Here is a 72,089-nt window from a genome sequence, read left to right on the forward strand (position 1 = left end):
GCGCCGCCGTCCGAAAGCTAGAAGATAAATTCGAAGGTCTGGAGTTCCATCATATAGAAAGAGATCGGAACACGGCGGCTGATGTACTGTCCAAGCTCGGATCCGGTCGGACTCAAGTCCCGCCCGGGGTCTTCGTGCAAGAAATCCTTCAGCCGAGCATCTCGACGGATCAAATAGAAGAGTGCAACATCATAGACCAACCCGAGTCAGACTCTGATGACTGGAGGCAACCGATTATTAAATATATAAAGAATGAAGAAGAACCAGATGACAAGAACTCGGCAGAGCGCATTGCCAGACAATCAGCTCACTATACACTCATTGGGGAGATATTATACAGGAGGGGCGCGTCAGGCGTCCTCATGAAGTGCGTTCTCCCGTCCACCGGGAAGCAACTTCTGGAGGAAGTCCATGCCGGGCAGTGCGGAGTACATGCAGCATCCAGAACATTAGTCGGGAAGGTTTTCAGGTCAGGATTCTATTGGCCGACGGCGAAGAATGATGCAGCCGAGCTAGTTCAGAGATGCGAAGCTTGCCAATACCTGTCAAAACAACAGCACATGCCAGCACAGCAGCTACAAACCATACCAGTAACTTGGCCTTTCGCATGCTGGGGATTGGATATGATTGGACCTTTCAAGAAAGCTCAAGGAGGATACACCCATGTATTGGTGGCAATTGACAAGTTCACTAAATGGATAGAGTTTCAGCCCATTGCCTCCTTAACCTCTGCTAAAGCCGTGGAATTCATACAAAGCATAATATTCAGATTTGGGATACCAAACAGTATCATCACTGACTTGGGATCCAACTTCACCAGTTCAGAATTCTTTGACTTCTGCGAGCAAAAAAGCATTCAGATCAAGTATGCATCTGTAGCCCATCCAAGAGCCAACGGGCAGGTTGAGCGAGCCAACGGAATGATATTGGAGGCACTTAGAAAAAGGGTCTTTGATAAAAATGAAAAATTCGCAGGAAAATGGATAAAAGAATTGCCTTATGTTGTTTGGAGCTTGAGAACCCAACCTAGCCGGGCCCTGCATGGAAACACTCCTTTCTTCATGGTCTATGGGTCGGAAGCAGTGCTACCTGCTGATCTCAAGTTTGGGGCGCCAAGATTGATCTTCGAAAGCATAGCAGAAGCCGAAGCCACTAGGCTGGAGGATATTGACGTACTTGAGGAAGAACGACTGAACGCAGTGATTCAATCAGCACGATACCAGCAGACTCTAAGGCGCTACCACGACAAAGCTGTGCGGCAACGTTTCTTTTCGATGGGAGACCTCGTCCTCCGCCGAATTCTAACGGGGGAGGGACGGCACAAGTTATCACCCTTATGGGAAGGACCTTTCATAGTAGCAGAAGTCACTCGTCCCGGATCATATCGCCTCACCCAAATGGATGGCACGGAAGTTGGGAACTCCTGGAACATAGAGCACCTCCGAAAGTTCTACCCCTAGCTGTATTTCAAAACAGCCAAAGCGACCATGTATTCTGTATAATGGAAATACGTCATCAATAAAGAGAGATTTCAAAGATACTTGGCTCATTTATGATTGACTTGCATTCTTACTTAACTCGGGGTGACCACTATGCCCTACGAACGGAGCAATCGACTTAAGTCGGCAACGACTTAAGACGGTGCAACATGCTCACGCTTACTTAACTCGGGGTGACCACTATGCCCTACAAACGGAGCAATCGGCTTAAGTCGGCAACAACTTAAGACGGTGCAACATGCTCACGCTTACTTAACTCGGGGTGACCACTATGCCCTACAAACGGAGCAATCGGCTTAAGTCGGCAACGACTTAAGGCGGTGCAACATGCTCACGCTTACTTAACTCGGGGTGACCACTATGCCCTACAAACGGAGCAATCGGCTTAAGTCGGCTACGACTTAAGGCGGTGCAACATGCTCACGCTTACTTAACTCAGGGTGACCACTATGCCCTACAAACGGAGCAATCGACTTAAGTCGGCAACGACTTAAGGCGGTGCAACATGCTCACGCTTACTTAACTCGGGGTGACCACTATGCCCTACAAACGGAGCAATCGACTTAAGTCGGCAACGACTTAAGGCGGTGCAACATGCTCACGCTTACTCTACCGGGGGTGACCACTATGCCCTACTAACGGAAGTTACCGGCTAAAAGTAATTGACGGTTTAAACCAGTATAGCATACTCGCGCTTATGCAGTTCAAGGGATGACCTCCATATCCCACAAACAAACTTCATGAATCATCGTGCAGCGTAACCACAAACTTGCGAACTAATAAATTCTGATACAATAAGGGAGTAATCGCGTCATTCGAATGACAAGCCGATAACCTCTAGCGAGTACTTGATCATGCTAACTGCGCGCCCAGAGCACGCAAACTGTTTCTTTATTTTTCAATGTCTTTCTCAGGAACGACTGACGAAGAAGGGCGATTCGAGGAATCAGGGGCAGCATTCACGTCGGCTCTTATATCTTCAGGGACAACCACGCCGGGTCTTCTCATCAAGATCCGTCCCGCCCGAATGGCCTTGTCCAGGGCCTTATCGCGCTGAGCTTTGAAAGTGACAGCAGCTTCTTCAGCAACTTTAACAGCCTGCTGAGCAGTTTCTAATTCCTGAGCAATGGATTTCTTGGAAACTCGGAGTCCCTTGATGGTGGCGTCCTTTGCCGATAGCAACTGTGTAAGGCGGGCCACTTCGTCCGAGGATTCTTGCAGTTGACGGCGCTGATTGTCAAGCTCCTCCATCGTAAAATGGTGGCTCCTCTCCAAGATGGTCAGCGAGTTGCTGGAATCTCGGTACAATCTGTCCAAGTTGTCGCGAGAAGCAGCAAGGATGCGTTTTTCTTCCTACAAGCAGAAGTCAACTCATTCAGAATCCAAGAGCACGATAAGGCGAAGCACAGGTTCGTAAGCTACCTTCTCAGAGTCAAGCTGAGCATGAAGAGAAGAACTCAGAGCGTTGGCATCATCCAAAGCCGCAGAGACCTGACTCAACTCGATCTGACTTTGAGAATACTTCTCCTCGAAGTTAGCGCATCGTCGAGCCATTTCAGCTTGATCTTGAGAGTGTTTTTCTTCAAGAACTGTGATCTGCCGAGTCATCCCTATCAAGAGGTATTCCAACAAAATGAGGTCAGAAAATAAAACAACCCACGGGCAAGAACAAAGAAGAAGAAGAAAGGACACTAACCAGCATTGGCGGCCTCCAACTTAGATACACGACCCCGAAGCAACACCGGATTCCAACGCTCAAGAGATGAAGCCACCTCCGGGATGGAAGCGCCCTGCGACTTCAGCTGGCCGACCGTTCCATCCACCAAAGCCTGATAAGAAGAGCGGATGAGCATAATGGCAACAATTCATGCAACATAAAGATCAAACTAAAGCACAGCACAGCACCTGGAGGTTGGAGAAAAGCGAAGGGATCCCCAAGTCAGGAGAAATCAGCTGATGACCAGGTGCCAGACCACCACTCGAAGCAGCTTGCAGCAGACCGGCAGGAACGAGCTCAGTACATTCAGCAGAGCTTAACGCCAGACCAGTGGGGACGCTGCCCTCCAAAGCGACCCCCTGATCTGGAGTTTGAGCCACCATCATGCCGCCAGAGTGTGGAGGTGAACCCACATGAACATCCATGGAAGTGCAGGAGGGAGACCCCGCTCGGACACCCTCGAGGGCTGGGTCAGGGTTGGCACTTCCCACTTGAGCCGGGTCACCCCCGGCAACACCCTCGGGGGCTGGGTAGTGGCCTACACCCCTCACCTGAGTTGAGTCCTCCCCGGCGACACCCTCGGGGGCCGGGCACATGTCAGCGCTATTCAAGGGATCCAAGCTCTCTGCCGTGACCACCTCTAAGGTCGACGGGCCTTCAGCTACTTCCATAGGATCAGGACGATCCAAGTCATCATCCCGGCCCTCGAGATCGTGCTCTAAGGTCGACGAGGCACGGGACGACCTCAACCCAGCATCTGGCACGGCCGCACAAGTTTCTGTTACATCAGCGTCTGCAGGTTCTAACAGCAAGTTCTCAGGGACCATATCCTCTAGAGCTTGATCAAAATTGGCCATGGACAGTTCTTGCAGACCAATAAGAGCAGACAAGGCAGGAGAAGGAACCCCACTACTACCACCGCTAGCGACGAACTGCCGACTGTTTTTCCGAGTTAATGGAGTTTCATTCTCTTCCTCCTCATCTTCCACAGCAACAGCACAAACAGCATCCTCATTGGGGTCAGCAGCAGGCGGAGCACACCCATTGGGATCAATGTCAGCAAGGCCAGTTGCAGTCATTTTTTCGGCAGCAGGAGCTAAGGTGCTGGCATCCTCGTCAAAGCTGGACACTCGCCGGAGGCGTCTTCTTTTCTTCTTCTGCTCATCAGCAGAAGGCTCGGGCTGACTGGTTCGGCTAGGACGCCTCGGGCGAGTGTTGACAGGTTTCGAGACATCCAAGGTCGCATCAACCTCTGGAAGAGGCACCACTGCCAATGTACCATCAGGAGCAGTATCAGATGAATCCTCAGCTAGCAGATCGAGCATGTCATTTATGTCTGCGTCACTAGGGTTCAGGGGCACTTCAAAATAAATCTGCCGTTCATCATCAGGTATCTCCCCGAGCGAAGCAACTAAGGAACGGACCTCTTCAGCAGAAGGTCGAACTCTAAGACCCAGATTGCTATCTGTCACGGGCGGGTTGGACACGAAAAGAGTGAAGGCTTGGGAAGAAGGTAGGTTCCAAGCCGAGTATGCCACTGGAGCTCCAACGTTTGAAACTTTACCCCTGAGGATCATTTCGAGTCGGCTCACCAAATCCACAGAAGGAATTCTCCTATTAGTAACTCGGGTTGAGTCGGCCAGCCCTCGGTAAAGATATGCCGGATAAGCTCTGTCTTTCAGCGGCTGAATGTTTTTGAAAACAAAATCTGTGACCACGGCCTCGGCAGTCAGACCTCTCTCTTTCAGTAATCCAACCTCAGTAAGCAACACGCCCGCCTCGGCTACTTCTTGGTCCGTGGGAGACTCAGTCCAACTCGGAGTACGAACGTCTGCCTGTCTCCCTGAGCGGGAAGGGAGAGAATTTCCATAATTATCCATTATAAACCACTCCAGACGCCAACCTTTAATGCTGTCTTTGAGGGGTATCTCGAGATACTCGGTCTTCCGCCCCCGGCGCATCTCTAAACTGGCACCTCCGACCAATTGATGTTGCCCCCCGGCCATCCCAGGACGGCAGTGATACAGATACTTCCACAAGCCAAAATGCGGCAGCACGCCAAGATAAGCTTCGCAAAGATGAACGAAAATAGAGATTTGGAGAATGGAGTTAGGGTTCAAGTGAGTCAGGTTGATGTGATAAAAATCAAGGATACCACGGAAAAAAGGAGATATGGGAAGGCCGAGGCCGCGAAGAAGGAAAGGAGTGTAAACCACTGACTCGTGGGTATCTTCAGTTGGGACAGTGGTCCCGTGGCAAGAACGCCAAGAACAGAGTTCCCGTGGAGGGAGAACCCCGATGGAAACAAGGCGGAGAAGCTCAACTTCAGAAATCACAGACATATGGTTACCTGCGAAGGGTAACTGACTGTTGGGGTCGATGGCGGGGATCACTGCAGCAGACGAGTTCGCGGTTTTCCTCTTGGGCGCCATCTTGCTTCTCGCTGGCGAAACAGAGCAGGAGGCGAGTGGCAGAGAAGACTCAGATGCGGAAATGCAAGAACTAGGGCACAGAAAGCAAAGGCGGCTAAAAGCGCGACTCTTAAGGGATATTCTTGAGCCAGACACCTTTTCAAAAGTGCCCAGTCATCACCCGGCGGTCATCTCCGAAATCCCAGCATGCCACGTGGATATCCAACAGTTATTTCCAAGAAAGCCAATGTGCCACCTCATCACTCGGTCATTTTCCTCAAAGTAACTTGAGAAGCTGGCTATCACTCGGCGCTGCCTCTAAAACGCCGACCACGTGCTCAATCGCTCGGCATTACTTCTAAAATGCCGACGCCGACCTTCAATCACTCGGCGCTGCCTCTAAAACGCCGACCACGTGCTCAATCGCTCGGCATTACTTCTAAAACGCCGACGCCGACCTTCAATCACTCAGCGCTGCCTCTAAAACGCCGACCACGAGCTCAATCGCTCGGCATTACTTCTAAAATGCCGACGCCGACCTTCAATCACTCGGCGCTGCCTCTAAAACGCCGACCACGAGCTCAATCGCTCGGCATTACTTCTAAAATGCCGACGCCGACCTTCAATCACTCGGTGTTGCCCCTAAAACGCCGACCACGTGTTCAATCGCTCGGCATTACTTCTAAAATGCCGACGCCGACCTTCAATCACTCGGTGTTGCCTCTAAAACGCCGACCACGTGTTTAATCGCTCGGCATTACTTCTAAAATGCCGACGCCGACCTTCAATCACTCGGTGTTGCCTCTAAAACGCCGACCACGTGTTCAAACGCTCAGCATTACTTCTAAAATGCTGATGCCGACATTTAATCACTCGGCGTTGTTTCTAAAATGCCAGCCCCGTATTTTGTCGCTTGGCATTACTTCTAAAATGCCGATGCCGACCTTCTATCATCCGGCATCGCCCCTAAAACGCTGGTCTTGTGTTCGATTGCTCAGGGTTACCTCTAAAACGCTGATGTCAATCTTCACATCGCTCGGCGTTGTTTCTACCAAATCAAAAGAATCAGTTCAACATTCAGCAAAAGCAATGGCAAGTCATCAAAAAGAGGGGATAAACGACAGACTTCATTAAAGGGAAGTTAACGAGTTTACAAACCAACTCTTTACGAGTTGGTACTTCCCTAATTCTACTTTACATTACTACTACTACTAAACTACAATATACTACTCTACATTACTACTACTACTAAATTACACTAATTACTACTACATTATTCTAGCTATACTAAACTATACTAATATCTAAGAAGACCAGTGGCGTCTAGCCACTGGCCCTGCCCCTGCCGCCGCCGCCGCCCTTGGTGCTGCCCCTGCTGCTGCCCTTGGTGCTGTCCCTGCTGCTGCCGCCCTTGGTGCTGTCCCTGCTGCCGTCGCCGCCGCCTCTGCCACTGCCGTCGCCGTCGTCGTCGTCGTCATCGTCGTCGTCGTCGTCTTCACCCTCGTCGCCGCCGTCCGAGTCCTCCTCATCCGAGGAGTACTCCGACTCATCCGAGCCTTCGAGCCCGGCGCGCTCGACGGCCCGGATATAGGTCCAGACCTCCGCGGCTATCCCCTGGGAGTCGTCCGAGTCATCGGACGACGCCGGGGGAGAGACGGGAGCCGGAGACCCCTCGGGCTCGGAGGAGAACTCCTCCTCCGAGTATTCTGAGTCACCAAACTCCTCCGATGGAGGAGTCGGCTCACGCTTGCGCTTGTTGTTCTTGCCCATGGTTAAAGCTTTGGGAGAGAAGAAAGGGAAGAGGCAGTAAGGAGCAGCGAAGAGATGTGAAGAAACCAGAGAAGCAAAGGGGTTATTTATAGAAGGAAAAGGCAACCGCTCACTTCTAACCGCGGTCACTGAACAGTCGCAAGGCATTCAATAAGCACTTCCACCCACCCGAAGACACGTCAGACGGCGGACGCCGTTTCATGCAACACTACACCCATTGGGACTCCAGTCAACAGCGCAAAGGATATGATTACACTAGCCGTCCCATCGCATTACTACTCAGAGGCAACCGGCTAAAACACTCAGCGTACCAAGCCGTCCCTTGCCCACACCCATTGGGGGGGGACGCCCAGGAATTATCAGTATATTTTTCAAACGGTCACATCCGTGCAGGGCATGCAGTGAATACCTCAAGACAAAAATGAGATATCAGTAAGGATCAGAGGAAAGCCAAATATAACCAGCAAAGTACAAGATATGGCCGATAGAAGCGACGTGAGGACTAGACAGAGAACGTCCGTCAAACGTCCAATCAATCGCAGAAGCAAATAAATTGCACTACCTAGCAAGATATGGATGGATTGCAAACTCGGCTGCTAAAGACAAAATATACGCTGACCTGGGCAGCAAAATATTGATGACATACTGCTGACCTCCAAAGCATAATGCAAAATAGCCTCATGCCAGTTTCCGCAAGTGAAAGGAGAACCTTCGAATGGATTATCCTTAAAAAATCCATTTGAAGGTCGGGGGCTACACCCATTGGGTGCACCTCCGGTGCATCCCATGGAATATTATTCTAAACCGGTATAGCGCCGACTTCTAAGGCGTAGAGCAAGATTGAAAAGACTAATTCTCAACCGAGATGCAGGAGTGCGAATGGAGATAACCTTTGGAAGAAGACCTTCGAGTAAATTATCTTCTAAAATCTACTCAAAGGTCGGGGGCTACACCCATTGGGTGCACCTCCGGTGCACCCAATGAGTTCCGGAGTCTTACAATCCAAAATGCCGACCTCTAAGGCACAAGCATAAAGCCAAACTTTGGTCGGACGAGTGATCAAAACCAGAGAAGACAGCAGGGAATCATTTTTTGGACCTTGGATCTTTGAGTTGATTACCTCTAAATCAACCCAAAGATCGGGGGCTTGTGGGGGATAGATATCCCCTGGGTCCACTAAAAAAGTAAAAGGCCTCACGAACGGCCCAAGGGCCCAATAATTCGTAAGGTCATTCTTTCGTGGACCTAGGGAAAGACAACCAACAAAGGAGACGTGAGACTGGTTAGTGCAAACACAGGCGGCCCACAACGTCGAACGAATGGATCATAACAGAGACCCGACTTTCCCGCGCTGAAGCCCTCATGCAACAGAGCCATGCGAGGATAAGTCGGCGAAGATTACGTAGGGATAAACTCAAGAGGTTCACTATCTTTTAGCTACTTGTTGTTATCGTATCACATGTACTGCTCCACGGCCGAGTATATAAGGCCTAGGGGGCACCCCTTCAGATCGATCGACCCTGTTCTACTTAGCCACCCACAAAAAACTCTCTGTGCCCTCTATCCAGAGAATTCTCTTGTAACCACGCTCGTAAACTCACCAGGACGTAGGGTGTTACGCACTTCTAAGCGGCCCGAACCTGTAAATCTTGTCCATTGTCCCTCGTGCGATCGGCACGAACCATTTTGCTACAGTCGTCGACACCGTCCTACTCCTAAAAACACCTTGAGGGGCAACCCCGGGTGTGCGGTCGGACCCAAAACACCGACAGTCCCTAACTGATTTTCTTTCTTGGTTTGTGTTGAACCTTATGCACCTGTAATAGATGATATCTAGACAAACTAGTTAGTCCATGTGTTTGTGTTGGTCATCAACCACCAAAATTAATTATAGGAAATGGTTAACCCTATTTCCCTTTCAATCTCCCCCTTTTTAGAAATGTAACTAGTTTGCAATTGAGATAGATGTGCAAAGGTTACTTGGAATGAAACCAATGAAATATTTTAAACATATGAATAAGAGTGAATGGATTGCCTTTCTTTTATTTAATATTTTTTACCACATTTGCACCACTAGTTTTGCAAATCTTTTGGAAAATCTTTTCAAACTCTTTTGCAAATAGTCAAAGTTAAAGGAATGATATTGCAAGAAACATTTTTAGGATTTGAAATTTCTCCCCCTGTTTCAAATGCTTTTCCTTTGACTATATAAAAGCTCCCCCTGAATGAAATTCTCCCCTTAGCTTTCAAGAGGGTTTTGAAATAGATACCAAGTGTTCATACTTATGTGGAGTTTTGAAGATGCCCATGAGACACCAATTGAGAAATTTTACTTCACATACTAAATGAAAATTCATTTTGATCAAATACCAATTGAAGTAAATGGTGGTGGTGCGGTCCTTTTGCTTTGGGCTTAATTTTTTCTCCCCCTTTGGCATTAATCGCCAAAAACGGAGAACTTGAGAGCCCTTTTGCATTTTTCTCCCCCTTTGGGGCCTAATACTTTCTCCCAAATGGTAAAGTAAATACGAATGAAGGTTCATACCATTGAGAGTTGTAGGAGCAACGGCAAAGGGTAAGTGATACCGTCAGAGTTGGAGTGGAAGCCTTGTCTTTGCCAAAAACTACATTTCCCTTTCAATCTACGACTAAGTATAGAAATACACTTGAAAGCACATTAGTCATAGCCTTGGCACAAGAAGAATATGCATTTATACCAAATGAAAGAGATATGATCAAAGGTATATTCATGAACTATGTGTGCAATGTTTCAATCAAAGTTCTGAGAATCAAGTATATTTAGCTCATTCCTAAGTTTGCTAAAAGTTTTCTCATCTAGTGGCTTGGTAAAGATATCGGCTAATTGGTTGTGGGTGCCCACATAAGTTATTTCGATATCCCCCTTTTGTTGGTGATCTCTTAGAAAGTGATACATGATGTCTATGTGCTTAGTGCGGCTGTGTTCAACGGGATTATCCGCCATGCAGATTGCACTCTCATTATCACATAGGAGAGGGATTTTGCTCAATTTGTAGCCATAGTCCCTAAGGGTTTGCCTCATCCAAAGTAATTACGCACAACAATGACCTGTGGCAATGTACTCAACTTCAGCGGTGGAATGAGCTACGTAGTTTTGTTTCTTTGAAGCCCATGACACCAGGGATCTTCCCAGAACTGACAAGTCCCCGATGTGCTCTTTCTATCAATTTTACATTCGGCATAATCGGCATCGGAATACTCAATTAGATCAAAGGTAGATCCCTTGGGGGTACCAAAGCCCAAACTTAGGAGTGTAAACTTAATATCTCATGATTCTTTTCACGGCCCTAAGGTGAACTTCCTTAGGATTTGCCTGGAACCTTGCATACATGCATACATAAAGCATAATATCCAGTCGAGATGCACATAAATAGAGTAAAGAACCTATCATCGACCGATATACCTTTTGATCTACGGACTTACCTCCCGTGTCGAGGTCGAGATGCCATTGGTTCCCATGGGTGTCTTGATGGGTTTGCCATTCTTCATTCCAAACTTCTTAAGTATGTCTTGAATGTACTTAGTTTGGCTGATGAGGGTGCCCTCTTGGAGTTGCTTGATTTGAAATCCAAGGAAATACTTCAACTCTCCCATCATAGACATCTCGAATTCCTGTATCATGATCCTACTAAACTCTTCACAAGTTCACTTGTTAGTAGACCCAAATATAATATCATCAACATAGATTTGGCATATAAACAAGTCCTTCGCAACAGTTTTAGTGAAGAGAGTAGGATCGACTTTACCGACTTTGAAGCCATTAGTGATAAGAAAATCTCGCAGGCATTCATACCATGCTCTTGGGGCTTGCTTGAGCCCATAAAGCGCCTTTGAGAGCTTGACATGGTTAGGGTACTCACTAGGTTAAGGAACAAGAGCATCTCTTTCGTATTTTTCAATTGCCTATTTCTGAGCAAGCTTATGAACAATATCTGGAGCTACAGGTAGTCTGGGAGCAAATTGTCCTCAGTAATGTAAAGGACCGATGGAGATACATATGGGGCTCAGACAGCTATTCAACTCAAAAAGCTTACAGACACTTAATGGTACAAACACAGGTTCACTCTATCTACAAGCACCTTTGGAAGAGTAAATGCCAACCAAAGCATAAAGTTTTCTATTGGCTATGGCTTAAAAATAGACTCAACACCAGGAATATGATGAGAAGGAAAAACATGATTCTAGAATCATACTCATTTGAGAACTGTTTATGGCAAAGAGAGGAGACTCTTTATCACCTGTTTCTCAGATGCAACTTTGCAAAAGCTTGCTGGAACTCAATTGGAATAACCCCACCCAGAATTGCTCATCCAGAGGAGGCCTCGGAAAACCTCAAACAACAACTTAACGTTCTTTTTTCTATGGAGGTCATTATTCTCATGACATGGAGCATTTGGAAAAGCCGCAATGAATGGCTGTTTGAAAATAAAGACCCTTCAGTGCATCACTGTACGCATGAATTCAGTAAGGAACTACGGTTGGTTATTCACAGAGCGCGAGGGAAATACGACATCTCCATTCCATGCTGGTTGGATTTGTGGCAGTCATAAGATTTGTTTTGCTTAGACCAATCCTTCTAACTTCTCAATTAGATCTTTCAGACTAACTCTTGTAACCAAATCGAGTTGTACCTTTTTCATATTTAATAAAAAATCTCAGTAGGGGTCTCCCCTCCTGATCTTTCAAAAAAGGGTACTCACTATCTTCAAAGCCAGAAGGTTGATCAACATAGACCTCTTCCTTGATAGGTCCACTGAGGAAAGTACTTTTCACGTCCATTTGATAAAGCTTGAAGCCATGGTAAGTAGCATAGGCAAGTAATATGCGAATTGATTGAAGCCTAGCTACATGTGCATAAGTTTCATCGAAATCCAAACCTTCGACTTATGAATATCCCTTTGCCACAAGTCGGGCTTTGTTCCTTGTCACCACACCATGCTCATCTTGCTTGTTGCGGAATACCCATTTGGTACCTACAACATTTTGATTAGGACGTGGAACTAAATGCCAAACCTCATTCCTTGTGAAGTTGTTGAGCTCCTCTTGCATAGCCACCACCCAATTTGGATCTCTTAGTGCATCCTCTATCCTGTATGGCTCAATAGAAGACACAAAAGAGTAATGTTCACAAAAATATGCAACTCGAGATCTAGTGGTTACCCCCTTGTGAATATCACTAAGAATGGAGTTGACTGTGGCGGAACCGTCTGAACTATTCCAACTTAAGTGCCCAAGTCCCGCCTTAGAGGCTAGACCACACTTAAATGGGAATAATACGTCAGTCCCTCGGATCTAGTCCGACGAGGCCACTAACAGAATCAAGTACCACGTACTCACTCGATGGTGAGGCACAGAGCAAATACAATAAAGCATAAACCATACATTAAGGAGTATCAAATTATTACATCAACATCGGAGTTTTAGCAAAAGTAGAGATCATAGTTCGGAATGCAGCGGAATGAAACTAACGATAAATAAACAGAGAGATGGGGAAGCCTGTCCCATTACTCCTCATGCTCCTCCTCAGCCGAGGTAGGGTCCCACTCGACTGTCCAGCCTGGTGGCAAGATGGACAGCCAAGTCACTCCAGCAACCATGTCCTCTAGAGAACCTGTAAAATTATGCCACAAGCAAGGTTGAGTATACTAATACTCAGCTAGACTTACCCGGTGTGAGGAGTCTACTCCTCTACCTCTAGACATGCAGTTGTTTGGCTGAGGGGTTTGGTTTGCCAAAAGCACTAGCTGAGTCTAAAAACCAAGTTTTAGCTTTTTCAAGTTTTAGTGTGACTCTCTTAAGACTAAATGTGTATTATCTACTCATTCATGGTATCAAGCAATTTAGCAATCAACATCGATTGCCAAATCATCACATTTCCACTTGTTACTCAATGCAGTACAATGGATCAAGCAGTCTCATTAGCTGCGAGAAGCAGACGATTCGAATCGAGTTTTTATCCTTGCAAGGTAAATCTAAACACACGACATGGTGAGGCACTCTGTCCCCACACACATCAACCGTCCCCATCGATCCCCCGTCAGCAGATCAGGGCTCACCGCCTTGGCGTACAATGCCTCACTGACCCCGACTGCCGTCGTGCAGTGACCGCACTTTTACCCACCATAACCGGAATGGGAGACCACGTCTCAGGTCGCGTGAGGAGTAAAGTCTGCTGCTAGGTTCAATCAGGTACTAGGCTTACCGATTTACTATATTTCTTGGCATGTGCTTAGTACGTTCAAACGCTTGACACAGGTATCCGCACGTTAATCCTTATTCCAATTTCATCTCGTAGACTACGCATCCCCATGGATCCGTGTCCACAGACCAACATCAGTATGATATGAAAGTGGATACAACCAATTTCCTGACCTCGCGCGAGTGCTGGAAAAATCACTCGACTTCTACCGAGATCCCTAATTAGCAAAGCAGCTACTCGTCCTAGCATACTAGTATCCATCTCAAAGAAAATCCTGAGGTAATGCAACTAGGGTTTCAGGCAACTCCTACACTTAAGTGCACAATACAAGCCTCCAATCATTAAGTGCAGTAAAATAATATATAGAACTGGTTATGCATAAACCGGGGCTTGCCTTCCAAAGCTGGGGCAGGCAGATCCTCTGGGGCAGGCTCTGGTGCTGGATCCGGGGCTACCTCCTGAGCAACTCATTGCTCCGGCACGAGGATATACTCTCCATCCACGAGGTTATAATCTATCGAATGCAATGAATAAGATATATGTATGCTATGATATATAGAATTTAGTAACAATTATGCCTAGTGCAGAAAAACTAAGTTAGTTAATAACTTAGGGTTTCCTTGTTATAAGAGGTTCTCAATGGTTTATGCTTATCAATTTAGGTTTGAGGTTTTTTCCTAAGCATAATGGATTAAGACTTGGATTGCCCCTTAAATGTTTTAGTAGGCACCCAAGGGTTTTGCTGGTTTGGTTAGGGTAACATTAGTCTCCACTATTAATTCCCCTTTTCATTTTCTATTTATGATTTTAGGGTGGGTTTGAACTACAACAGTGATTTAAATATTTCCAAAAATTCTGTAAAAATTACAATGGTTTACTATTGGTTACTGTAGTCTGTCCTTTAAGTTGGAGGTCCAGAATAATTAGAATAATCCCTGGACAAAAATAACAAAAGTTGGGGCAAAGGTTTCATTTTGCACTACAACTCTTCTCTAGGGATGGGTTCTGTACTAAGAGTCATTTTTGCTGGTATCTATAGGTAATAACATGCTTCTGTGCCAAAAATCACAGAAGGTTACTTAGTGGTTATTTAGTTATGATTTTCTAAAGTTTAATGCTAAAAAGACACTTACAACTAACTTGTTATTTGAAAAATGTCAAACAACAGAACTCATAATTTTTCTATGTTTATAATAACAAAACATTAGTTATCCCAAGGTTTGGGGTGTTTTCTCCTCAAGGTTATTTTTCTAGGGTTTTTCTAAGTTTTCCTTGTTTTCTTAAAATAAAAGATATCTCATTTTTTTTGTACTAAACAAGGGTTTAACAAAATTTTCTAGTGAACTATACTGAGTAAGGGAGCTAACAAAAATGTGGGTACTCCTTGGTTCTTATTTTAAGCTACCTTTTATATTTTCTTTAATTTTAAGCTAGAAATGATTTAAATGGCAAACTCTACCTTAATTTGGTGTACAGAGGGGTTTATTATTTTTAAACAGGTTAGAAAGTGATTAAGTGCTTCTCTGAATTTTCTTAATCCTAGTCTAATAGTATAGCTATGTTTCCCTATTTCATTTAGCTTTTGACCAGTTAATCATTTAAATCAAAACTTTGAAATTTTCTGCCATACTTAGGGGTTTTATATTTTTCCTAAGTAGTTTACATTATTTAGGATCTGTCAAAATTGGTTTGACTTGATTTGGGTAAACAAAACTGAAGTTATGAATTTTTCAAGTTCTGTTTGTATTTAAATCATAAATATGAAAAGGTTTTCTAGAAAACCACTTTGCATCGTAGCCCCTGGGCTTCTCTTAAAACAATCCCTTCATTTATACCCCTGCGCCACTATTCCTTTGAGTCGCTGACATTGCACAAACCCCCCTGACCCTAACCGAAATCTAACCCGCGCTCCCTGGCTGTCTTAAACAGTACCCGCGGCATAGATTACGGCGTTGAGGCTTACCGGCGGTAGTAGAGCTCCGGCGGGGTTGTAAGTGACGTAGGGGAGGTCACGGCGGTCACGTTGGTGTGCGGGTCGGTGTCAGAGGTGGTCGGAGCGATCCTGGCCACGAGCGCAGGCGGCGGAGGTCGTCGGCGGCTCCTGCTCTGGCCAAACCACGGCGGTATAGTTCAATTAAACAGCACGAGGAGCTCCACGGGGTGACGTAGGGGCTATGCGTGCAGTGAATTGGAAAATGGTGCGGAGACTCACCCGGTCCACGTGCTCCAGCGGGGTTCCGAACTCCGGCGAGCACAATTGCGCTATTCCGGTGGCGGGGGTCCTCGGTTCAAGCTCGGGCAAGCTTCACGGCCTCCTAGTGGAGCTATCTAAGGGCTTGGATCGAGCGGAGGAGGGCGGGAAAGGGTTCGGCCACGATGGTTGCCCTCGGGTGGCTCTGGCGGGTAGCGGGGAGGTTGCCGGAGCTATGGGCGAGCTCGAGGGAGTTTGGCATGGTACAGAGAAGGCAACGGGGAAGCTAGCCGGGCACTGGGGAGGGCTTTATAGCCGTGGCGTGGGCGTGGTCACGGGGCGGCCGCGAGCGCGCGGGGGTTTGCGCACGGGCGTGCTCTGAGCGCGCCCTCGAGTGTCAGCCCTCGTCGAACATGTGTGGGTTTGCTTCTGCCATGGTTCAACGGCCGATTTGAGCGCCTTAGCATGCAGATCTTGGCAAAACCCCCGTGTACGGTCTCTTCCCTGCACCAAATCCTACCTTTTTGATGTGAGTTCCAAGCAAGGATACGGTCGGGGTAGAGAGATATAGAGGCGAGAAGTCGGCTCTGTCAGATCTGTCCACACCGAGACAAAAGCTATGCCAAGTCGTGTCAAACGACTTAGGGTTGGGTTCAAACTTTTCCAGTGTGTTCTAGAGGTCTTTAGGCGCCACTTTGTCAATTGGGCCAAGTGGTTTTGAAGTTTGAAAGAGGGTGAACATGTTTGATCTTTGGAAAAGGGTTGGTTTTGGACTTAGAAGAATTCTGATTTTTCCCTTAGGTTTCTCCCTTTGGTGAACCTTTTGGGGTTTTTCTGAAACCTTTTTGGGGTCAGATTCTTACTATGTTTTGTAGGGTATGAAGTGTACAACAAATGTTATAATTGGCCCAAGTCATGATCATGTAGTTTTTATAGCCTTATGGTCGTGCTCACTTATAGTGCTCCAATTGTCCAAAGGGGTTTGCATTAGGGTTTGGGCATGTCTCTCCACTATATGTGCATGATAAAGCCAAGTCATGACTCCTAAGATGACTTGCACTTACTTAGGATCTTGATTTCCAAGTTTGGTGTCTTTGCTCAAGTTAAACCACATGTGATGATGGGCAGGACTTGTGTAGCCTTGAGTGAAGACCCTAAGTAACACGTGGGGTGTTACATTAACGGGGTGATCTCTTTGAATTGCTTGGTGGAATCTTGGGTGTGGCGGTCTTTGATCCCTAATTTCTTGCTCATCTTCCTTGTCTTCATTGTCTTCATCTCCCCCTTTATCAATGTCCTACTCTTGAGGTGGCTCATCCTCTTGATCTTCATCTTCATGAATTTGAGCCTGGTCCTCATCTTGAGTTGGTGAAGATGCTTGCATGGAAGATGATGGTTGATCTTGTGCTTGTGGAGGCTCTTCGGATTCCTTAGGACACACATCCCCAATGGACATGTTCCTTAGTGCGACGCACGGAGCCTCTTCACCATCTAGTTCATCAAGATCAACTTGCTCCACTTGGGAGCCATTAGTCTCATCAAACACAATGTCACAAGAAACTTCAACTAGTCTAGTGGATTAGTTGAAGACTCTATATGCCCTTGTGTTTGAGTCATAACCTAATAAAAAGCCTTCTACTGCTTTAGGAGCAAATTTAGAACTTCTACCTCTTTTAATAAGAATAAAGCATTTGCTCCCAAAGACTCTAAAGTATGAAACATTGGGCATTTTACCAGTGAGGAGTTCATACGATGTCTTCTTGAGGATTCAGTGAAGATATAACCGGTTGATGGAGTAGCAGGCAGTGTTAATCGCCTCCGCCCAAAATCGGTCTGGTGTCTTGTACTCATCAAACATGGTTCTTGCCATGTCCAGTAGAGTTCTATTTTTCCTCTCCACTACACCATTTTGTTGAGGTGTGTAGGGAGAAGAGAACTCATGCTTGATGCCCTCCTCCTCAAGAAATCCTTCGATTTGTGAATTCTTGAACTCTGTCCCATTATCGCTTCTAATCATTTTGATTCTTAATCCAAACTCATTTTGAGCTCGTCTTAAGAATATCTTTAAAGTCTCTTGGGTTTGAGATTTTTCCTGCAAAAAGAATACCCAAGTGAAGCGAGAATAATCATCCACAATAACTAGACAGTACTTACCCCCGCCGATGCTTATGTAAGCGATCGGGCCGAATAGATCCATGTGGAATAGCTCAAGCAGCCTGTCCGTTGTCATTATGTTCTTGTGTGGATGATGGACTCCAACCTGCTTTCCTGCTTGACATGCGCTACAAATCCTGTCTTTCTCAAAATGAACATTTGTTAGTCCTAAAATGTGCTCTCCCTTTAGAAGCTTGTGAAGATTCTTCATTCCAACATGGGCAAGTCGGCGATGCCAGAGCCAGCCCATATTAGTCTTAGCAATTAAGCAAGTGTCTAGTTCAGCTTGGTTATCATTGAAATCAACTAAGTATAGCTGACCATCTAGCACTCCCTTAAATGCTACTGAATCATCACTTCTTCTAAAGACAGTAACACCTACATCAGTAAATAGACAGTTGTAGCCCATTTTGCATAATTGAGAAACAGAAAGCAAATTGTAATCTAAAGAATCTACAAGAAAAACATTTGAAATAGAATGGTTAGAAGATCTAGCTATTTTACCCAAACCTTTGACCAAACCTTGATTGCCATCCCTGAATGTGATAGCTCTTTGGGGATCATCATTTTTCTCATAGGAGGAGAACATCCTTTTCTCCCCTATCAAGTGGTTTGTGCACCCGCTATCAATTATCCAACTTGAACCACTGGATGCATAAACCTACAACACAAGTTTAGACCTTGTTCTTAGGTACCCAAACGGTCTTGGGTCCTTTCACATTAGAAACAAGTACCTTGGGTACCCAAACACAAGTCTTTGAACTCATGTGTTTGCCTCCAACATATTTGGCAACTACTTTGCTTGATTTGTTAGTGAGCACATATGAAGCATCAAAAGTTTTAAATGAAATGTTATGCTCATTTGATGCATTAGGAGTTTTCCTTTTAGGCATTTTAACATGAGTGGAATGCCTAGAACTAGAAGCCTCATTTTTATACATAAATGCATGATGAGAAATAGAATGAGATTTTCTAGCATGAATTCTCCTAATTTTATGCTCAGGATAGTTTGCAAGATATAAAATGCAATCTTAATTATCCTGAACCATGTGAGCCTTGCCCTTTACAAAGTTAGAAAATTTTTTCGGGGCATTAAGCTTGGTGTTGTTTTGATTCCCTTGTTGGAAACCAATACCATCCTTAATGCCAGGGCGTCTCCCATTATAGAGCATGCTTCTAGCAAATTTAAACTTTTCATTTTCAAGTTCATGCTCGTCAATTTTAGCATTTAATGTAGATATGTTATCATTTTGTTGTTTAATCATGGCAAGGTGATCATCAATAGCTTCAACATTAATATCTCTACATCTAGTACAAATGGTAACATTTTCAGCAGTAGATGTAGATGCTTTGCAAGTATTTAATTCTACTCTCTTAGCATTTAATTTTGCATTCTCAATTTTAAGACAGGAAATAGAATCATTGCAAACATTTAATTCTTCAATCTTAGACACTAAGTTATCATTTTCAGTTCTAAGACTAGAGATTGAATCATGGCATATGCTAAGCTCCTTAGATAAATTTTCACATTTTTCTACTTCCTGAGCATAAGCATTTCTTAATTTAACAAATTTCTTCTTTTCCTTAACGAGCAAGTCTTCTTGGCATTCCAAGATGTCATCTTTCTCGTTAATGGTTTCAATTAATTCATTTAATTTTTTCTTTTGTTCCATGTTAAGGTTGGCAAATAGAGAAAGCAAATCATCCTCATTATCGCTAGAGCTACCCTCATCACTAGATGTAGTATATATGGGGTTGGCTCTAGAGTGTACCTTCTTTTTCTTGTCGTCCTTAGCCATGAGACACCTGTGGCCGACGTTGGGGAAGAGGAGACCTTTGTTGACGGCGATGTTGGCGGCGTCCTCGTCGGAGGAAGAGTCGGTGGAGCTCTCGTCGGAGTCCCATTCCCGGCACATGTGCGCATCACCGCCTTTCTTCTTGTAGTATCTCTTCTTCTCTTTTTTCTTCCCTTTCTTGACATCGTCCCTGTCACTTTCAATAGAAATTGGACATTTAGCTATGAAATGACCGGACTTACGACATCGGTAGCACACCCTCTTGGAGCGGGGCTTGTAGTCTTTCCCCCTCCTTTGCTTGAGGATTTCGCGGAAGCTCTTGATGATGAGCGCCATCTCCTCGTTGTCGAGCTTGGAGGCGTCGATTGGAAGTCTACTTGGTGTAGATTCCTCCTTCTTTTCTTCCGTCGCTTTGAATGCGATGGGTTGCACCTAGTCTACTTGGTGTAGATTCCTCCTTCTTTTCTTCTGTCGCTTTGAATGCGACGGATTGCACCTCAGGTGTAGAGGTGGCGCCTTGCTCCAAGTTGACAATGTGTTTGGAGTCTTTGATCATAAGTTCAAAGCTCACAAACTTGCCAATAATTTCATCGGGAGACATTAGCTTGTATCTAGGATCCCCACGTAATAATTGTACTTGAGTAGGATTATGAAATACGAGGGATCTAAGAATAACCTTGACCATTTCATGGTCATACCATTTTGTGCTCTCGAGGTTGCGCACTTGGTTCACCATTGTCTTGAGCCGGTTGTACATTGCTTGCGGCTCTTCCCCTTTGTTGAGGACGAATCGACCGAGTTCTCCCTCTTCCGCGCTTGGTGATCTTGGTCACCTCGTCCCCTTCGTGCACGGTTTTGAGGATGTCCCAAATTTATTTGGCGTTCTTCAACCCTTGCACCTTATTATACTCCTCTCGACATAAAGAGGCGAGGAGTATAAAAGTTGCTTGGGAGTTAAAGTGCCGTATTTAGGCGGCCTCGTCCGAGTCGTAGTCATTGTCCCCCACCTTTGGTGCCTGCGCTCCAAACTCAACGATATCCCAAATACTTTCGTGGAGTGAGGTTAGATGTTGTCTCATTTTATCACTCCACATAAAATAATCTTCACCATCAAAATATGGTGGTTTGCCTAGGGGTACGGAAAGTAATGGAGCACGCTTTGAAATGCAAGGATAGTGTCGGGGTATCTAAAAGGGAAATGTGCCCTTGGGCCATTTCTATTATATTTTGGTGATTAAGTGTCCAACACATAGTGGGTGAGTTATTATGTGCCAAATGAATAGAAGTGCAAATCATGTAACAAGGTACGTTTCTAGACTTAGTACATTGCTTTGAGTACTAACATATTTTGTCTAAGTGCTAGAAACAGAGAAAAGAAAAGAACCAAAAGACTTGGCTCGGTGAAGCCAAATCTCTGCTCAGTCTGGCACACCGGACTGTCCGGTGGTGCACCGGACAGTGTCCGGTGCGCCAGGCTGAACTCCGGTGAACAGGCCGCTCTCGGGAAAATTTGGCGGCGTATGGCTATAATTCACCGGACTGTCCGGTGGTGCAACGGACTGTCCGGTGAGCCAACGGCCGCCAGCGCAATGGTCGGCCACGCAATCCGCGAGCGACGCGTGGCCCGCGCCAACGGTCGGCAGGGGGCACTGGACTGTCCGGTGTGCACCGGACTGTGTCCGGTGCGCCAACTGCCACGAATCTGCAACAGTCATCTGCGCCAGAATAGGAAGGAGATCGCGCACTGGACATGAATAGTGGCTGTCCGGTGGTGCACCCGACTGTCCGGTGCACCACCCGACAGAAGGCAACTTTGGCCTTCCTTGTTGGCCTCCAACGGCTCCTAGCTGCCTTGGGGCTATAAAAGGGACCCCTAGGCGCATGGAGGAGCAACCCAAGCACACTCTAAGGATTCCAAGACTTCTAGTCCTCACTTTCACGCAATCGTTCATCGTTCTTGAGATTGGAGCACTTTTCGAGTTGTAAACTCCCCGCGCGGTGTTTTGTGTGCTCATCTTCTCACTTGTGTGCATGTTTGCGGTGTGGATTTAATTCTAGTGTGCGTTGCTCTTCCCAACCTTACTCCGTGCTTTCTTTGTGATCAATCTTGTAAGGGCGAGAGGCTCCAACTTGTGGAGATTCCTCGCAAACGGGAAGAAAACTATAAGGAAGAATACCATGGTATTCAAGTTGATCATTGGATCACTTGAAAGGGGTTGAGTGCAACCCTCGTCAATTGGGACGCCACAACGTGGAAGTAGGCAAGAGTTACTTGGCCGAACCACGGGATAAAATCGCGTGTCTCTTATGTTGATCTCTTTGTGACTGTTTTGCCCACAAGAACTCGCTTATCAACTACTTAGTCGCACTAACATTTCTATAACCCAGTTTTGTGGCTATTTAGAGTTGAACTTTGCAGGATCACCTATTCACCCCCTCTCTAGGTGCTCTCAATTGGTATCAGAACCGTTGTCTTCACGTAAGGGACTAATCGCCCGAAGAGATGGATCCTAAGGGAAAGGGAATGGTGGTCAACGATAAGGAGAAGGAGTCCATCTTCAACGAGCCAAGGGATGACAAGCCCACTGACTTTGGCTCGAGTCACAAGAAGAAGGACGGGAAGAAGAAGAGACGTATCAAGAAGATCGTCTACTACGACAGCGACGAATCTTCTTCCTCACCAAGAGACAACGACAATGATTCAAAGAAATCGGTTAATCAAAACTTTTCATTTGATTATTCTTGTATTCCTTTGAATTCCAATGCTTATTTGCTTTCAATTCCTCTTGGTAAACCTCCACACTTTGATGGAGAGGACTACTCTTTTTAGAGTCATAAAATGCGTAGTCATCTATTCTCTCTCCATCCTCGTATTTGGGAGATAGTTGAAAATGGAATGCAATTTGATAGTACGGATAACCCTGTGTTTATTAACGAGCAAATTCATAAAAATGCACAAGCTACCACTATTTTGCTAGCATCTTTGTGCAGGGAAGAGTACAACAAGGTGAGCGGCTTGGACAACGCCAAGCAAATCTGGGACACCCTCAAATATCACATGAGGGAAACGACGCCACCATGATTACCAAAATGGAGTTGGTGGAAGGTGAGCTCGGAAGGTTCGCAATGATCAGGGGAGAGGAGCCAACACAAACGTACAACAGGCTCAAGACCCTGGTCAACAAGATTAGGAGCTATGGAAGCACAAGATGGACGGACCACGACATCATTTGACTTATGCTCAGGTCTTTTACTATTATTGACCCTCATCTTGTGAACCTCATTCGTGAAAATCCCAGGTACACAAAGATGACGCCCGAGGAGATCCTCGGAAAATTTGTGAGCGGAAGCATGATGGTCAAGGAGGCAAGGTATGTTGATGATGCATTAAACGGCCCAATGCCCATCTACGAGCCGTAGCCCGTTGCGCTCAGGGCAACGAGCAGCAGGGAGGCGCTACCAAGCAAGGTGGCACAAGTTGAGGCTGCCGGGCTAAACGAAGATGAGATGGCTCTAATCATCAAGTGTTTTAAGACCGCGCTAAAAGGACGCAAGGAGTATCCCAACAAGAGCAAAGCAAAGGGAAAGCGCTCCTGTTTTAAATGCGGTAAGATTGGTCATTTTATAGCGCAATGATCTGATAATAACAATGACCAGGAACAAGAAAAGCATGAGAAGAGGGAGAAGAAGAAGGCTTACAAGAAGGCAAAGGGAGAGGCGCACCTTGGCAAAGAATGGGATTCGGACTGCTCTTCATCTGACTCCGATGATGAAGGACTGGCAGCCTCAGCCTTCAACAAATCTTCACTCTTCCCCAATGAACACCACACTTGCCTCATGGCCAAGGAAAAGAAGGTAAGTGTTCGAGACATCCCTAAGTATACTACTTCAAGCGATGATGATTCTAGCGATGATGAAGTAGACTATACTGATTTATTTAAGGGGTTAGATAGAGCAAAAGTAGATAAAATTAATGATTTAATTGATGCTCTAAATGAAAAGGATAGATTGCTAGGGAAGCAAGAGGACATTCTATATGAAGAACATGACAAATTTGTTAGTGTACAAAAGTCTCTTGCTTTAGAAACTAAAAGAAATGAAATGTTATCCTCTGAATTGTCTATGTGCCATGAATCAATCTCTAGTTTAAAGATTTTAAATGATGATTTAAATGCTAAACTAGAGAAAGCTAATACTACTAGATCTTGTGTAGAACATGTAGTTATTTGCAATAGATGCAAGGATTTTGATATTGATGCTTGTGATAAACATCTTGCGTCTATTACCGAATTGAATGATGAGGTGGCAAGTCTTAATGCTCAACTTAAGACTTGAAAGATTGATTTTGATAAGTTAAATTTTGCTAGGGATGCCTACACCATTGGTAGACACCCCTCAATTAAGGATGGACATGGCTTTCGAAAGGAAGCCAAGAACTTAACAAGCCAAAGGGCTCCCATTCCCAACAAGGAGAAAGGAAAGGCCCCTATGGCTAGTAGCATTCAAAGAAATCATGCTTTTATTTATGATAGAAAATGTTCTAGGAATGCGCATTATAATAGGAATTATGTTGATTATAATGATTCACATGCTATGCTTGCCTCTAGCTCTACTTTTGTGCATGGTAAGCCTAGGAAAAGTAATGTTGTGCATCATGTGTCTAGGAAAGTATGTAATGAACCTTCTACTATTTACCATGCTTGCAATACCTCTTTTGCTATCTTTTGTAAGAAGGAAAAAGTATTTGCTAGGAAGTTGGGATCCAAATGCAAGGGAGATAAGACTTGTATTTGGGTTCCAAAGGCTATTGTGACTAACCTTGTAGGACCCAACAAGAGTTGGGTACCTAAAACCCAAGTGTAAATTGCCTTGCAGGTTTATGCATCCGGGGGCTCAAGCTGGATTATCGACAGCGGATGCACAAACCACATGACGGGGGAGAAGAAGATGTTGACCTCCTACGTCAAGAAAAAAGATTCCCAGGATTCGATCATCTTTGGAGATGGGAACCAAGGCAAGGTTAAAGGATTGGGGAAAATAGCCATTTCATCTGAGCACTCTATTTCAAATGTATTCTTAGTAGAATCATTAGGGTATAATCTCCTGTCTGTAAGTCAATTGTGCCACATGGGCTACAATTGTTTGTTTACAAATGTTGATGTTTCTGTCTTTAGAAGGAATGATGGTTCATTAGCTTTTAAGGGTGTATTAGACGGCAAACTCTACTTAGTTGATTTTTCGAAAGAGGAGGTCGATCTAGATGCATGCTTAATAGCTAAGACTAGCATGGGCTGGCTGTGGCATCGCCGTCTAGCACATGTTGGGATGAAGAACCTTCATAAACTTCTAAAGGGAGAACATGTGTTAGGACTAACCAATGTCTACTTCGAAAAAGATAGACCTTGTGCAGCTTGTCAAGTAGAGAAATAGGTGGGAAGCACTCATCACAACAAGAATGTGAAGACTACATCAAGACCACTGGAGCTTCTCCACATGGACCTCTTCGGACCCGTCGCCTACCTTAGCATCGGGGGTAGTAAGTATGATTTAGTAATTGTTGATGATTTTTCCCGCTTCACTTGGGTATTCTTTTTGTAGGATAAATCAGAAACCCAAGAGACCCTAAAGCGCTTTCTAAGGAGGGCTCATGTAACACCCCGGGATCCACAAACACCCCGAAATGCTACTAAACTACACAACTAACATTCATATATAAAATTTCGACAGCATCTCCTTTGAAAATTTGCATAAACGTGGAAGCAACAAAGTATAAACAGATATCATAATAAGAAAACATACTAGACATTAATAATCTGCTAGCAATGGGAAGATAACCATAACGTCATGAACTGAATTAACTAGTGTGCATGACTAGTTAAAAACAAACATCCTTTGACAAGAAGTTTCTAATTAAATCATGGTTGTGCCTGGGTAGCGTTATTATGAGAGTGAAGGTGGACGTGCTGCTACTCCCCTCATTCCCAACATGAATCAAGTACCTGCATTGAGTAATGCAAGAGTGAGATGAAACATCTCAGCAAGTGAATTGTTTCGACGAGATATTTAAACCAAAAAAATTGAACTAATCAACATTTTAAAGGGATCACAATTGAGATCAGAAATACTTGTAGATATAGAACTCAATAGTCCCAAAATAACCAATGCCATCTAATTTCCTCGAACAACCACAATAGGTTGTATAACACTTTCCTGCGTCAACAATACCTGCAAATATCACTTCGATGTATGCATAGTAATGCAATGTGTAAGTCCTGTGCCTTCATACCTCTTAGAGTATAAAACCACACCATCTACAAATACCACTTCAATGAATGCATATGAATGCAATGCATATGTCCTCTGCCTTCATACCTCTAAGGGTATGAAGCCGCATCGTACCCCTTCTCGGGCAACGTACGATGCTAAGTTGTACCGGTACCGTCGGACCATAGGTCACGACAAAACTTCAGATGCAAGTGAATCATGCAATGTATATGGCATGCTGCATTTATCAATATACTTCACTTCCTTCACATACAATACAACCTCAAATAATACTTCATTTACCTTCAGATACAATACCAACCTCAAATAATACTTCATTTACCTTAGGGGTGTGAATTAATCTTACGAGTCATACTCGAATCATTATCTTCATCAATATATGATTGAGCATCAGCATAATGCAAGCAAGTAAAGCATCACCATAGAGTCCAATTATGAAAGAATCCAATACTTCTGAATATTAGAGTGTAGGCAATAGAAATAACAGGTCAGAACGGAAGCAACCACTGCTACATTCACTTGCCTTCATCGAAGAAGAAGAAATATACTATGCATGATCTGGAGTGTAGCCACCTGCTAGCGGGCATAAAACTTAGTACAAATATTTCACAAACATTTGACAACAATCAATAAATCGCTCCTACACTTGAAACCAAGACCTGGTGGAAAGACTCCCACCCTGAACCACATGACATACAGCAGCAGAGCTGTTTGTTAATTTTGTATCTTTAAAATTATAACAGTTGTGATAGCAAACAAATAATCTAGGAGTATCTACACAAAATACTCTACAACTTCGTTATTCAATGGATAATTAAATTCTGTCATCTATAAGTTCTAAAACATCTGACAAGATAACTGACTGAATCTGTTTTAGACAGCAGCATAGTTAACTTCAAAATTCGATATCTCCCAAACTACTGAATCAAAAATTATGAAATTCTGCTGGAAGTAAGAACTTTTATCCCTCTACAAAAGTCTCCATAGTTGGAAGAGTCAATTCGGCCATTTACTAGATAAAACCTACCAGTGAACAGACCTGCTCATTTTTGTCAGGCAAACAGGAACAGCCACAGTAAAACAATCATAACTAGAGTTTCACAAATCATATGAATGCACTCTTTAACAATCTGGAAAGCTTATGAAATTATCTACAACTTCTTTTACCAACCCACAGTTTAATTCTGTTGATAAAATTGCCTAAATCTTAAGAGAACAGATTCTGCACAGAATTATGAGACTGAAAAACTGCTATAGTAAAACTGCAATAACTTTCTGGTCGGATGTCCGATTGAGGTGTTCTTCGCGGCCACGGAAAGATCTACAAATTATCTACGACTCATACATAGACTTTTCTTTTTTTTGAGGCCACTAAGACCACGGAAAACTGGAATGAACAGAAACTGTCAAATCTGCCATTCCGCAGAAAACTAAATTCGAGATCAAAACCTAACCCCACATCTAATCCAACCTCTAATCCTTTAATCTCCATGATCCACAACCTCCAAAAGCACATAATTACAGGGAAGAACAAGGATTTCATCCATACCTAGGGTTTTCCCCAAGTAAATCTTCAAGAGATGGAGAAGAACATCTCCTTGATCCTCTCTTCCTCTTCAATTCAACGTGCTCCTCCTCTTCTCGATCCTTGCTGCGTGGGGGGGGATCTAGAGGGAGGAGGAAGCCATGGAGAGGGTAGGGGGCGGCTGCCAATGGGGATGAGAGCAAGAGAGGGAGGGGGGCGGCTGCAACTAATTGGGGAGAAGGAGAGGGGGGCGGCTAGGGTTGGGAAGGAGAGGGGGGGCTCCCATCCACTGGATCGAGATCAATGGCCCAAACTCGCTCTCCCCTTTGAGCTCCCGACCCCAGCGGAAAAATGCCAAAAGATCTACTGTTTTCTAAGGAATGCCTCCTAAAACTCCAAACCCCAATGCCACAGAACATGAAAGAAAAGAGAGAAAGAAGTTTAACTTCTTTTCAGAAAATTGGGGTATCACACTCTACCCCCCTTAAAAAGAATTCGTCCTCGAATTTGACCACTCCAACAAAACATCCATGGTACCCCATATAGCAGCACCATGCAAAACATGGGTCCATTATTGGTCTTAATTAACACAAGAACTTCTACATCGACTAATTGTCTAAGGAAACTACACCACCTGACATCAAGCATGAACCAACATGTAAGGAAGCTCAAACCAAGTCATAGATGTAATAAACACTACGATTTCACAACATTGAATTTGGATGCAACCATACATCAGCATCAATGTCTTAAAACAACACTCTTTTATGAAGGGATAATACGCACTAAGCACAACCTTTACCAACTTTAACAATTCATTTTAATTCAATGGTGAAACATCCACACCAGATGAATGTATAAGAAGATCAAACTCCTCACCTCATAGCACCACGAAACAAGTAGTTCTGTTGAAACAAAAACTCCTAATCTTCCTAAACATTGTTCTTGCCATAATGAAAAGATAATCATGTAATCTAACATACTTTGCACCCCACCAAAAGGGAGAAAATCTATAGAACTAATGGAGCAATAAAGCCGAAAGAAGCCAATAACATCTTGTGCAGCATAGTTCATCGAAGAAATGCCAAAAACTCTACATAGAGCACTGACAGCCCAACAACAACACAATACTTGCTTAACCCATGTCACTATACTTCATTCAACATCTCAACTAAGAAAAATATCCAACTAGTAAGGTTAACCTACACATAATATAAGTCTTCATCTACTGTAGTTCAGAAACTTACATTTCATTCTATCATATGATGCACTCAAAGTACCAGACCTAAAGGGTCAATACTAACCCCGTAATCCTTCACACATTTGGCAAACATCTCAAGCTGATGTAAAAACCACATCATTTAGGAATAGGTGACTAACCACACACAACCAACTCTAGGCTAGGCAATGACTTCATTCAAACCAATAGATAAGTGGTCCAACAAAGGCTCCACAAACATGCATCGGGGAGAGAACCATCAGATCCTCAAAGTATTAATACATAATCAATGGATCAAGAAAATCAAAGATTTTATTCTACAATTAGCATGACTAACATGCAACCACTTTAAACCACATCTAGGCTTTGTGGCTACTAAAGCACATGATAGAAGAGAGACATGTAAGCCATTCTGGCTATGTAAATACTTCCCCCAAAATCCATATAAAAGTACCAATATTCATTTCTTTCAGAACTGGTTTCTCGACATAAACAATCATTCTTTGCAAAGATAGTTGGAGCTATCCACCCACCGCCCAACAACTTAAATTCAAATTAATGGTTACCTTGTACCCCAAAACACGCAATTCACACTCCTCTTATAAACATCCTCAATCAAGCATATATAACAATATTATTGTAATAAAACTTAACCACGAAAAACATGTTGAAAACAACATAGGCATACATGTATATCACCAGCATAATAGCAACTTCAATCTCACAAAAGACCAGCGATATCAATCGCATTAATAAAACAATATCAAAATTTAGAAATGAATTATATCATGCATTAAGTCATAAACAACTTACCACATCACCGTAAAGGAATAAGGAGGGTAAAATTATTTCATCTGCACTTCAAAGACATTAAGATATATCAAAGATATTTGAACCCATACCCTTCCTAGATGTGCAAGTGTGTCAAATTTATCTTCAAATTGCCAAGAATCTAAAGACTATGCTTTGATACCAACTGTAACACCCCGGGATCCACAAACACCCCGAAATGCTACTAAACTACACAACTAACATTCATATATAAAATTTCGACAGCATCTCCTTTGAAAATTTGCATAAACGTGGAAGCAACAAAGTATAAACAGATATCATAATAAGAAAACATACTAGACATTAATAATCTGCTAGCAATGGGAAGATAACCATAACGTCATGAACTGAATTAACTAGTGTGCATGACTAGTTAAAAACAAACATCCTTTGACAAGAAGTTTCTAATTAAATCATGGTTGTGCCTGGGTAGCGTTATTATGAGAGTGAAGGTGGACGTGCTGCTACTCCCCTCATTCCCAACATGAATCAAGTACCTGCATTGAGTAATGCAAGAGTGAGATGAAACATCTCAGCAAGTGAATTGTTTCGACGAGATATTTAAACCAAAAAAATTGAACTAATCAACATTTTAAAGGGATCACAATTGAGATCAGAAATACTTGTAGATATAGAACTCAATAGTCCCAAAATAACCAATGCCATCTAATTTCCTCGAACAACCACAATAGGTTGTATAACACTTTCCTGCGTCAACAATACCTGCAAATATCACTTCGATGTATGCATAGTAATGCAATGTGTAAGTCCTGTGCCTTCATACCTCTTAGAGTATAAAACCACACCATCTACAAATACCACTTCAATGAATGCATATGTCCTCTGCCTTCATACCTCTAAGGGTATGAAGCCGCATCGTACCCCTTCTCGGGCAACGTACGATGCTAAGTTGTACCGGTACCGTCGGACCATAGGTCACGACAAAACTTCAGATGCAAGTGAATCATGCAATGTATATGGCATGCTGCATTTATCAATATACTTCACTTCCTTCACATACAATACAACCTCAAATAATACTTCATTTACCTTCAGATACAATACCAACCTCAAATAATACTTCATTTACCTTAGGGGTGTGAATTAATCTTACGAGTCATACTCGAATCATTATCTTCATCAATATATGATTGAGCATCAGCATAATGCAAGCAAGTAAAGCATCACCATAGAGTCCAATTATGAAAGAATCCAATACTTCTGAATATTAGAGTGTAGGCAATAGAAATAACAGGTCAGAACGGAAGCAACCACTGCTACATTCACTTGCCTTCATCGAAGAAGAAGAAATATACTATGCATAATCTGGAGTGTAGCCACCTGCTAGCGGGCATAAAACTTAGTACAAATATTTTACAAACATTTGACAACAATCAATAAATCGCTCCTACACTTGAAACCAAGACCTGGTGGAAAGACTCCCACCCTGAACCACATGACATACAGCAGCAGCGCTGTTTGTTAATTTTGTATCTTTAAAATTATAACAGTTGTGATAGCAAACAAATAATCTAGGAGTATCTACACAAAATACTCTACAACTTCGTTATTCAATGGATAATTAAATTCTGCCATCTATAAGTTCTAAAACATCTGACAAGATAACTGACTGAATCTGTTTTAGACAGCAGCATAGTTAACTTCAAAATTCGATATCTCCCAAACTACTGAATCAAAAATTATGAAATTCTGCTGGAAGTAAGAACTTTTATCCCTCTACAAAAGTCTCCATAGTTGGAAGAGTCAATTCGGCCATTTACTAGATGAAACCTACCAGTGAACAGACCTGCTCATTTTTGTCAGGCAAACAGGAACAGCCACAGTAAAACAATCATAACTAGAGTTTCACAAATCATATGAAAATGCACTCTTTAACAATCTGGAAAGCTTATGAAATTATCTACAACTTCTTTTACCAACCCACAGTTTAATTCTGTTGATAAAATTGCCTAAATCTTAAGAGAACAGATTCTGCACAGAATTATGAGACTGAAAAACTGCTATAGTAAAACTGCAATAACTTTCTGGTCGGATGTCCGATTGAGGTGTTCTTCGCGGCCACGGAAAGATCTACAAATTATCTACGACTCATACATAGACTTTTCTTTTTTTTGAGGCCACTAAGACCACGGAAAACTGGAATGAACAGAAACTGTCAAATCTGCCATTCCGCAGAAAACTAAATTCGAGATCAAAACCTAACCCCACATCTAATCCAACCTCTAATCCTTTAATCTCCATGATCCACAACCTCCAAAAGCACATAATTACAGGGAGGAACAAGGATTTCATCCATACCTAGGGTTTTCCCCAAGTAAATCTTCAAGAGATGGAGAAGAACATCTCCTTGATCCTCTCTTCCTCTTCAATTCAACGTGCTCCTCCTCTTCTCGATCCTTGCTGCGTGGGGGGGGATCTAGAGGGAGGAGGAAGCCATGGAGAGGGTAGGGGGCGGCTGCCAATGGGGATGAGAGCAAGAGAGGGAGGGGGGCGGCTGCAACTAATTGGGGAGAAGGAGAGGGGGGGGGGCTAGGGTTGGGAAGGAGAGGGGGGGCTCCCATCCACTGGATCGAGATCAATGGCCCAAACTCGCTCTCCCCTTTGAGCTCCCGACCCCAGCGGAAAAATGCCAAAAGATCTACTGTTTTCTAAGGAATGCCTCCTAAAACTCCAAACCCCAATGCCACAGAACATGAAAGAAAAGAGAGAAAGAAGTTTAACTTCTTTTCAGAAAATTGGGGTATCACAGCTCAAAACAAGTTTGAGCTCAAGGTGAAAAAGATAAGAAGCGACAACGGGTCCGAGTTCAAGAATCTGCAAGTGGAGGAGTACCTTGAGGAAGAAGGCATCAAGCATGAGTTCTCCGCTCCCTACACACCACAACAAAATGGTGTGGTAGAGAGGAAGAACAGGACGCTTATCGACATGGCGAGGACGATGCTTGGAGAATTCAAGACGTTTGAGCGGTTCTGATCGGAAGCTGTGAACACAGCTTGCCACGCCATAAACCGGGTCTACCTTCATCGCCTCCTCAAGAAGACCTCGTATGAACTTCTTACCGGTAACAAACCCAATGTATCATACTTTCGTGTATTTGGGAGCAAATGTTACATTCTAGTGAAGAAAGGTAGAAATTCTAAATTTGCTCCCAAAGCTGTAGAAGGGTTTTTACTAGGATATGACTCAAATACAAAGGCGTATAGAGTCTTCAACAAATCATCGGGTTTAGTTGAAGTCTCTAGCGACGTTGTATTTGATGAGACTAATGGCTCTCCAAGAGAGCAAGTTGATCTTGATGATATAGATGAAGATGATGTTCCGACGGTCGCAATACGCACCATGGCGATTGGAGATGTGCGACCATAGGAACAACAAGAGCAAGATCAACCTTCTTCCTCAACGATGGTGCATCCCCCAACTCAAGATGATGAACAGGTTCCTCAAGAAGAGGCGTGTGATCAAGGGGGAGAACAAGAAGAACCAGCTATGGAGGAAGAAGCACCACGGGCCCCTCCAACTCAAATCTGAGCAACGATCCAACGGAATCACCCCGTTGATCAGATTCTAGGTGACATAAGCAAGGGAGTAACTACTCGCTCAAGATTAGCTAACTTTTGTGAGCATTACTCGTTTGTCTCTTCTATTGAGCCTTTCAGGGTAGAAGAGGCCTTGTAGGATCTGGACTGGGTGTTGGCCATGCAGGAAGAGCTCAACAACTTCAAGAGAAACAAAGTTTGGAGCCTGGTGCCACGTCTAAAGCAAAACGTTGTGGGAACCAAGTGGGTGTTCCGCAATAAGCAAGACAAGCACGGGGTGGTGACAAGAAACAAGGCTCGACTTGTGGCAAAAGGTTATGCCCAAGTCGCAGGTTTGGATTTCGAGAGACTTTTGCTCCTGTGACTAGGCTAGAGTCTATTCGCATTCTATTATCCTATGCCACTCACCATTCTTTTAGGTTGTTTCAAATGGATGTGAAGAATGCTTTTCTCAACGGGCCAATCAAGGAGGAGGTGTACGTGGAACAACCCCTGGCTTTGAGGATGACAGGTATCCCGACCACGTTTTTAGGCTCTCTAAGGCGCTCTATGGACTTAAGCAAGCCCCAAGAGCACGGTATGAATGCCTTAGAGATTTCTTAATTGCTAATGCTTTCAAGGTTGGGAAAGCCGATCCCACTCTTTTCACTAAGACTTGTGATGGTGACCTTTTTGTGTGCCAAATTTATGTCGATGACATAATATTTGGTTCTACTAATCAAAAGTCTTGTGAGGAGTTTAGCAGGGTGATGACACAAAAATTTGAGATGTTAATGATGGGCGAGTTGACATACTTTCTTGGGTTCCAAGTGAGACAACTCAAGGATGGCACCTTCCTCTCCCAAACGAAGTACACTCAAGATCTTCTCAAGAGGTTTGGGATGAAGGACGCCAAGCCCGCGAAGACGCCAATGGGAACCGACGGACATGTCGACCTTAACAAAGGAGGTAAGTCCGTTGATCAAAAGGCATACCGGTCTATGATAGGGTCATTGCTTTATTTATGTCCTAGTAGACCGGATATTATGCTTAGCGTATGCATGTGTGCTAGATTTCAATTCGATCCAAGGGAATGTCACCTTGTGGCCGTTAAGCGGATCCTTAGATATTTAGTTGCTACGCCTTGCTTCGGGATCTGGTATCCAAAGGGGTCTACCTTTGACTTGATTGGATATTCAGACTCCGATTATGCTGGATGCAAGATTGATAGGAAGAGTACATCAGGGACGTGCCAATTTCTAGGAAGGTCCCTGGTGTCTTGGAGTTCTAAGAAACAAACCTTCGTTGCCCTATCCGTCGCTGAGACCGAGTATGTTGCCACAGGACAGTGTTGCGCGCAACTACTTTGGATGAGGCAAACCCTCCGGGACTTTGGCTACAATCTGAGCAAAGTCCCACTCCTATGTGATAATGAGAGTGCAATCCGCATGGCGGATAATCCTGTTGAACACAGCCGCACTAAGCACATAGACATCCGGCATCACTTTCTGAGAGACCACCAACAAAAGGGAGATATCGAGGTGTTCCATATTAGCACCGAGAACCAGCTAGCCAATATCTTTACCAAGCCATTAGATGAGAAAACCTTTTGCAGGCTGCGTAGTGAGCTAAATGTCTTGGATTCGCGTAACTTGGATTGATAGCATACATGTGTTTTATGCCTTTGATCACGTGACACTATGCATTTATGTGATTTATTGCTTATTTATGGTGCTCAAGTTGTGCAAGGGATCCCCGGACCTCACAAGTCTATGTGTGAATGATGCACATATTTAGGGGGAGAAGTGACACAACTTGACCCTTTGAAATCAACCTATGTGTTTAAGTGTACTTGATAAAGTCTCAAAGGTGGATTGAAAGGGAAAGGTGAACTTGGACCATGCAAAGACTTTCACTGCACTCCGGTATTAGTGTACTCACCTCCAAGTTCATTCTTATGCTTTTATTGCCTTTTGCTCTTAATTGACAATTTTTGGTGAGGCAATGGGGTTAAAAGGCCACAAATGATCCCGTTTTGGTGCTTGATGCCAAAGGGGGAGAAATTAAGGTCAAAGCAAATGGATCAGCTACCACTTGTGAATTTTGAAAACAATAGAGTTAGAACTTTTTGATTTGTCAAAATACTCTTATTGCAAAATTTGATCTCTTGTGGGGAGAATTTATGATTATGGGAAAAGGGGGAGTTGTTGGATCTTGATCATTGTAACTTTTGGGAATATTTCTCTTTATGCCCAAACAAGTGAGTTTGACTTAGAGATAGGAAAATGAATTTAATTTGCAAAAACAAACCAAGTGGTGGCAAAGAATGATCCAAATATGCCAAATTAGAATCAAAACAATTTGGTCTTCAATTTGAATCGATGTTGCATGTTTTGCATTGCTTTTTGATATGTTGGCATAAATCACCAAAAAGGGGGAGATTGAAAGGGAAATGTGCCCTTGGGCCATTTCTATTATATTTTGGTGATTAAGTGTCCAACACATAGTGAGTGAGTTATTATGTGCCAAATGAAGAGAAGTGCAAATCATGTAACAAGGTACGTTTCTAGACTTAGTACATTGCTTTGAGTACTAACATATTTTGTCTAAGTGCTAGAAACAGAGAAAAGAAAAGAACCAAAAGACTTGGCTCGGTGAAGCCAAATCTCTGCTCAGTCTGGCACACCGGACTGTCCGGTGCGCCAAGCTGAACTCCGGTGTACAGGCCGCTCTCGAGAAAATTTGGCGGCGTACGGCTATAATTCACCGGACTGTTCGGTGGTGCACCGGACTGTCCGGAGCCAATGGCCGCTAGCGCAACGGTCGGTCGCGCAATCCGCGGGCGACGCGTGGCCCGCACCAACGGTCGGCAGGGGGCACCGGACAGTGTCCGGTGCGCCAACTGTCACGAATCTGCAACGGTCGTCTGCGCCAGAATAGGAAGGAGATTGCGCACCGGACATGAACAGTGGCTGTCTGGTGGTGCACCTGACTGTCCGGTGCACCACCCGACAGAAGGCAACTTTGGCCTTCCTTGTTGGCCTCCAATGGCTCCTAGCCGCCTTGGGGCTATAAAAGGGACCCCTAGGCGCATGGAGGAGCAACCCAAGCATTCTAAGACTTCTAGTCCACACTTTCACACAATCGTTTATCATTCTTGAGATTGGAGCACTTTTCGAGTTGTAAACTCCCCACGCGGTGTTTTGTGTGCTCATCTTCTCACTTGTGTGCGTGTTTGCGGTGTGGATTTAATTCTAGTATGCGTTGTTCTTCCCAACCTTACTCCATGCTTTCTTTGTGATCAATCTTGTAAGGGCGAGAGGCTCCAACTTGTGGAGATTCCTCGCAAACGGGAAGAAAACTATAAGGAAGAATACCGTGGTATTCAAGTTGATCATTGGATCACTTGAAAGGGGTTAAGTGCAACCCTCGTCCATTGGGACGCCACAACGTGGAAGTAGGCAAGTGTTACTTGGCCGAACCACGGGATAAAATCGCGTGTCTCTTGTGTTGATCTCTTTGTGACTGTTTTGCCCACAAGAACTCGCTTATCAACTACTTAGTCGCACTAACATTTCTATAACCAAGTTTTGTGGCTATTTAGAGTTGAACTTTGCAGGATCACCTATTCACCCCCTCTAGGTGCTCTCAGTATCTTACTATACTTCTTGTGCTCATGGCATTTAGATGTAGTGGACGATTCGGAGCCGGACGTGGAGGGTGACGAAGAGTCGGTCTCGTAGTAGACCACCTTCTTCATCTTCTTCTTCTTCTTGTCACCCTTCCGATGTGACTTGATGGAGGAAGAGGATTCCTCCTTGTACTTGTTGCCGGACTCCCTTGAGAGAGTCCTCCCCGAGCCTGTGGGCTTTTCGCCAGTCATGATCTCCCTCTTGGCGTGATCTCTAGACATCACTTCGAGTTGGTTAGGCTCTTAATGAAGCGCTGGCTCCGATACCAATTGAAAGTCGCCTAGAGGGGGTGAATAGGCGAAACCTAAAATTTACAAACTTAAACACACACTAAAGGCTGGGGTTAGCGTTAGAATTAAATTCAAGTCAAAAGAATGTTTCTCTCGCTAAGAGTTGCTCAAAGAATGCGGATGCGTATGTGTCACACCCGGTTTTAGAAGGCAAACCGAATGCGAACCATGTACGTGCCAGGATCAGCAATTCATGTACACATCAGTTACATAACATGGACATCATCACACAGTGCTCAAATAGTATTAAAAAGGGAAATAGTCGATTACATCATATGTCTGAGACATCCACATAGTCTTTACAATAATCAAAGTGCGGAAAAGAAACGTAGATAAACGCGGCCTTCACAGACAGCCGACTGGGGGTTTGCCGCTAACCCACGCCTAGAACTCGTCGTAGTCTTGGAACTCTTGGAAGTCTCCTTCCACGGCTTCATCTTCTCCTGAGCAGTGGTTGCAATGCTGACAACCTGGGGATGGGGGGTTGGTGTGTAGAGCAAGGGTGCGTACACATCAAGATACTCAGCAAGTATCTTGTTTGGCTGTAGTGGACTAGCTTTATGTGGGGGTAAGTCAAGCAGTTGCTTTTAGTTGGATAAATTATTATTGTTACTAGTAGAGAAAGCCAAGTTTTAGATTTAGCCCACGTTATTAACCCAAACATACTCCTTTCCAAACAGAAAGAGTACCACTTACCATTACCAGAGTCAAAACCAAGAACCATCAATCTCATTGCCACCTGCAAATCCGAACATCTCTGATCAAGTATCTCTAATCACTGGAGCTCCCTTGGCCGCTCATAACCGCGAGCACGGCTGATATATCAGTTTTCAAACACTCTGCAGAGGTTGTGCACTTTACCCACAAACCGTGATTCCCTTTCTGCCCGGAGAGAGCTACTCTCCATTGACCACTACCTAGGTGGCCTAGCAGGGCATCACTACATAGCCTTTACAAAGATTCCCCGGGGATGTAGCCGCCCGTTAGGTTTCCTAAATGCACCGCACTCCTCCCCAAGGGGCGAACCCAAGCTTGGCAGAGCGAGCCACATACACCGAGCCCCATTGACGGCACGACGGCTAAGCAAACTACACCCCGGATCCTCTAATTATTCAGCTAAGGGCACCCCATTCCACCCTCATGGTTGCACTATTTTCCCGGGCGGTCATCCAACGAACAGGTCCTTACGGAGAGGCACTCGAGAAACCGCTCGAGCCCCCTTGAAGACCACAAGTATAACATCATAATAAAAGAAGGGAAAACAGTGTATCATTGATAATTCTCATCATGTTCATTGATTAGAGTTGAGCAATAGCATAAAGCTAAACAATAATAATCCAACCCAAATAGGTAAACAAGGACAGGGATAACAAAGGCTAGTCAATCCTTAAGTATAACTGTGAAATGCGGGGAGTGAATTAAAGTATGTATAGGACAGAGATAGGTCAAGGGATACTTGCCTCCACCAACCGACTGCTGCTCACGGGCTTCTCCTGCGAGTTCTTTGGGCTCTTCAACCGGATCGTTCTCTATGCGAGCACAAACATACATACATCCACACATTTAATACAAAAGAACAGTACACCATACAGTAGAATGTGGTAAATAAACAGACGTTCCACGCGGGCTCGCAATTAAGGTTAAGAGAGAAAGAGAAAAAAGACAGTCGAGAAACGAACACGTTACATGATTATAGATTAAACCACTCGCTTAACAGAAGGACATTAATTTGGATACTACGTTTTAGCAAAAAGTAAAATCAAGTTCCACATTTAATCATTATAAGCGATTGAAGATGAAAGAAAGGGAGTGGTCGCACGTCGAGACGTCCGACACGACATTTAGATTAAATTAAGAGGTAAATGACTCGCCGCGTGACAGAGCGCACAACGAGACACTTGCATTAATTATAAAGAGATGTTAAGCATCGCGCGACGAAGCGCACGACGACATACGTCAACAGAGCTGAGCTTAAAGTGAAACGTCGCGCGACTGGACGCGCGACGTCACACAATAAACAACCTGAAATCAAAATGGATCGTCGCGCGACGAAGCGCGCGACACAACACACTAATATTTATAAATTAAAAGAATCGTCGCGCGACGAAGCGCGCGATGCAGCACGTCGACTAAACAATTTAAAATAGATTAAAACGAGATTAAGCGCAGTGCGACTACGGTCGCACGCGCGAAAGCACGTTACGCGTGCCGAAGGCACGCGAACCGTGAGGCACGCGGGACGCGAGTCGCCGGGGCAGGGGCGCGGTCGAGGGCGGGGCGCGGGGCCGGGCACGGCCGCTGGGGCGCGCGATGAGGGCGCAGCCGCCGGGGCACGGCCGGGGAGCGGGGGCTCGCGACGAGGCGGGCTCGGCGAGGTGAGGGCGCGTGGGCAGGGGCCGAGCCGCCGGCGTCGGGCGCGAGGACGCCGGGGCGGCGTGGGCAGGGGGGGCCGCAGGCGTGGGGCCGGGGAGGGCTCGCCGGGGCGCGGCCGAGGGGGCGCGGGGCTCGCCGGGCCGAGGCCGGATGCGGGGGGAGGGCTCACCGGGGCTGAGCGCGCGCGGGGGAGGGCGCGGCTCGCCGGGGCGGGGCCGAGGCCGGGCGCGGGGACGCCGGGGCGGCGCGGGGCGCGCGGGGCCGAGGGCGGCGCGGCGCTAGGGCGCAGGGTGCGCGCGAGCAGGGGAAGAAGAAGGGAGAGGGAGGGAGAGAGAGAAGGGAAGGGGAGGGAAAAAACTCGCCTTCGGGGATCCAAATTCCGGTGATCTCGACTCCAAACCCTAGGGCACCACGGGGAAAGAGAGGTGGAAGAGGGAGAGGGAGGTTGCTGCGCGGGAGAAATCAAATGAGCCAAACAGATCTGGGGAAGGGGGCGCGCATGGGGGAGAGGAGGGGCGCCAGGGGCGCGGGCCGGACTGGGCCGGGCTGGGCTGGACTGGGCTGGACTGGATCACAACGCGGATCGAAACCCACGACACGCACGACCATTAAACGAACTCCAATCGCGAGTCGAAAACCGAAACAGAACAAGACAAACATACGACATCAGACAAAGAAATGTGCGTCGGCATGATGCAACACCCATGACACTTATGTTTTGGTTTATACATGACACGGACACCTGTCACCATACTGGTTTGAAATTGGGAAGAAGGAGCGAAACAGGAAGAGAAAAGAGAGTAACACCCGAATTTGGTGAGAGAAAAGAAGAAAAAATTCCACCCCCAAATTCAGGGCGTTACAAACCAATCCCCCTTAAAAGAATCTCGCCCTCGAGATTCAAGGTTGGCTAGCAAAGAGCTCAGGGTATTTAGCCATCAGATCATCTTCACGCTCCCAGGTTGCTTCTTCCTCAGAGTGGTGATTCCATCTGACTTTGCACATTCTGATGGTCTTCCTTCGGGTGACTCTGTCTGCAGTCTCAAGGATTTGCGTTGGTTTCTCTGTGTATGTCAAGTCCTCCTGGACCTCCAGACCTTCCACTGGCAACTGCTCTTCTGGCACTCGCAGACACTTCTTCAACCGAGACACATGAAAGACATCATGCACAGCAGACAAATTTTCTGGCAGACTGAGCTGATAGGCCACTTCTCCACGCCTTGCGAGAATCTGATATAGACCAATGTAGCGGGGTGCTAGCTTGCCTTTGACTCTGAACCTTCTGACTCCTCTGATCGGTGACACTTTCAGATAGACAAAGTCTCCAACCTCAAAACTCAGATCTCTTCTTCTAGTGTCTGCATAACTTTGCTGCCTCGATTGCGCTATCTTCAAATTTTCTCGGACCATCTTGATGTTCTCTTCAGCTTCAAGCAGAATGTCTGGCCCGAACACTTGCTTTTCTTCAGGCTGATTCCATTGCAACGGAGTTCTACAACTTCTCTCATAAAGCGCCTGAAATGGTGACATCTTCAAGCTGGCCTGGTAACTGTTGTTATAGGAGAATTCTGCATAAGGCAACTTCTTGTCCCATCCGGACTGATCTTGCAACGCACAGGCTCTCAACATGTCTTCAAGGATTTGATTGGTCCTTTCGGTCTGACCATCTGTCTGCGAATGATAGGCGGAACTGAAATTCAGGTGTGTACCCAAGGCTTCATGCAACTGCTGCCAGAAATGAGAGGTGAACTGCGTTCCTCTGTCTGACACTATCTTCTTTGGCACACTGTGAAGACAAACGATCCGAGACATGTACAATTCTTCCAATACTGCACTGCTGTAGTTGGTCTTGACAGGTATGAAATGGGCTGACTTGGTTAAGCGGTCCACTACTACCCAAATGGAATCGTAGCCGGCTCGAATGCGAGGCAATCCGACTATGAAGTCCATACCGATTTCATCTCATTTCCACTGAGGGATTTGCAACGGTTGCAACAATCCAGCTAGTCTCTGGTGCTCTGCCTTGATCTATCGACAACTATCACACATAGCCACATGCTCTGCGATTTCTCTCTTCATTCCGTACCACCAGAATTTCTTCTTCAGGTCCTGATACATCTTCTCACTATCAGGATGAATCGAATAAGCTGTCTCATGAGCTTCCTTGAGAATCAATTCTCGAATAGACTAGACATTGGGAACACACAAGCGGTCTTTGAACCATATCACACCTTCTGCATCTTCCCGAAAATCTTTGCCTCTGTCGTCTAGAATCAGTCGCCGGATCTCACTGATCTTCTCATCATTCTTCTGTGCTTCTTTGATTTCCCGCTCCAGGGTAGGTTCCAACTCAATTGTGACTCCTCGCGTGTTGTTCAGAAATCCGAGACTTAACCTGTCAAACTCCTTGGCCAACTCATAAGGCATCGGACGAGCGACCATCAGATTGACTTGACTCTTCCTGCTCAAAGCATCTGCCACTACGTTCGCTTTGCCTGGATGGTAATGAATCTCCAACTCATAGTCTTTGATCAGCTCTAACCATCTTCGTTGCCTCATATTCAACTCTATCTGAGTGAATATGTACTTCAGACTCTTGTGGTCTGTGTAAACATCACATTTCTGTCCATACAGATAGTGCCTCCATGTCTTCAGTGCGTGAACCACTGCTGCCAACTCTAGGTCATGGATTGGGTAATTCTTCTCATGAACCTTCAGCTGTCGGGACGAGTAAGCCACAACTCTTCCCTCTTGCATCAACACACATCCCAAACCTGTGTAACAAGCATCGCAATACACCGAGAAGGGCTTGTGCACATCAGGCAAGACTAAGACAGGCGCTGTAGTCAACTTCTCTTTCAGCGCTTCGAAGGCCTCTTGACATTTCTGGGTCCACTTGAACTCGACCTTGTTGCCTAGCAAAGCTGTCATTGGTTTCGCAATCTTCGAGAACCCTTCAATGAATCGCCGATAATATCCGGCCATTCCAATGAAGCTTTTGATTCCTCGAGCATCTGTTGGCGCTTTCCAGTTTAGAATGTCTGCTACTTTCTTCGGATCCATAGCCAATCCTTCTTTGTTGATTATATGACCCAGGAACAGAACTTCACTGATCCAGAACTCGCACTTGCTCAACTTTGCATACAACTGGTGCTCTCGCAATCTCTGCAATACCATCCTCAAATGATCTGCATGTTCTTCTTCGCTTTGAGAATAAATCAGAATATCATCAATAAATACCACCACAAACTTATCAAGATAGTCCATGAATACACTGTTCATCAAGTTCATGAAGAAGGCCGGTGCATTGGTTAGACCAAAAGACATCACAGTGAACTCATACAACCCATACTTGGTAATGAATGTCGTCTTCAGAATATCTGAAGGTCGGATCCTGAGCTGATGATAACCTGACCTCATATCTATCTTGGAGAACACGCTGGCTCCTCTCAACTGGTCGAACGGATCTTCTATTCTGGGCAAGGGGTACTTGTTCTTAATGGTGACCTCATTCAGAGCTCGATAATCGATACACATCCTTCTGGTGCCATCTTTCTTCTCCACAAATAGGACAGGGGCGGCCCAAGGTGAGGTGCTTGGCCGGATGTAACCTTTCTCTGACAGCTCATCAATCTGCTTCTTAAGTTCAACCATCTCTGGTCCGGATATTCTATAAGCTCTCTTAAAGATAGGGGCGGTTCCAGGAAGAAGCTATATAACAAACTCAACTTTCCGCTCTGGCGGCATACCTGGTAGGTCCTTTGGAAACACATCTGGGAACTCAAACACCACCTTGATACTCTCAATTGGGTCTACTTCACTGCTATCGACAGCCATCTGATAACAACTTCCTTTCTTTGGCTCAGGCGGGACTAACTCGGTCACCACTTCCTCTCCTAGTGGGGACACCAACTTGATTGTCCTCTTATCACAACTGATAACTGCCTGATACTTATCTAGCCATTTCATCCCTAGGATGACATCTATTCCCTGAGTACCCATTACTATGAGGTTAGCGGGAAACGCTATCCCCCTTATTTCCACACTTACATTCAAGCAAATGCTATCGGCTCGAATTCTACCACCGGCTGAGTCAATTTGAATGGGGGTTGACATGGTAGGGAAGATTATGTTCTTTTACCCATGATGCGGTAATGAATGAATGCGTTGCTCCAGTATCAAATAACACTTTTGCAATATGGGAGTTGACTGGAAACATACCTACTATCATGTCGGGGGTCTCCTGAACTGCTTCAGCCTCCAAGTGGTTCAGTCTCCCATGATTATAGCGCGGTTGAGAGCGGTTGCCTGCTCCAGGCTGAGACATATCCTGCTTTGCTGGGGCATTGGGACCTGACTGCTACTGGGCTGCCTTCTTCGGACATTGCATCACCCAGTGGCCTTGCTTTCCACAGTGGAAACATGCTCTGTTTCCAACCTGAGCTGGTGCTACCTGACTGTTCTGCTGGTTTGCTGGGGCAGGAAGACGAGGTGCCTACTGATTCTGCCTCTGAAACTGACCTCCTCCTGGCTGATTATTCTGGCGATTCTGATGCTGATACTGAGGAAACTGCCTTTGAAATTGTTGATGCTGGGGTGGACGCTGGTTCTGCCTGAACTGCTGAGGTTGATTGCTTGAGAAACGAGGACGATTGCTGCTTCCAGGCTGGGGTCCACTGATCTTGCGCTTGCGATCCTCCATCTCTTTGCGCTTCCTCTCTGTCATGATTGCTCTGTCAATCAGGTGCTAGAATGTCGGGAAGGTATGATTCATCAGCTGATACTATAGAGGGTCAACCAAGCCTCTCAGGAAATGGTACTGTCGCTTGGCATCGGTGTTGACATCTTCAGGAGCATAGCGAGACAACTGCAGAAACCTGTCCCGGTACTCACTGACAGACAATGACCCTTGCTTGAGGGCTAGGAACTCCTCTTTCTTCACTGTCATCAGACCTGCAGTCACATGGTACTGACGAAAGCTACCTCTAAACTCTTCCCATGTGATGGTGTCGGAGTTGGCATGGGTGGCGAGATAAGACTCCCACCAAGACTGGGCTGCTCCTCTCAACAGACGGGGACCATACAGAACTTTCTCCCTGTCATCACACTGAGCGGTATGCAACTCCCGCTCCACAGTGCGCAGCCAGTCTTCAGCATCCATATGGGGTCAGAAGAATGAGCAAACATTGGGGGATGACCTCTCATGAATTCAGCACGCTTTTCCCTGGGCATCTGAGGCATCTGAGGTTGAGGTGGTGGTTGTTGTTGCTGCTGCTGCTGAATGGCGGCTAGAGTCTGACCGATGGCTTGAACTGCCTGAGTCTGCATCAGGAACATCTGCTCGATGGACATTGGGGGCGGGGGCGGTAGTTGCTGTTGCTGGGGTACCTCTTCCTGCTGAGCGGCTTGCTCCTGCTGAGCTCGCCTTCCTCCTCTGCGCCTGTTTTCTGACATCTGCAGAATGCAACCACAGATCAGAACTGATCTTGCAAATCTTGCAGCATAAGAAAAGGGTATAGAATTCTTCAGCAACACTGAACAGATGAGCATCTTCACTGATCTCCAACACGGACCACACAGCTTCTCAGATAAAGAGGAAAGTGGAATAAAAGGCTTCCCAACTAGATAACTAACTCCATTAACATAACAGGTAAACCAAAATGCAGGGGATACCCACACTCTGGTGACAGTCATTACAAAGATCCAAATAAAACATAGTTTATCATGACAAACATAAATGCACAGGATATAGCAAACTGCCCTGTCTAACTAAGACTAACTAAGAGCGAGACTAATGCTAGGACTATAGCTTCTACGTATATATTTCGTATTAATTACAAGATCTGACTCTGACGATCTATGGTTCTAAGTCTATCTTGGTCTTACAGTCGGGATTGCCATAAGACTGGTGTCCATGCCGAGGTGAGCGGTACGGGTGTTGAGTCCCGACGGGAGCGAGGGAACCATCATCCAGGTGATGACGTTCTGTGCGCTCAGCCCGCAACTGGGCGATCTCAGCACGAGCCCTACTCAGCTCGTCTAATGCATGGTCTAGCTCTGTGTTTAGCACGACGGCTAGGTTGACTGTGCTACTCAACCTAGGATTGTCCTCACCAACAGGTGAAACAATCATGCCTCCCGTGCTGCCAGATGGACGGCGGGGGTAATACTTCAGGTTGAGACCGTCAGCTACCCCACCGAGCACTGAGTAGTAGTACGAAAGCGCACGCCATGCAGCATCTTGCATGGCCGCCTCAGCTGAGTCCCGCTCAGAGATAGAATAGTGCTCCCAGCAGACCTCAGCACCCCAAAGACTGTTCTCTGGACGACGCACCAAGCAGGTCGCCTCCCAGCGGTCCGGGTAGACCCCGCGACTATGCTGGTAGACCACACAGCGATACTCGATGGACCAAGTACGCCGGTCAAGTGCCCGACGTAGCAGGGTGTCGAGTGCATCATGGAAGTGACACCCGCGAGCAGCGTCGCGAGTGATGGGTCGAGCAACCCATCCTTCTGGCTCCTGGTCAGCAGAAAAGTCGGTGTCATGGCTCGAGCTGTCGTCGCCACCTCCGTCGTCTAGGTCTCCTCCAGTAGCTACTCCAGGGGCTGGGGCATCCAGTGGTGGTGCATGGGGCGCCTCCAGGGGAAGCACGAGGGAGCAGCTCCTCACAGACTCTATCTCTTGCTGGAGCGAGAAAGAAGAGCCCTGCTGCTCCTGTCGTCGACGCTCCTGCTCCTCATGCAGGCGGTGATGCAGCCTTTCCAAGTGGCTGGACTGACCGGTCATAGGACGGCGAAGCGGATGCTTCGTGAGACGAGAGGGTAAGAAGGGGATGACAGACTTCCATGCAGTGTGCCTAAGACGAGCCATCTACAAAAGACACCGCAAGCATAAGAGTGAGAACAGAACTAGTATGACCAGCAAGTAATGAACCATAAATAAATGAAGGATTAGAATGAAACACAATTTTCAGCAAGGTATAATATATAGTAGAACATAGGTTTGGTCGATATGACCAACTTTTGAAGGGATACCAAAGTCAAGGCAGGGACAGAGGTCTATAATCCTTAGAACGACCATTCTACTCTAGGTTAGCGGTCCTACAGTCAGCACGACTTTGATACCACCTATGTCACACCCGGTTTTAGAAGGCAAACTGAATGCGAACCATGTACGTGCCAGGATCAGCAATTCACGTACACAGCAGTTACATAACATGGACATCATCACACAGTGCTCAAATAGTATTAAAAAGGGAAATAGTCGATTACATCATATGTCTGAGACATCCACATAGTCTTTACAATAATCAAAGTGCGGAAAAGAAACGTAGATAAATGCGGCCTTCACAGGCAGCCGACTGGGGGTTTGCCGCTAACCCACGCCTAGAACTCGTCGTAGTCTTGGAACTCCTGGAAGTCTCCTTCCATGGCTTCATCTTCTCCTGAGCAGTGGTTGCAATGCTGACAACCTGGGGATGGGGGGGTTGGTGTGTAGAGCAAGGGTGAGTACACATCAACATACTCAGCAAGTATCTTGTTTGGCTGTAGTGGACTAGCTTTATGTGGGGGTAAGTCAAGCAGTTGCTTTTAGTTGGTCAGATTATTATTGTTACTACTAGAGAAAGCCAAGTTTTAGATTTAGCCCACGTTATTAACACAAACATACTCCTTTCCAAATAGAAAGAGTACCACTTACCATTACCAGAGTCAAAACCAAGAACCATCAATCTCATTGCCACCTGCAAATCCAAACATCTCTGATCAAGTATCTCTAATCACTGGAGCTCCCTTGGCCGCTCATAACCGCGAGCACCGCTGATATATCAGTTTTTAAACACTCTGCAGAGGTTGTGCACTTTACCCACAATCTGTGATTCCCTTTCTGCCCGGAGAGAGCTACTCCCCATTGACCACTACCTAGGTGGCCTAGCAGGGCATCACTACGTAGCCTTTACAAAGATTCCCCGGGGCTGTAGCCGCCCGTTAGGTTTCCTAAATGCACCGCACTCCTCCCCAAGGGGCGAACCCAAGCTTGGTAGAGCGAGCCGCATACACCGAGCCCCATTGACGACACGACAGCTAAGCAAACTACACACCGAATCCTCTAATTATTCAGCTAAGGGCACTCCATTCCACCCTCATGGTTGCACTGTTTTCCCGGGCGGTCATCCAACGGACAGGTCCTTACGGAGAGGCACTCGAGAAACCGCTCGAGCCCCCTTGAAGACCACAAGTATAACATCATAATAAAAGAAGGGAAAATAGCGTATCATTGATAATTCTCATCATGTTCATTGATTAGAGTTGAGCAATAGCATAAAGCTAAACAATAATAATCCAACCCAAATAGGTAAACAAGGACAGGGATAACAAAGGCTAGTCAATCCTTAGGTATAACTGTGAAATGCGGGGAGTGAATTAAAGTATGTATAGGACAGAGATAGGTCAAGGGACACTTGCCTCCACCAACCGACTGCTGCTCACGGGCTTCTCCTGCGAGTTCTTCGGGCTCTTCAACCGGATCGTTCTCTGTGCGAGCGCAAACATACATACATCCACACATTTAATACAAAAGAACAATACACCATACAGTAGAATGCGGTAAATAAACAGACGTTCCACGCGGGCTCGCAATTAAGGTTAAGAGAGAAAGAGAAAAAAGACAGTCGAGAAACGATCACGTTACATGATTATACATTAAACCACTCGCTTAACAGAAGGACATTAATTTGGATACTACGTTTTAGCATAAAGTAAAATCAAGTTCCACATTTAATCATTATAAGCGATTGAAGATGAATGAAAGGGAGTGGTCGCACGTCGAGACGTCCGACACGACATTTAGATTAAATTAAGAGGTAAACGACTCGCCGCGTGATAGAGCGCACAACGAGACACTTGCATTAATTATAAAGAGACGTTAAGCATCGCGCGACGAAGCGCACGACGACATACGTCAACAGAGCTGAGCTTAAAGTGAAACGTCACGCGACTGGACGCGCGACGTCACACAATAAACAACCTGAAATCAAAATGGATCGTCGCACGACGAAGCGCGCGACACAGCACACTAATATTTATAAATTAAAAGAATCGTCGCGCGACGAAGCGTGCGACACAGCACGTCGACTAAACAATTTAAAATAGATTAAAACGAGATTAAGCGCAGTGCGACTACGGTCGCACGCGCGAAAGCATGTTACGCATGCCGAAGGCACTCGAACCGTGAGGCACGCGGGATGCGAGTCGCCGGGGCAGGGGCGCAGCCGAGGGTGGGGCGCGGGGCCAGGCACGGCCGCCGGGGCGCGCGACGAGGGCGCAGCCGCCGGGCACGGCCGGGGAGCGGGGGCTCGCGACGGGGCGGGCTCGGCGAGGCGAGGGCGCGTGGGCAGGGGCCGAGCCACCGGCGCAGGGCGAGAGGACGCCGGGGCGGCGCGGGCAGGGGGGCCGCGGGCGCGGGGCCGGGGAGGGCTCGTCGGGCGCAGGGAGGCCGCCGGGGGGCACGGCGCGGCTCGCCGGGGCGCGGCCGAGGGGGCGCGGGGCTCGCCGGGCCGAGGCCGGACGCGAGGGGGGGGGAGGGCTCGCCGGGGCCGAGCGCGCGCGGGGGAGGGCGCGGCTCACCGGGCGCGGGGACGCCGGGGCGGCGCGGCGCTAGGGTGCGGGGTGCGCGCGAGCAGGGGAAGAAGAAGGGAGAGGGAGGGAGAGAGAGAGAAGGGAAGGGGAGGGTGAAAACTCACCTTCGGGGATCCAAATTCCGGTGATCTCGACTCCAAACCCTAGGGCACCACGGGGAGAGAGAGGTCGAAGAGGGAGAGGGAGGTTGCTGTGCGGGAGAAATCAAATGAGCCAAACAGATCTGGGGAAGGGGGCGCGCATGGGGGAGAGGAGGGGCGCCAGGGGCGCGTGGGCTGGACCGGGCCGGGCTGGGCTAGACTGGGCTAGACTGGATCACAACGCGGATCGAAACTCACGACACGCACGACCATTAAATGGACTCCTATCGCGAGTCGAAAACCGAAATAGAACAAGACGAACATACGACATCAGACAAAGAAATGTGCGTCGGCATGATGCAACACCCATGACACTTAGGTTTTGGTTTATACATGATACGGACACCTGTCACCATACTGGTTTGAAATTGGGAAGAAGGAGCGAAACAGGAAGAGAAAAGAGAGTAACGCCCGAATTTGGTGAGAGAAAAGAAGAAAAAATTCCACCCCCAAATTCAGGGCGTTACAGTATGTGAGCCAACTCAAATCAATACTAGCAAGGAAACGTTAGAGAGGGAAAACAAATCAAACAAGAATCAAAGCGAGTGAACACGATGATTTGTTTTACCAAGGTCCGGTTACGAAGAACCTAGTCCCTATTGAGGAGGACACAAAGACTAGGTCTATTCCAACCCTTTCCCTCTCTCAAACGGTCACTTAGACCGAGTGAGCCTTTTCCTTAATCTCACGGGTCACTTAGACCCCGCAAGGACCACCACACACTTAGTTGTCTCTTGCTTCGATTACAAGTCTCTTGAAAATAAGAAGGGAAAAAGAAAAGGTCAATCCAAGCGACAAGAGCAACAAAAGAACACAAATGATCCTCTCACAAGCCCTAATGCACTAGAGTTCATTTGGGGACTTTGAGTGGATCGATTGTTTTGATTGTGTCTTGGAGTGTTGGGCTTTTGCTCTTGCAATGAATGAAGATTTCAGGTGGCTTGGATGGGAGTGAATGAGGTGGTTGGGGTTTTTTATAGCCTCCCAACCACTTCTAGTCGTTGGTTGATTTCTGCTGGCGATGGGCGCACCGGACAGTCTTGTGCGCCACCGGACAATCATTGTGCACTGTCCGGTGCGCGCCACGTCAACGCAATCGTTAGGGTTCGGAGCAGTTGACCGTTGGAGCGCCTTGTCGTCTTGCTGCACCGGACAGTCCGGTGCCACACCGGACAGTCCGGTGCCACACCGGACAGTCCGGTGCCACACCGGACAGTCCGGTGCCCTCTGACTTCTGCTGCTCTGACTTCTGCGCGGCACTGTTCATCGCTGTAACTTTTGCAGAGAGCCATTGGCGCGCAGGGAGTCGTTGCTCCGCTGGCTCACCGGAGAGTCCGGTGGCACACCAGACAATCCGATGAATTATAGCGGAGGCTGCCCTGGAATTCTCGAGAGTGGCTGGTTCGAAGTTGTATGGCCTTGGTGCACCGGACAGTGTCCGGTGCGCCAATTTCCAACACACTCAAGTTCTTTGCTCCAATTTTGATTGAGTCCCTAACTGATTTTTTTTCTTGGTTTGTGTTGAATCTTATGCACCTGTAATAGATGATATCTAGATAAACTAGTTAGTCCATGTGTTTGTGTTGGTCATCAACTACCAAAATTAATTATAGGAAATGATTAACCACATTTCCCTTTCAAAGGTCATCTACGTAAGGTATGTAAGAAGGGTAAGGTTCCTAAGCAGGTAAATTTATCTCAATCTTATTCGCTTAGGAGACCCAAATCACACACTTGTGCTAGATCCATATTGAGATCACCTAGATCCAGCACAAATGCTATTTGGGTACCCAAGGCACTACTAGATGATCTCTATGGACCCATCTCGAGATGGGTACCAAACTATGCCAACTAGAGATGGACTAGAGACCTTGGGAAAGCTTAAGACGGTTAATTTGAACTATATGCTTAAGCTATCAATTTTATTGTCTATTTGTTGACCCAAGGTTGAATTATTGTGTACTTCTAATCCCATGATCATATCGAGTGATTTGAGTTGTATAGGTCCTTAATCATTATTGGTGAATCAAGCAAAGGACTTGGATCTAAAATTTGCTCTTCAAAGGACGGTAACCTAGTATCTTAAGTGCATAACTTTCAATTGATATTGCTCTTAAGTTGGCTTGCTGTGCTCTAGCAGTCCTTGGAGTATTTATGTTTCTGCGATTGTTTGTGGTGTATGTCTTCCAATTAGTGATCTTGCAATCCATGCTTTCCAAGATAATAATCATGCCTGCTTAATCATGGTTGTGTGCATTTCGAATTCGTAGGTTTTCATTTCATATATATATGCCACGATAAGAGAGCTCTTAGTAAAAATGGCTAAACTTTTATCTTTTTGTGTAAATCATGCTTTGCAGTTTTTGATGAATATGCATAAATTGATATCAACCTATGTGCAAGCATGATAGTTTAGTTTAGTCCATGTTCACATGATTTCTCTATCTTGGTGCTATGTGTACAAAAACGGGAAATCCTTGTTGTGTCTCTAATGCACTCCCTTAAGTTATGTCGAGGTGGTCTTAAAGGAAGTGCATGAGCAAAAAGAAACCCTAATTTGGTGACAACAGGTGCTCCCACTCTATACTACCTAGAAGAATGGATTTTATGGCATTAAGATAAAAAGCAAAGGTATATTACAATTTTTATTCAGAGATGATCTCAATTTTATTGAGTACCCAAGTAAAATGAGGATTCTAGTCCATGGCAGGCCAGTCCTCAAGCCTCCACCTCGACCTACGGCCTGCTGCTGTCTGTTGGGCCGAACGGGAGGCACGAGGCGGAGAGCGGAGAGGCGTTCCGTTCCATCCAAGCTGATGGCAACGAGTTCTCCAGGGCGGCGGCGCACGGGCACCTCCTGCCTACCAGAAGGCCTCCGCACCGAGCTCTTCTCATCGCCACCATCACCAGAAGGCTTCCGCCCCTCTCTCCAGTGTCTCTTTCTCTCTCCATCGCATGGCTCTCGCGTGCGCCACTCACGCGCGCCGCTTCCTCCTCGCTGGCCCGGCGAGATCTTTCCACGCCCAGCCCTACCAGGGTACGCCCTCCTGACCTCCATCACAAATCCCGTGCTGCTTCTTTTTCGTGACTGGAGTCGGATCCTTCCTTCCGGGGTACAGCCAAGGTCGGCGTGGTGGAGTTCTTGAACGGCGTCGGGAAGGGGGTGGAAGCGCACGCCGCGAAGCTGGAGGAGGCTGTGGGCGGCGACATGCAGAGGCTCCTCGAGGCCCGCACGCTGCGGCTCAAGAAGCTTGGCATCCCCTGCAAGCATGTAATGCCCTGATTTCTCTTCATTTGGTACCTGTAGTCCAACTGCGGCGACTCCCGCGTCGTGCTCGTATGCGTGGATGAGGATAAGGCAGGGGCAAGGGCAAATGGTCTCCCTGTCTCTTCTATTTATTTTTTGATTTTATTAATCGAAGAAATGGCATTATAACGTTTGTGTCAAGTTTGATAATGGTATTTAGGTGAAGCCCATCCGATCGATGGCAAAGTAGCGAATCCCGTTTTTCATAATGGCAGAATTCCAAATTTCTCATTTTTTTGTCAAAGGCTTTGCTGCTGTTGTACATTTATTAGGTTGTTGCATCCACTCTGAGTTAGTAGATTCTCCTCAATTGTTAGTGAGGAGAGCCGGAGAGGTGCTGCATTATTTTTTCGTTGCTGACATACAAATTATTTCTCGCCATATAGCTAGGTTGCCTAACATGTAGGCAATTTGCACGTCTATAGTTGAACTTGACATGCTTTTAGGACAAATTAGTCAAGTCTAATATCTAGTGACTGTTTTGTTCCAATGGTATCCTTAGGTTGTATTAAATCCTATATCTAGCGAGCAGCCATGATATCTGAAAAACTCTGATGAAAAAACTAAGTTAATGGGATATTTTGCTTCTGACTGATATTTTGTCCGATTGGGGTTAAAAATACTAAAACTATAGACCATAATTTTAATTGCATCCTATCACTTTACAAGTTCAAGGGGCCAACGAGGTTACAATATTAATATTGGTCTCCTAACATAATCTAAACTTTATTAAATACTTAATGCTGAATGAAAAATGTGATAAGTTATTGACATTCGTTAACGCTATGAGCAATTCTTTTTTGTCTTTAAATTCTCCAGTTATTTTCTCGAATATTATTTTTTTGCTATGATATCTTGAGAGTGCACAGGACCCAAATTTATATTCAATATGATTGTAAGGAATATATGGATGCCAATAATGTGCTGTAACGTTGCGCTGCTAGCCTGCTACTTTGAGATGAACTTCCGCTCATGTGTATGTTCATGAGTTCATGACCATGACCAATCTGGGTTTTCATAATGATGTTTTTGAAGCACATGAAAGTCAATAACACCAGTGTCTAAGAAATTTCCATGCATTTTTGTTTCAGGCACTAGGAACTTAAACTTGAATTGAAATCCACATCACGGCATGAATGTTTTAGAATTGAAACACTGAGGTCTAAATAACATGCTAGCCATTTTCATTGTTTTTTTCTAACTCCAAGGCAATAAGATGATTGCTTTAGTCATTTCAATTCTAGCATAATGAAATACGTGTGGTATTCCTTGGATTATTTTGGATGTTTCCAAGGAAATGACTATCTGTACTCTAAAGAAAGGAAATGCATTACTTTATAATTTTGTCCATGAAATTTAACACCTCCTTACTGACATTGCCATCATTTGTGAGATATTTTCAGTTCTGAAGTAATGTGCTGAGCAATGTTTGGAGCAGTAGCTTCTACAGTTACATGTGTACCTACTGAAGTTTCAAATTTACTGCACATATTTAGATTGCGTTGTTTGGGCCCTCAACATTTCAATTGGTTTTGGATTGATTGGTTTAGGAAGACATGTTTTACCTTCTAACAAAACTATATATATATATATATATCTTACTTACTGAAAGTTTTTAGGTTTGCCACATACTGTTTTTTAAATCTAAAAATGATACTATTAAGTCTTCATCTCACTGGGATATTGTTTTTCATGTATATTTTTTGTATCTTTAAAAACCAGATAGAAATGGGTTAGAACACCTTATTTTACTACTTGTAAAAACACATGGTAAACAGTTGGCCACCTAATGTTTAGCCATTATTCGGGTTAAATGGTTGATTAAATGGGTTAAACAGTAAATTAAACAGGATAAATGGATGATTAAACAGAAATGGTGTACCATCATGTAGCGTTAGTATAGTGTTTTAAGAGACTAGACCATTTAGACTAACAATAGGAAAAACAGGCTTTTAATGTCAATGTTTCTTCCTATCTATGTTTAACCAAATCTTGTTTTACTTGGACCCTAGGTTAAAGCAAAATCCATTTAACATGTTGCTATGTGCTAATTTCTGTTTGCAACATTTACTGGTGGATTAAGACATGTTGGATCTTTATTGCAAACATTGGTTCTTGATTTAAATATTGTTTACCGTTTAGTTATGTAAATATTGTTTTATAAAGCATCAATGTTAAGATTGAGAACGAGCATCTTTACTAATCTAAATTATTAATTATTCCCCTACAATGCAGAGGAAGTTGATTTTGAGTTTTGCTCACAAGTACCGTCTTGGTCTCTGGAAGCCTCAAGCAGAACCCAGGAAAGTTGAATAAAATTGGTTTGTTCTTGAAAGCTAGTCTACTGTTGGACTGAGGCTTGTTTGGGACATTTTGAATATTTCCTTTTGTAATTTAGGAGCCACAAATCTTTGTTCTCTGTCTCTGGCCATACTTATTTGCATCCATTGTGCAATTTTTTCTAGAAAATTTCCAACTTCGCGTGGAATAACAAACCGCAACAGGTGCAGCCCCCTGTGATAATCTATCACTTATTGTCTGTATTGTTCCTTTGGATTCTTACCAACAACATTGCAGTTGTATTAATGTAATCTAAGCAAATTGATTAGGTTCAGATTCTCAGAAAGATACATTACTGTGCATTAGAGTTCCAGTCAATTTATATGTAGACAAGTCAAACATGTTGTAATGCTATGGTTGTTTCTGTGGTTCTACACTGCCCTTTCAAGATGTAATTGCATTACCTTTTTTGATTATGATGCTTTTTAGTTGAATTTCATGTGGTTGGCAGACGCAACAAAGTGAACACTCGAGCTTGGAAGTTTGTCCTGGTTCCAGTGCGGAAGGACAAGAAGGTCATGTAACAGACGGCTGTAAAACGAAAAATGCAGTGCCCGTTTCATTTTAAATATGCATCACAAGTTGCCTTGTTTTTCAGTGAGAATATCTTCAGTGTACCATGGTAAATAGGGGTTTTACATTGTAGATGACATTATTTGCACTTTGCAGTGTTTGTAGAGTGAAGATTAAGGTAGTGTTTGGTTGAAGAGCTAAGTAGAACGGAACCGTTCTGTCCCAGTTTTGTTGTTGTTTGGTTACAAAGTAACTAGAACGGAATGACTCTAATTAGAGAATATTCTCCTCAGATCCGGAACCATTCCGCTCCAAAAAATCAATGGGACGGAGCCGTTCCGTTCCAATCCCGCTCTCACAGTCACGCTCCGTTCCATTCACTCTGCAACCAAACAAAAAACAGAACCGCTCCGTTCCAGATTACCAAACACAGAACAGAGCGGCTCCGTTCCTAGAATCGGGGATGGAACGGTTCCGTTCTACTCGGCTCCTCAACCAAACACTACCTAAAATACGGGATGTGATAGAGGATAAAGATAGAGGAACTATTGGGGATAGCCTTAGATATTTTACTACTAGTTGTCCAATTCATTATGAAGACAGGAACATGATTCATCCAGCATTTGGACTAGTATATCCTCAAAGCGTCCATGTGGCTCCTTCGCCCATCGAGCTTGGCCGCGAAGAAGCCCTTCATGAAATCCATGTAGTCCATGGATCTGTACCGTGCCCCGCCACTGTCTCTTTCCACGAGCTCCTGCAGAGGGCCGACCGTCGTGTTGGGGCATGTCTGATGGAACATCGCCGCCGAGATGCGTTCTTTGTCCGGGTGTACAATGGCTCTGTGCTCAATGCTTCTGTACCTCCCATTGCTTAGAATCTGCACGCCGCAAAGCTCACGAGTTGATGAAGATCAGAGTTTTTTTTTGTCAACTGTCTGCTTCTATCATCCATATCTTTGGTACTAGGTGTGGTAATGAATCACGATCTAAGGGTCTATTTATTTGTGGCTAACTATGTCATATTTTGTCTAAAATTAGTCGTTCGAATTAAAGAACTAACATTAGACATAAAAGTATGACAAAATGTGGTAAATTAGCCAGCGAACCAAAGAGACACTAAATGTCTCTTCACAATAAGTTAAGTCTTTAATTTATTTTAGTTTAAAAATAAATAGTAATAAAGTTCGATCCTAGTTTGATTTGATTTTTAAATTTTGTAGCGTAAAATATAGATCCCATTAACACCTGTACTCGTATATAGGATGTTGCTATGAGATTCTACTATTATTATTATTACTACTACTAATACTATTTATTATTTACCTCCAGTATGTCGCCGATGCTGACGACTAAAGCACCGTCCAGAGGGTCAACGGCGAGCCACTTGCCGTCCCTCCTGATCTGCAGGCCCTGCACGTCGTTGACGTGGAGCAGCAGCGTCAGGCCGGTGGCGTCGGTGTGCGGCGACAGGCCAAGCACATCGGCGGCCAGCCTGCACGGCGGGTAGTAGGTCGTCCGCATGCTCTGCGGCAATCCCCGGAACTCCTCCAGGAGGCGCTCCGGCTCCACGCCCAAGTCCTTGGCCATGAACCGCAGCAGGCACGCCGTCACCTTCGCCGTCTCGGCCGAGTACCTTTCGATAGAGTCCCTGAAGGAGGGAGGCCGGGTGGGCCAGAACCTCAGGTCCCGCGACTCCTTGGGGCTAATCATGAGGTAGATCATGTCCGCCCAATCCAGCTTCTGGGTCTCGGAGAAGACGAAGGCCTGGCCGTAGCCCTCGATGCCGCCCGGTACCTGCGCGTGCACCTTCTTGGCTTCCACAGGGAGCTTGAAGAACTCCACCATGTCTTTCTTCGTGTCCTGGATCACCTCGTCCGGCACCCCATGGTTGATAAGCTGCGCACAAGCAGCGCGTGCGCTGTACAGTGTCTAATCAATCTGGTCAGAACATGGCGAATCATGTACGGATACGTACCTGAAAGAAACCCCAGTGCTGACAGGCAGAGCCGAGGTTTGCGAGCTCCTCTTCGGACGACCGCGGGTCAAGCAACCTGCTGAGATCCACGACCGGGATGGCGCAGCCGGCGACGACTTCGCCGGCGACGATCTCTTCTGTCCTGACGTACCGGAAAGGCACCGGCTCGCCTGATCCATGCCAAGTCTGAGCTAGTGCCTGCACGTTGGGCACCGGCAGAGACGCTCCGGCTTTCGCGTGCGCCATTGACGATCTGAGAGATTATAGTGGCCAGTTGACAGTTTCCATTTCAGATGCGGCAACAGAATCGGCGTGATTTGCTTCTTTACAATTTATTAGAGCTCTAAATAAAAAAATAAATAAAAATAGAGTTTGATATTAACCCGATTTGATTTTTAAATTTTATAGTGTAAAATTTAGAACTCATTATCAGCTCAACTTCTCGGGACGTGCAGCTGCACCGCGGACATTTATGGAGTGTTTGGTTTAAGTAATGATGTAGTTCATCATCTTCTCACTCCTCACTTTTTTGTTTGGTTTGTGAAATGAAGTGAGTTAATCCATCACCACCTCATTCCTCATAGTTAGTTGTTTAGTACTAATATGTGGAATGAAGTCATTCCACTAAATTTGAGGAATGGACCCATGATGCACTACTTCATTTTAGATAGTGATTCATTAAACCAAACACCTCATTAAAGCGCATCTTGTTTGGTTCCCTTGTCTAGATATACAAGCTGAGAGATGCAAAAAGGGATCGTCGGCTAGGTCCACGCGAGATGCTCTACAACTATGTATACCCGCATCATATGAAGTGCATGCAGCAACACACAACCTAAGAACATTTTTATTTCCATTATATCTCCAAGATAAAAGATTTAATCACCGAACCAATTTCATATTCATGAGATTTTTGTGAGTAAAACTATGCCACACATGTTGTATGATATTTGAAGAATCAATTATACACTCTTCTTCAGTACACGTTTTGATGCAGACAACCAAACACGAGATATATCAGTTTTAGATACACTAATGCAAACAACCAAACAAAAGCCTATGCACTAAATTAGCCAGTATACAGGAAGCTTGGCTCCTCACATGCGGACTAGGTTACCATTGTGCAACAACCAAACAAATGGACTATTTGTGAAAGCAACCCTCTAAGCGCAAGCGAGCCTACTGGTCTGTTATATCATAATGCAACCATATTGTGGTTTGTTAGAGCTTTTTTTATAAAACTACACGAGCGGATGGCGGAAGGGTTTAAATGTTAAATATGACATACGGTTATGATCTAAGGGTTCAGAAATCTCGTTTACTGTCACACCCGGATTTAAGGGATAAAGTTGGATGCGTCTCATATGTGCGCCAAAGAAAAACAACACATATAATGACCAAGTGTATAGAGATAAATGTCACAAATATTATTACATTGCGGAAGTATCTTACAAAAATAAATAATAACAATAAAACGAACTAATAATTATTCCTTAGCGCCATCAAGCTGACTAGGAGACGCCACCTAGATTAGCTCATACTCCTCGTTGTAGACCTCCTCCTGGACTACCTGCTCTTCACCTGTGGGGGGGTTTATATATCGCAAGGGTGAGCTCACAAAAGATCATAGCTCAACAAGCCGTAGGGAATAATGTGCATGAACTCACCAAAGGTGGGAGTTCATGTGTAGTGTAAGGCTGATCAACGAATAATGGTTAAAGCTGAGCATTGCTTTTAATAAGTTGGTCAAATTTTATTAGCAGTTACTAAATGTAAGTGTATACCAACCCAAAGTAATAGTAGATCAAAATTAATAATAAACCACAATGCGATGCAGATGACAAATTGAGTTTAATTCCATAAGTTAATCATGCGAGAGTCCTGAGCTGCTCATGACCGCGAGCACGACTAGTATACTAGTTTTACACTTTGCAAAGGTTGTACCCTTTACCCACAAGTCATGTTACCCAGTTGCCAAGGGATCTAGTTGCCAAGAGGTCTAGATGTCCCATTCATCTCTACCGAGGAGATGAGGCAGGGTAACACTACGAGACCTTTCCAAAGTTCTACTAGTTCGAGAAAACCCGCTATGGATTCAGGAAGAAGGAAGCATAGGAATCCCCCGTCCGGAAAGCTAAACAGACAGTCCGACCCGAGAATCTCCCTATACTCTACAGCGACGCCTCCCCGCTTGTCCCTTTCAGGTAAGGTAATCTCTCCCCAACTTTCCTAATTACTTGGCCAAGGGCATCCCATTCCACCCTTGTGGTGCACTGTATTCTCAAGTTAAGCTCCATGTTCCAATTAACACCATAATATTATCATGAACATTAAAGAATAGAATAACAATAATGTCGGGGACCATAATTAGGGGTACCCTCAAGACGCCTAATTCTCAGCTGGTAACCCCCATCAGCATAAAGCTGCAGAGGCCTGATGGGTGCGATTAAGTCAGGGATCAGTCCATACGAGTGACTCGATCACGCTTCACCCGAGCCTAGCCTCGGACTCGGGCAGCCGACCTCGAGGGACTTCCGTCTCGCCCGAGGCCCCCTTTTAACGGCGGACACATCTCCGGCTCGCCCGAGGCCTTGGCTTCGCTAAGAAGCAACCCTGACTAAATCGCCGCACCGACTGACCGAGTTGCAGGGGCATTTAACGCAAAGGTGGCCTGACACCTCTATCCTGACGCGCGCCCCCCGGCAGAGCCGAAGTGACCGCCGTCACTCCGCTGCTCCACTGACCGGTCTGACAGAAGGACAGCGCCGCCTGCGCCACTCCGACTGCAGTGCCACTCGATAGAGTGAGTCTGACAGGCAGTCAGGCCTCGCCAGGGGCGCCAAAGAGAACTCCGCTCCGCCCGACCCCAGGGCTCGGACTCGGGCTAAGACCCGGAAGACGGCGAACTCCGCTCCGCCCGACCCCAGGGCTCGGACTCGGGCTAAGACCCGGAAGACAGCGAACTCCGCTCCGCCTGACCCCAGGGCTCGGACTCGGGCTAAGACCCGGAAGACGGCGAACTCCGCTCCGCCCGACCCTAGGGCTCGGACTCGGGCTCAGCCCCGGAAGACGACGAACTCCGCTCCGCCCGACCCCAGGGCTCGGACTCGGGCTAAGACCCGGAAGACGGCGAACTGCGCTCCGCCCGACCCCAGGGCTCAGACTCGGGCTCGGCCCCGGAAGACGACGAACTCCGCCTCGCCCGACCCCAGGGCTCGGACTCCGCCCTGGCCTCTGCCGAACGACTTCCGCCTCGCCCGACCCAGGGGCTCGGACTCGGCCTCGGCAACGGAATACAGATTCGACCCCAGCTTCGGAGGAGCCCCCACGTCGCCCGGCCTCGGGCGCGGGCCCGCCACGTCAACAGGGAGCGCCATCACCACTCTACCCCGGGCCGACTCGGGCCGCAGAGAACAAGACCGGTGTCCCATCTGACCAGCTCCGCCAGATAGGCAATGATGGCGCCTCCCAAGCTCCATGACGGCGGCGGCTCTCCGCTCTCTTACGGAAGCAGGTGGACGTCAGCAAGGGCTCGACCGCTCCGACAGCTGTCCTTCCGCCAAGCTCCGTTGCTCCTCCGACAGCCACGACATCACGCCAGCAGGGTGCCAAGATCTCTCCGGCTGCCACATTGGCATGTACTTAGGGCGCTAGCTCTCCCTCCGCTAGACACGTAGCACTCTGCTACACCCCTCATTGTACACCTGGATCCTCTCCTTACGACTATAAAAGGAAGGACCAGGGCCTTCTTAGAGAAGGTTGGCCGCGCGGGACCGAGGACGGGACAGGCGCTCTCTTGGGGCCGCTCGCTTCCCTCACCCGCGTGGACGCTTGTAACCCCCCTACTGCAAGCGCACCCGACCTGGGCGCGGGACGAACACGAAGGCCGCGGGACTTCCACCTCTCTCACGCCCGTCTCCGGCCACCTCGCCTCTCCCCCCTTCGCGCTCGCCCACGCGCTCGACCCATCTGGGCTGGGGCACGCAGCACACTCACTCGTCGGCTTAGGGACCCCCCGGTCTCGAAACGCCGACAGTTGGCGCGCCAGGTAGGGGCCTGCTGCGTGCTGACGAACAGCTTCCCGTCAAGCTCCAGATGGGCAGTCTCCAGCAACCTCTCCGGCCCGGGACGGTGCTCCGTTTCGGGAGTCTTGAGTTCATGTCCTTCGACGGCAGCTACGACATGATACTCCTTCAACCGCCGTGCGACAACGACAATGGCGGCCGACAACCCGCCCGCCGGCGGCGGAATCGACGACATCTCCCCCGCATGGTGGAAGAACAACCTTCGAGCTCGCTCCGTCCTCTCCCCCGCTAACGGAGGAGGAGGCGGGGCAACCAAGGCCAAGCGGGAGGCCGCGCTTCGTCGGCCGTCGAGCGAATCGACGCCCCCGACGCCCCGACGGAAGGCACGCCGGGCGTCGACCTCGCGTTCGAGACGAAGGCAAGCGCCGTCCCCCCGCGACACGCCGATCCCGAGCGAGAAGACGACGCCAACGCGCTCGCGGAGAGCTTGCAGGACGTCGCCCTTGTACCTGAGATGACGGCGCAACCAGTCCCCGATGTGACTACGTCGCTCCGCGTCGACCAAAAGGTACTGACTAACTCCCATCTTACGTCATTTCGACTCGGCCTCAACCCGCCTAGCAACCTTGCTTTGACGGGCGCTCTCATTGAGGCGAGTGCAACCCCACTGGGGTTTCATATGCGGTCGCCTTGGGACCGGTTGACGGACGTCTCGACCTACGGGCCCTCTGGGTCCGAGGAAGATGACGATCCCAGCATCTGTTGGGATTTCTCTGGACTTGGCAACCCCAGTGCCATGCGGGACTTCATGACCGCATGTAACTACTGCCTCTCCGACTGTTCCGACGGAAGCCGCAGCCTTGACAACGAGGGCTGCGGCCCAAGCCGCGAATGTTTCCACATCGAGCTAGGGGATCCCTCCGAAGGCAACCATCTCGGCATGCCGGAGGATGGTGATCTTCCTAGGCCGGCGCCTCGCGCCGACATCCCGCGGGAGCTAGCTGTGGTCCCCGTTCCGGCGGGGGGTTACGACCCACAACTCGAGCAAGTCCGCGAGGCGCAGGCCAGGCTCGACGAGGGAACAGGAGCGCTTGAGCCGATCCGTCGGGACATCGGACGGGTATGGGCGGGCCAACCCCCGGCCGGAGAAATACGTCACCCGCCCCAAGGTCTCCAGCACCGTGTCGCCAACGATGTTAGGGTCAGGCCGCCACCCGCATCCAGCGGGGTCGGTCAGAACCTGGCAGCCGCAGCGATGCTCCTCCGCGCGATGCCGGAACCATCAACTACCGAGGGTCGGCGGATCCAGGGAGAGCTCAAGAATCTCCTGGAAGGCGCTGCGGCCCGACGGGCCGAGAGCACTACCTCCCGAAGGCAGGGATACCCCTCGGAACCTCATGCCGCGACTTCCCGATTCATGCGGGAAACCTCGGTCTACACCGGGCGCACGCGCAACACCGCGCCTGCGGCCCCGGGCCACCTCGGCAACGAGCACCATCGTCGCGACCGTCGGGCCCACCTCGATGAAAGGGTGCGCCGAGGCTACCACCCCAGGTGTGGGGGGCGCTACGACAGCGGGGAGGATCGGAGTCCCTCGCCCGAACCACCCGGTCCGCAGGCCTTCGGTCGGGCCATCCGACGGGCGCCGTTCCCGACCCGGTTCCGACCCCCGACTACTATCACGAAGTACTCGGGGGAAACGAGACCGGAACTGTGGCTCGCGGACTACCGCCTGGCCTGCCAACTGGGTGGAACGGACGACGACAACCTCATCATCCGAAACCTCCCCCTGTTCCTCTCCGACACTGCTCGTGCCTGGTTGGAGCATCTGCCTCCGGGGCAGATCTCCAGCTGGGACGACTTGGTCCGAGCCTTCGTCGGCAATTTCTAGGGCACATACGTGCACCCCGGGAATTCCTGGGACCTTCGAAGTTGCCGGCAGCAGCCGGGAGAGTCGCTCCGGGACTACATCCGGCGATTCTCGAAGCAGCGCACCGAGCTGCCCAACATCACCGACTCGGATGTCATCGGCGCGTTCCTCGCCGGCACCACCTGCCGCGACCTGGTGAGTAAGTTGGGTCGCAAGACCCCCACCAGGGCGAGCGAGCTGATGGACATCGCCACCAAGTTCGCCTCTGGCCAGGAGGCGGTCGAGGATATCTTCCGAAAGGACAAGCAGCCCCAGGGCCGCCCATCGGAAGAGGCTCCCGAGGCATCTACTCCGCGCGGCGCCAAGAAGAAGGGCAAGAAGAAGTCGCAATCGAAACGCGACGCCGCCGACGCGGACCTTGTCGCCGCCGCCGAGTACAAGAACCCTCGGAAGACCCCCGGAGGTGCAAACCTCTTCGACAAGATGCTCAAGGAGTCGTGCCCCTATCATCAGGGGCCCGTCAAGCACACTCTCGAGGAGTGCGCCATGCTTCGGCGCCACTTCCACAGGGTCGGGCCACCCGCGGAGGGTGGCAGGGCCCACGACGACGACAAGAAGGAAGATCACCAAGCAGGAGAATACCCCGAGGTCCGCGACTGCTTCATGATCTACGGTGGGCATGCGGCGAATGCCTCGGCTCGGCATCGCAAGCAAGAGCGCCGGGAGGTCTGCTCGGTGAAGGTGGCGGCGCCAGTCTACCTAGACTGGTCCGACAAGCCCATCACCTTCGACCAGGCTGACCACCCCGACCACGTGTCGAGCCCGGGGAAATACCCGCTCGTCGTCGACCCCGTCATCGGCGACGTCAGGCTCACCAAGGTCCTGATGGATGGGGGCAGCTGCCTCAACATCATCTACGCCGAGACCCTCAAGCTCCTGCGCGTCGATCTGTCCTCCGTCCGAGCAGGCGCTGCGCCCTTCCACGGGATCATCCCTGGGAAGCGCGTCCAGCCCCTCGGACAACTCGACCTCCCCGTCTGCTTCGGAACACCCTCCAACTTCCGAAGGGAGATCTTGACGTTCGAGGTTGTCGGGTTCCGAGGAACCTACCACGCGGTACTGGGAAGGCCATGCTACGCGAAGTTCATGGCCGTCCACAACTACACCTACCTGAAGCTGAAGATGCCGGGCCCCAACGGGGTCATCACCGTCGGCCCCACGTACAAACACGCATTCTAATGCGACGTGGAGTGCGTGGAGTACGCCGAGGCCCTCGCCGAGTCCGAGGCCCTCATCGCCGACCTGGAGAACCTCTCCAAAGAGGTGCCAGATGTGAAGCGTCATGCCGGCAACTTCGAGCCAGCGGAGACGGTTAAGGCTGTCCCACTCGACCCCAGTGGCGACGCCTCCAAGCAGATCCGGATCGGTTCTGGGCTCGACCCCAAATAGGAAGCAGTGCTCGTCGACTTTCTCCGCGCAAACGCCGACGTCTTTGCGTGGAGTCTCTCGGACATGCCCGGCATACCGAGGGATGTCGCCGAGCACTCGCTGGATATTCGGGCCGGAGCCCGACCCGTCAGGCAGCCTCTGCGCCGATTCGACGAGGAGAAGCGCAGAGTGATTGGCGAAGAGATCCACAAGCAGATGGCAGCGGGGTTCATCAAAGAGGTATTCCATCCCGAATGGCTTGCCAACCCTGTGCTTGTGAGGAAGAAAGGGGGGAAATGGCGGATGTGTGTAGACTACACTGGTCTCAACAAAACATGTCCGAAGGTTCCCTACCCTCTGCCTCGCATCGATCAAATCGTGGATTCCACTGCTGGGTGCGAAACCCTGTCCTTCCTCGATGCCTACTCAGGGTATCACCAAATCCGGATGAAAGAGTCCGACCAGCTCGCGACTTCTTTCATCACGCCGTTCGGCATGTACTGCTATGTCACCATGCCGTTCGGTTTGAGGAATGCGGGCGCGACGTACCAGCGGTGCATGAACCATGTGTTCGGCGAACACATCGGTCGCACAGTCGAGGCCTACGTCGATGACATCGTAGTCAAGACAAGGAAAGCTTCCGACCTCCTCTCCGACCTTGAAGTGACATTCCGATGTCTCAAGGCGAAAGGAGTCAAGCTCAATCCTGAGAAGTGTGTCTTTGGGGTGCCCCGAGGCATGCTCCTGGGGTTCATCGTCTCCGAGCGTGGCATCGAAGCCAACCCGGAGAAGATCGCAGCCATCACCAGCATGGGACCCATCAAGGACTTAAAAGGCGTACAGAGGGTCATGGGATGTCTTGCGGCCCTGAGCCGCTTCATCTCACGCCTCGGCGAAAGAGGTCTGCCTCTGTACCGCCTCTTAAGGAAGGCCGAGTGTTTCGCTTGGACCCCTGAGGCCGAGGAAGCCCTTGGGAACCTGAAGGCGCTCCTTACGAAGGCGCCTGTCTTGGTGCCCCCAGCTGATGGAGAAGCCCTCTTGGTCTACGTCGCCGCAACCACTCAGGTGGTTAGCGCCGCGATTGTGGTCGAGAGGCAAGAGGAAGGGCACGCATTGCCCGTTCAGAGGCCAGTCTACTTCATCAGCGAAGTACTGTCCGAGACCAAGATCCGCTACCCACAAGTTCAGAAGCTGCTATATGCTGTGATCCTAACAAGGCGGAAGTTACGACACTACTTCGAGTCTCATCCGGTAACTGTGGTGTCATCCTTCCCCCTGGGGGAGATCATCCAGTGCCGAGAGGCCTCGGGCAGGATCGCAAAGTGGGCGGTGGAAATCATGGGCGAAACAATCTCGTTCGCCCCTCGGAAGGCCATCAAGTCCCAGGTGTTGGCGGACTTCGTGGCCGAATGGGTCGACACCCAGCTGCCGACAGCTCCGATCCAACCGGAGCTCTGGACCATGTTTTTCGACGGGTCGCTGATGAAGACGGGAGCCGGCGCGGGCCTGCTCTTCATCTCGCCCCTCGGGAAGCACCTACTCTACGTGCTACGCCTCCATTTCCCGGCATCCAACAATGTGGCCGAGTACGAAGCTCTGGTCAACGGGTTGCGGATCGCCATCGAGCTAGGGGTCAGACGCCTCGATGCCCGCGGTGACTCACAGCTCGTCATCGACCAAGTCATGAAGAACTCCCACTGCCGCGACCCGAAGATGGAGGCCTACTGCGATGAGGTTCGGCGCCTGGAAGACAAGTTCTTCGGGCTCGAGCTCAACCACATCGCTCGGCGCTACAACGAGACTGCAGACGAGCTGGCTAAAATAGCCTCGGGGCGAACGACGGTCCCCCCAGACGTCTTCTCCCGGGATCTGCATCAACCCTCTGTCAAGATCGACGACGCTCCCGAGCCCGAGGCACCCTCGGCACAGCCCGAGGTACCCTCGGCCCCCGAGGGCGAGGCACTGGACGTCGAGGAAGGGCAGAGCGGGGCCACGCCTGATCAAGATTGGCAGGCCCCGTACCTGCTATATCTCCACCGAGGAGAGCTACCCCTCGACCAAGCCGAGGCTCGGCGGGTAGCGCGACGCGCCAAGTCGTTCGTCTTACTGGGCGATGAGGAGGAGCTCTACCACCGCAGCCCCTCAAGCGTCCTCCAGCGATGCATCTCCATCGCCGAAGGTCAGGAACTCCTGCAAGAAATACAGTCGGGGGCTTGCGGCCATCATGCAGCACCCCAAGCCCTTGTCGGAAATGCTTTCCGGCAAGGCTTCTACTGGCCAACGGCGGTGGCTGACGCCACTAGAATTGTCCGCACCTGCGAAGGGTGCCAATTCTATGCGAAGCAGACCCACCTGCCCGCTCAGGCTCTGCAGATGATACCCATCACCTGGCCCTTCGCTGTGTGGGGTCTGGACCTCGTCGGTCCCTTGCAGAAGGCGCCCGGGGGCTACACGCACCTGCTGGTCGCCATCGACAAATTCTCCAAGTGGATCGAGGTCCGACCCCTGAACATCATCAGGTATGAGCAGACGGTGGCGTTTTTCACCAACATCATCCATCGCTTCGGGGTCCCAAACTCCATCATCACCGACAACGGTACCCAGTTCACCGGCAAAAATCCTTGAAGCCGAACGATGGCTGAAAGGTACCAACTCCCACGGAGTTGTGTTCCTCCAACGAGGAGGCGGAAAGACGGTGGGCACCCCCCATCCAGGGGCTTAGAAGATGGAAAGACACGACACATGAGGGAGGAAGAAGGCGTGGTCGCCTTCCGAAAGGGGTCGCCCTCCTTTTAAAGGCAACTCTCCCTACGTGCGCCCCCAAACGCCGCGGGCTGAGTCTTCTCCAACATGCTCCAAGGCCCACCCCTGCGACTCGGGGGATGGGTCCCGCATGTCATGCAGACCGGCTCCGAGCAGAAGCCAAACCGCCGCGCGTGGTGCGCACAACCGCCCAGCGGTTACAAGCGACCCCCCACTTTTGCCCAGACCAACGGGCGGGAGGGGCGGGCAGCCATGCAGGCGGCATGCAACCGCGCCAGGTGGACGCGCTTCTCCGACTTCTGACACGCCAGCTTGGAGGCCCAGGCCCACGCGTCACGCAACCAGCGCGCCAGTTGCTGCATGCAAGCAACCGCGCCACCACTTGTGCCACCGTCGCACCTCTTCGGTTGCGGAGCCTATGCCGCGACTCGAGGCGACCCAGCGCACGACCCAGCGGCGCCAGCCTGGCGCGACGGTCAATGCGGCCGAAAGTAGGCCGGCAGTAATGACGGTGGCAGGCGGACGGGAGCAGCAGTCACGTCGTCAGCCAGGCTCACGTCCCATCCAGGGACAGCCAGAGCGCCTCCTCCCACGATGTGAAGACGGTGCGCCCGTGATCCGTTCCTCGAACGGCTCGCGCACGCGCAACGGCCGCCCCACCAACCACTCGCCCCGTCGCATTAACTCCGCGGCGGGACAGGCGGCACTTCTGGCAGGAGAAGCGGACGACGCTTCGCCTTCGCCGTAATAACCGCGCCAAAAAAGGTACGCCACGTCGTTCGATTTCGTATCCTTTTCCCTTTTTCCTCTTTCTCTATCTCTTGCAACAGGGACCGGGAAAGGGGGATACCCCGAAAAGGATCCTTCCCCGTGAAGGAACCGGGCTCCGAGCCCCCCCTACTGATCAGAGGTTCGAAGGCTGGCCCTCCGAAGGGTTCAACAGTCGCCTCAGATCGCGTGGGCCCGACACCCACTACTGGTCAGGGGTTCGAAGGCTGGCCCCCCGAAGGGCTCCATGGCCGCCTCAGGCTACTCGGGCTCCGCGCCCATTACTGATCAGAGGTTCGAAGGCTGGCCCCCGAAGGGTTCACAGTCGCCTCAGACGCCGAGCGAGGGATGACCAGGGGTACGTTCGATACATAACCGAGGCTCGGGCTGCGCTCCCGAGGTACCCTAGGACATTTCCGAGACTGAGAGCACCTAGAGGGGGGGTGAATAGGTGATCCTGTAAAACTTAAACTTATAGCCACAAAAACTTGTTAAGTGTTAGCACAATAAATGCCAAGTGGCTAGAAAGGAGTCTCAACAAAACACAATACCACAAGAGATCAATCACAGAGACGACACAGTGGTTTATCCCGTGGTTCGGCCAAGACCAATGCTTGCCTACTCCACGTTGTGGCGTCCCAACGGACGAGGGTTGCAATCAACCCCTCTCAAGCGGTCCAAAGACCCACTTGAATACCACGGTGTTTTGCTTGCTTTTTCTCAATCCCGTTTGCGAGGAATCTCCACAACTTGGAGCCTCTCGCCCTTACAATTGAAGTTCACAAAGAACACAGAGCAAAGGGGGAATGAGCAACGCACACAAGACTTCAAAAGATCAGAGCAACAACACGCACACAAGTCGCAACAAGAGCTCGCAACACAACTCAAGGAGTTCGCAACTCAACAAGAGCTCTAGATGCTATCACAATGAAACGAATGCGTGAGATCGATGTCTTGGTGCTTAGGAATGTTGTAGGAATGCTTGGTGTCCTCCTCCATGCGCCTAGGGGTCCCTTTTATAGCCCCAAGGCAGCTAGGAGCCGTTGAGAATAAATCTGGAAGGCCATCCTTGCCTTCTGTCATCGGGCGCACCGGACAGTCCGGTGCACACCGGACAGTGTCCGGTGCCCGATTCCTTTCCTTAAATGGCGAAGCCGACCGTTGCAGATCTGGGAGCCGTTGGCGCACCGGACATGTCCGGTGCACACCGGACAGTCCGGTGCCCCCTTCCGACCGTTGGCTTGGCCACGTGTCGCGCGCAGAATCCGCGGCGGACCGTTGGCTCGGCCGACCGTTGGCTCACCGGACAGTCCGGTGCACACCGGACAGTCCGGTGAATTTTAGCCGTACGCCGTCAGCAAATTCCCGAGAGCGGCCTCTTCGGCCGAGGCAGCCTGGCGCACCGGACACTGTCCGGTGCACCACCGGACAGTCCGGTGCTCCAGACCGAAGCAGCCTTCTGGCTGTACACAGCCAATTCTTTTCTTTTCTTTTTCTTCCTGTTTCCAATACTTAGACAAGTATATTAGTACACAAAACCAATGTACTAAGACTTAGAAACATACCTTTGCTCTTGATTTGCACTTTATTCATCCATGGCATAAATTCACATTTAAGCACTTGAGTTGGCATTCAATCACCAAAATACTTAGAAATGGCCCAAGGGCACATTTCTCTTTCAATCTCCCCCTTTTTGGTGATTTATGCCAACACAACATAAAGCAACTAGAACAAGTGCAATATCACTTCAAATAAAAACTCAAATTTATTTTGATTTAGTTTTGGCATATATGGATCATCCTTTGCCACCACTTGGTTTGTTTTTCAAATCAACCTCAAAATCCTATCTCTAAGTCAAATCCACTTGTAGAGACATAAAGAGAGGTTTTCCAAAGAAAATTGATTCAAGATTCCAAAAACTCCCCCTTTTCCCATAATCAACACTTCTCCCCACAAGAAGCCAACTTTTGACAATAGAGACAATAAAAGAGTTTTGACAAACCAAAAGCTCTATTCTACTATTTTCATGATCTCTCAAGTGGTAGCTGATCCATTTATCACTTTGGCCTTTATTTTCTCCCCCTTTGGCATCAAGCACCAAAACGGGATCAATCTTGGCCCTTTAATCCCATTGCCTCACCAAAATCTTCAATTAAGAGTACAAAGGCAATAAGATCATAGAGATGAACTTGGAATAAGTTACCCTCTCATCGGAGTGCAGTGGAAGTCTTGCATGGTCCAAGTTCACCTTTCCCTTTCATTCCACCTTCGAGACTAAATCAAGCAAACTCAAGCAAATGGTTAGTCTCAAAGGGTCAAGTTGTAGCACATCTCCCCCTAAATGTGTGCATCACTTGCAAAAAGGACTTATGAGGTCCAGGGAGTGTTTGTACAACTTGAGCACCACAATAAGCAACAAAATGCAGAATGAACATGATCAAAGGCATAAACACATGTATGCTACAATTTAATCCAAGTTCCGCGAATCTAAGACATTTAGCTCACTACGCAGCCTGCAAAAGGTCTTCTCATCTAGAGGCTTGGTAAAGATATCGGCTAGCTGGTTCTCGGTGCTAACATGAAACACTTCGATATCTCCCTTTTTCTGGTGGTCTCTCAAAAAGTGATGCCGGATGTCTATGTGCTTTGTGCGGCTGTGTTCAACAGGATTTTCCGCCATGCGGATAGCACTCTCATTATCACATAGGAGTGGGACTTTGCTCAGATTGTAGCCAAAGTCCCGGAGGGTTTGCCTCATCCAAAGTAGTTGCGCGCAACACTGTCCTGCGGCAACATACTCGGCCTCAGCGGTGGATAGGGCAACGGAGGTTTGTTTCTTAGAGTTCCACGACACCAGGGACCTTCCTAAGAATTGGCACGTCCCTGATGTACTCTTCCTATCGACCTTACATCCAGCATAGTCGGAATCTGAGTATCCAACCAAGTCAAAGGTAGACCCTTTTGGATACCAGAGCCCGAGGCAAGGCGTAGCAACCAAATATCTTAGAATTCGCTTCACCGCCACTAAGTGACACTCCTTAGGATCGGATTGAAATCTAGCACACATGCATACGCTAAGCATAATATCCGGTCTACTAGCACATAAATAAAGTAAAGACCCTATCATTGACCGGTATGCTTTTTGATCAACGGACTTACCTCCTTTGTTGAGGTCAGTGTGTCCGTCGGTCCCCATCGGAGTCTTTGCGGGCTTGGCGTCCTTCATCCCAAACCGCTTTAGCAGATCTTGCGTGTACTTCGTTTGGGAGATGAAGGTGCCGTCCTTGAGTTGCTTCACTTGGAACCCAAGGAAGTAGTTCAACTCGCCCATCATCGACATCTCGAATTTCTGCGTCATCACCCTGCTAAACTCTTCACAAGACTTTTGGTTAGTAGAACCAAATATTATGTCATCGACATAAATTTGGCACACAAACAAATCACCATCACATGTCTTAGTAAAAAGAGTTGGATCGGCTTTCCCAACCTTGAAAGAATTAACAATTAGAAAGTCTCTAAGGCATTCATACCATGCTCTTGGGGCTTGCTTAAGTCCATAGAGCGCCTTAGAGAGCTTACACACGTGGTCGGGGTACCGTTCATCCTCGAAGCTAGGGGGTTGCTCTACATACACCTCCTCCTTGATCGGCCCGTTGAGGAACGCGCTCTTCACATCCATTTGGTACAACCTGAAAGAATGGTGAGCGGCATATGCTAGCAAGATACGAATTGATTCTAGCCTAGCCACAGGAGCAAAAGTCTCCTCAAAGTCCAAACCTGCGACTTGGGCATAAC

General features: G+C 47.6%; 2 protein-coding genes and 1 long non-coding RNA gene across 3 annotated transcripts; 1 reads left to right on the plus strand and 2 right to left on the minus strand.

Annotated features, from left to right (window-relative positions):
* Positions 1-25,563: 25,563 nt before the first annotated feature.
* On the minus strand, positions 25,564-32,339 carry LOC118476659 (uncharacterized). The gene is made up of 3 exons (XR_004857134.1): positions 31,956-32,339; positions 27,611-30,977; positions 25,564-26,634 (listed from the first exon to the last, which is right to left on the minus strand). It is a non-coding gene; the product is annotated as an uncharacterized lncRNA (long non-coding RNA).
* A 19,576-nt stretch (positions 32,340-51,915) lies between these two features.
* LOC100274728 (uncharacterized) lies at positions 51,916-55,384 on the plus strand. Its single transcript, XM_008675749.3, has 3 exons — positions 51,916-52,340; positions 52,423-52,574; positions 54,846-55,384. Exons 1-3 carry the CDS (start codon positions 52,259-52,261, stop codon positions 54,924-54,926), a joined length of 315 nt encoding a protein of 104 aa, XP_008673971.1. The 5' UTR covers positions 51,916-52,258; the 3' UTR covers positions 54,927-55,384.
* A 583-nt stretch (positions 55,385-55,967) lies between these two features.
* LOC100501344 (Protein SRG1) lies at positions 55,968-57,733 on the minus strand. The gene is given in 3 exon segments (NM_001196093.1): positions 55,968-56,343; positions 56,789-57,361; positions 57,441-57,733. Coding segments are annotated over 3 exon segments (1,071 nt in total). The 5' UTR covers positions 57,687-57,733; the 3' UTR covers positions 55,968-56,091.
* Positions 57,734-72,089: the final 14,356 nt, after the last annotated feature.

Source organism: Zea mays, chromosome 3 (assembly GCF_902167145.1).
Source record: "Zea mays cultivar B73 chromosome 3, Zm-B73-REFERENCE-NAM-5.0, whole genome shotgun sequence".
Lineage (NCBI taxonomy): Eukaryota > Viridiplantae > Streptophyta > Magnoliopsida > Poales > Poaceae > Zea > Zea mays.

What these genes read in the sequence shown, in the direction of transcription:
- LOC100274728 (XM_008675749.3), top strand. Translation starts at nt 52,259, where the DNA reads ATGGCTCTCGCGTGCGCCACTCACGCGCGCCGCTTCCTCCTCGCTGGC. An exon ending in CCACGCCCAGCCCTACCAGG is followed by an intron (nt 52,341 to 52,422) that starts GTACGCCCTCCT and finishes TCCGGGGTACAG; the next exon opens with CCAAGGTCGGCGTGGTGGAG. An exon ending in TTGGCATCCCCTGCAAGCAT is followed by an intron (nt 52,575 to 54,845) that starts GTAATGCCCTGA and finishes CCTACAATGCAG; the next exon opens with AGGAAGTTGATTTTGAGTTT.